This window comes from Aulostomus chinensis, chromosome 22 (genome assembly GCF_037954235.1).
Source record: "Aulostomus chinensis isolate RoL2024-O1b breed Wild chromosome 22, RoL_Achi_v1.0, whole genome shotgun sequence".
Lineage (NCBI taxonomy): Eukaryota > Metazoa > Chordata > Actinopteri > Syngnathiformes > Aulostomidae > Aulostomus > Aulostomus chinensis.
Window position 1 is genome coordinate 14,073,282 of NC_141341.1, and position 60,948 is coordinate 14,134,229.

General features: G+C 42.2%; 5 protein-coding genes across 19 annotated transcripts; 2 read left to right on the plus strand and 3 right to left on the minus strand.

Annotated features, from left to right (window-relative positions):
- Positions 1–5,849: 5,849 nt before the first annotated feature.
- On the minus strand, positions 5,850–26,268 carry pals2b (protein associated with LIN7 2, MAGUK p55 family member b). Of its 2 annotated transcripts, XM_086192497.1 has the most exons (14): positions 26,186–26,213; positions 20,147–20,208; positions 16,499–16,738; positions 13,891–13,991; positions 13,406–13,558; positions 10,178–10,330; positions 9,734–9,961; positions 8,920–9,051; positions 8,733–8,829; positions 8,444–8,512; positions 8,210–8,371; positions 7,930–8,132; positions 7,719–7,847; positions 5,850–6,966 (listed from the first exon to the last, which is right to left on the minus strand). In XM_086192497.1, exons 3-14 carry the CDS (start codon positions 16,617–16,619, stop codon positions 6,790–6,792), a joined length of 1,725 nt encoding a protein of 574 aa, XP_086048623.1. In that variant the 5' UTR covers positions 16,620–16,738; positions 20,147–20,208; positions 26,186–26,213; the 3' UTR covers positions 5,850–6,789. The 2 variants fall into 2 exon arrangements, with proteins under 2 accessions (XP_086048623.1, XP_086048624.1); XM_086192498.1 differs by lacking the exon at positions 16,499–16,738 and having other exon boundaries at positions 26,186–26,268.
- Positions 26,269–29,341: 3,073 nt separating this feature from the next.
- npy (neuropeptide Y) lies at positions 29,342–31,360 on the minus strand. The gene is made up of 4 exons (XM_086192422.1): positions 31,240–31,360; positions 30,806–30,993; positions 29,751–29,840; positions 29,342–29,667 (listed from the first exon to the last, which is right to left on the minus strand). Exons 2-4 carry the CDS (start codon positions 30,991–30,993, stop codon positions 29,646–29,648), a joined length of 300 nt encoding a protein of 99 aa, XP_086048548.1. The 5' UTR covers positions 31,240–31,360; the 3' UTR covers positions 29,342–29,645.
- An 8,697-nt stretch (positions 31,361–40,057) lies between these two features.
- On the minus strand, positions 40,058–44,533 carry fam221a (family with sequence similarity 221 member A). Of its 6 annotated transcripts, none has more exons than XM_086193062.1 (6): positions 44,351–44,533; positions 42,713–42,808; positions 42,242–42,432; positions 42,049–42,119; positions 41,836–41,983; positions 40,059–40,783 (listed from the first exon to the last, which is right to left on the minus strand). In XM_086193062.1, exons 1-6 carry the CDS (start codon positions 44,503–44,505, stop codon positions 40,683–40,685), a joined length of 762 nt encoding a protein of 253 aa, XP_086049188.1. In that variant the 5' UTR covers positions 44,506–44,533; the 3' UTR covers positions 40,059–40,682. The 6 variants fall into 6 exon arrangements, with proteins under 6 accessions (XP_086049189.1, XP_086049188.1, XP_086049183.1 ...); XM_086193057.1 differs by having other exon boundaries at positions 40,061–40,783; positions 42,242–42,465; positions 42,635–42,808; XM_086193058.1 differs by having other exon boundaries at positions 40,068–40,783; positions 41,836–41,968; positions 42,242–42,465; positions 42,635–42,808; positions 44,351–44,529.
- Positions 44,534–44,710: 177 nt separating this feature from the next.
- Positions 44,711–51,874, plus strand: ccdc126 (coiled-coil domain containing 126). Of its 4 annotated transcripts, XM_086192603.1 has the most exons (5): positions 44,711–45,087; positions 49,200–49,297; positions 49,394–49,614; positions 49,701–50,013; positions 50,124–51,874. In XM_086192603.1, the coding sequence occupies exons 4-5, from the start codon at positions 49,776–49,778 to the stop codon at positions 50,372–50,374; spliced, it is 489 nt and encodes a 162-aa protein (XP_086048729.1). In that variant the 5' UTR covers positions 44,711–45,087; positions 49,200–49,297; positions 49,394–49,614; positions 49,701–49,775; the 3' UTR covers positions 50,375–51,874. The 4 variants fall into 4 exon arrangements, with proteins under 4 accessions (XP_086048729.1, XP_086048727.1, XP_086048726.1 ...); XM_086192601.1 differs by having other exon boundaries at positions 44,712–45,087; positions 49,177–49,297; positions 49,394–50,013; XM_086192600.1 differs by having other exon boundaries at positions 44,712–45,087; positions 49,394–50,013.
- Positions 51,875–52,733: 859 nt separating this feature from the next.
- On the plus strand, positions 52,734–60,415 carry tra2a (transformer 2 alpha homolog). Of its 6 annotated transcripts, none has more exons than XM_086192596.1 (10): positions 52,734–52,880; positions 53,628–53,669; positions 54,280–54,413; positions 55,095–55,260; positions 56,938–56,991; positions 58,058–58,246; positions 58,628–58,743; positions 58,861–58,977; positions 59,060–59,124; positions 59,237–60,415. In XM_086192596.1, exons 1-10 carry the CDS (start codon positions 52,845–52,847, stop codon positions 59,245–59,247), a joined length of 930 nt encoding a protein of 309 aa, XP_086048722.1. In that variant the 5' UTR covers positions 52,734–52,844; the 3' UTR covers positions 59,248–60,415. The 6 variants fall into 6 exon arrangements, with proteins under 6 accessions (XP_086048722.1, XP_086048719.1, XP_086048723.1 ...); XM_086192593.1 differs by having other exon boundaries at positions 59,054–59,124; positions 59,237–60,414; XM_086192597.1 differs by having other exon boundaries at positions 58,864–58,977; positions 59,237–60,414.
- Positions 60,416–60,948: the final 533 nt, after the last annotated feature.

Here is a 60,948-nt window from a genome sequence, read left to right on the forward strand (position 1 = left end):
TGTCATGTTTTCTTTTAATATTTTATTAATTGGATATCCACCGCTTCACAACTGATATCCTTCATATTTTCATTAACATGATATATCTATGTACACACACACACACACCATTGAGATGTCTTGCTGGATGTTGGCTACTGTAGCGTTAGCAGACAAACTTTTCACACTGGTGCAAAGAGTCAGTGTTTCCCAAACATTAATTGATTTGTAGTGGCAGACCACAGTTTTAGCAGTTGCGGCCGATTGTTGGGTGTTTTTTATGCCAACGCAAAGAGAAATATATTCTGTGGGAAACACTGGAAAGTAGTCATTTGTTCTCTTCTAGTGTCAACCGTGTGTGTGTGTTTGTGTGTGTGTGTGTGTTTGGAGAGGCTGTAACATAAGAGCTGTGTTTGTAAATATGATGGTTGCTTTCTCTTGTTAGATTTTTGGCCTCTGCTTCTTCTACCCTCAGTCTGATACTCTCGTGCGGTCCTTACAGAGTAAAATGTCACCAACACATTTGTGCTACTTCAAAGCTTTTGTTTGAGTGTTGATTGTTTTTATTACTGGTGCCGATTGTATTACTACAAAGCTTTATTTCTAAATTGTCCGATTTAAGAATTTACGTCACACTTGGTTGGCTACTGCAGGCATGAATTTCCTAGATAACCCTACACCAAGCATCACTTTGTTCTTCATCACACCGATATCCTCAATCTTACCTGAAGCCACGTGGTGCTGCTCTGGTTCCCACTTGGCTTTTGCAGGTTTAGCTTTGACTGTCTTGTTTGTGGCTATACTTCTGAATTATTTAGTTCAAATTCAAACGGGGCACTGGCCGACCCATGAAGAACTCTCCACTAGCGTCCACTTGATGCAGTTGCGTCATCTTTTGGTAGTGTTCCATCTCTCATGTTTTCAACATGTTTTTCCAATATTACTACAACTTTTGCCAACGTTTTTATCCATGCAAAGAAGTAAATGCGCTCATCCCCTGACTTTACATCTTGTACCTACTGGCTGGATTGTCACGAAAGCACATAAACATTTCATCTTGTGTCATTATTCTACAATTCTGCAATTTCATTTAGCAGACGCTTTTGTCCAAAGCGACGTACAACACAAACAAGCAATTATCAGGTCAGAATTTCAGTTGGGCTGTTAATGACCAAATAACTCCTAACCTAATGACATCCTCATCGACCTCTGTTAGCTTTTATTGGTGCTAATGCTAGCATGCATACTGTCCTAGAATTCATCGTGATTAACAGACAAATATTCAGCGCTGTGGAAACTCATGCTTTGACCACAGGAGGTCTTGTCCTTAGTTTGACATGTTACAAAGGTCACTTTTGCTAAAATAGATCTTCATCTGCTGGACACATTGGTTAGCATACGTTTCCATGCAGCCGTGACAGAACCGGAATGCGACTTCACTGCCTCAGGTGGACGTGGTCCGTGGTACAGCTGGCGTGTAGTAAGTGTGACCCCTGAACTGTTACCAAAACCAGTGCCATCTAGCTGACGTACCGATACTACACTTGATCTTAGCCAACAGCCCGAGGAGCTGATATATGTTCATCCAGTCACGCCAGACTCGTTTGGGTATGTCAAAGTGTTTCTAGTCTTCAGAATGATGTGGCTTTTTATTTACCAGCTCGGGAAAAACAAACAAACAAAAAAACTACCTCAGAGCATTGTCCGGTGCTAGCTTGGTAACATCAAAAATTGTAGTGACCAAATCAGTACGAGCCCGTATGGAGTGAGAGCACTGTTGTTATGAAAAACTTGGACGTAATCCTGTTCGCCTGGTGGGTGGGTGGCTTCAGTTGGTTACGATTTAAGGGACCAAATTTTTGTGTAATCAGGAGTTCAAGTCTCATGTGAGTCCTTCACTTTACAAACGAAACTGCCCAGAAAAGACACATAGCTGGATTATATATGGACAAATGTGCCATGGTATGTGCTGTCCTGCAGTGTGAGTGTGTTCATATTCCTGGTGATGTTGGAATGAGAGATGTATTTACAGCAATAATGTCAGAGAGGGCTGTGAACTGTGGGTAATTAGTTTTCTCTCTCCACCAGTCTCGTTAGCAGCATGATTCCTTGCCAATGGATAGATGGACACCTAATCTTTGTAAGCAGCTTTCTCTCTCCTTGTGTTAGCGGCATGTTAGAATATGGAGGTCTGATACTGGATAGAGCCACTCCACCACCTGATCAAATGTCTACATGAACCCAGTACTGCAATAAAAACCAGGGAGGACATCCCGGTCTTTTTACTCAACCCATTTCCACTTAACCACAGGCTCTAGTAGTTTTGCATGCGACAATTTACAAAGGGAATACACATGTTTGAGCATATTTTACAATGTATCAAATAATTGTAAATTCAACAAAGGTACATATGAGGTTGTGTGGTGATTTGATACTTTCAACATCCAGTGTGTTTGTAGTCGTTTTATTTGTGCCTTTAGTTGGATGTTTGTCGTTTGTCTCCATCGGTCCCATCTTTGGGTTTCTAAGTCTTTTTTTTGTTTTGTTTTGTTACCGCTTTAAAGTTTTGACGAAATCTGCCGCGCCTCATGAAACTAATCTCCATTTTCAATTATCATGCAACCGTGCGTATAGATGCTGCATAGAATGATCAGTATTTGTGTTTTGCACTTTCAAAGCAGTCTTGGAAATCTAAAAAAAAAAAAAAAAAAAAAAAAAAAGCCCTCTTGAAGTTGGGCCGAAAATAAAAATGAAATAACTGACGAGGTATTTTATGCTATCAATAGGAATTATAAGGAATAATATGAGTTTGAAGAGCTTTTCTAAAAAGGTTGAGATATATATATATATATATCTATATATATAAATATATACATTCATGAAGTACCTCATAAGCCTGATATATGCTGCATTGACGTTTTTCTTTGGTGTACTTCATATTGTCCAATAAAATTCTAATTTTCCCCGCTGGGAGGTTTGAATGTCACTGCCGGCTGTGCTCCCGCCTCCACCACTTCATCTGTTGTTGCACCTTGTGGCCAAACCATCACGTGTCATTCACACAGTTAATACTCCAACACAGTCTCCACGGAATATTCCTCAGCTGTAGCCGCATTCCTCTCTCTCTCTCTCTCTCTCTCTCTCTCTCTCTCTCTCTTTTTCTCTCTCTCTCTCTTCTTTTTTTATTCTGTATAGCCAAAAATATCAGGTTTAGTTGACGAAGTGTGGTATGATATGACTGTTAATGCCGGTGTTGCCGTCAAAGGGCTAAATCTGTTTCCTACCCTCCACCCGCCCCTTCCCTTCCTCCGACCCTCCCCCCCACCTTTGTCTTAAAATAGCCTTAGATTTACACCACAGGTTCCTATTTGGCCTTAAAAGTTGAACAAATTATGCACTACAGTTCCACCCACTAGAGCGAGAGCTCCATCCCATTCAGACACGTTGCTACAGAGTTTGTGGTGTGTCGTTGCCGTGTTATCTACCTCCTATGAATGTAGGGGCTGTCCTGGAGTTGACTGCAATGTTTGATTTTCACACTCAACGGAAAACAGACAATCATCTGTAGTAAAATTCCAAACCATGTTCCCCGATTCCAGGACACTCCGTTTTCCTCGATGTCGCTCCCTCATCGGCCATTTTCACGTTCTGTATAATGGTCTGTGATTAGAAACCAAGTGACCAAAGTCTCTCTGCAAAGGCCGCCGCTGCACAGCCGCGCAAATTCAAACCTCCCCTCACTTGTGTCATGTGCTCAAGTTTTGAGTTGTTTATTTTCTATTCTAGTTTTGGGTTTCTTCTTCTTTCTTTTTTTTTTGTTTTTTTCCTCTCTTCCCTTATTTAAACCACGACATGCCAAAACTGAATTTGCTGTCATTCCTGTTCTGGTGAGGGTCTTTATGTTGCTGATTTTAATTTGTTCACATCCACTGCTAAGCTCCTTGTTCTTGTTGTTGTAAAGTTGTAAGCTTTGATTTCTATTTTACATTTCCTCTTTTTTTTTCTTCTTTTTTTTTTCTTTTGTTTTGTTAACAATTATGCTTACAGAACACAAGATATGCTGTAAACCCTGTTAGGACATAATGTGAATACGTATCACTTAATATAGTTCACTCTTTGGCTTGACTGTAAGTTGCGTTAATTAATAAAAAATGTTTTAAAATTTTTGCAACTGTGTTGAGACTTTGTTTTCTTATTTTATTTTCAGCGTTGATGCGATATTCATCATCAGGATCAGATAGCTTGTATGGTTTCAAAAGGCAGTTTTGCATATCTGAAATGTACTTCTGAGTTTATTTGATTACATCCACCTGATTTATGCCTGAGAACTTCTTGAATTGAATCTTAAAATATGAATGTTGCCCTTAGATATGTATTTGATGGGTGCACAGGATGAGGAATTTACTTGGACCTGCACATGCACCTGATATGAGTGCAGATTATTTAGTTGTGTTTTTTTTTCCCACTTATTCCAAAAATGACAATATTCCACACAAATGAAGTTGGAAACTTGAGTAATCAAATCACTAATCCTGAAAAACCCGAGTTCGCACTCGCGAGGCCTTGGAGCGGAACTCAAGTTCACCGTGGTTTCCCTCCTGTCTGGTTACATGACGGCACAACGGATTCCAACATAAATTCTCCTTTTGTGTGTTCATGAAATTTCACACGTTTATGGGAAACTTTAAGCCTTTGAGTCATCATTCTGATGCTGAGCCATACTTGTTATTAATCTACATGGCAGCGCATTGGTAGCCACATTCACATGCAACTTTTCCTGGAAATATGCCAGCATTTTTCCTGGATCCGATGTGAATGAATAAATTATCTGGAAAATCTTCTTTGGTAATTTCCCACCTCAAGACCGAGTCAAGAGATGTCAGCGCGAAGGCTGTTCTGAATGAAAGCAGGAGAATGGCAGCCCTCCACTGGTCGTCTGGTGCTGTCAGTGTGAACAGGTGAAAGACTGCAATGTTCTGGAGCGGAGCTGCACGTGTGCACGGTGAAAATCGAGAGTGGCGTCAAAGAGGCATTTTCGGGGGAGCTACACAGCATACAGGTCCAAAGAATGCTCCTAAAAGCAGACAAGTATTGGTGTAATGCATCAGGAATATGCTGTTTACCTCTATAACATTCAGAAGCTGTCATACTGTGTGTGTGTGTGTGTGTGTGTGTGTGTGGCCGTGACAGCAGCTTTTATTTCCACATTTGGTAAAGATTTCCCAGAAACAATGACCTCGCTGAACATTTACCCCACAGAAATGGTCTCAACTCTCATTGCTGCGCATCTTCTTCCGCTCAAGGTACAAATAAACTTTTTGCAAATATATATACATAAACAGATTTTTTAACCATTATTGCCCGGCAACATCGAGGGACATTTGGGTTGACGGTCAGTTAGATGTTGTAATCTTAAACCCATGTTCCACCAGACTGTCCACGAAAACAAATCTTTAACTTGATTTAAAAACAACAACAAATCACTCGAGGAAATTGAATCGACTTTATTCATTCGCTGTTAGAAATGTAGAAACAAATCTGTCGTTGTGAAAACACTTGACCGGGCAGCGGGAATCCAGAATTCAACAAATATGACAACTCTTGCCTTGATAAACATCATCAAGGATACCGACCACTACTGATCTTCAAGTCCTAAAATTTCTAATTTTTTTAACATGTTTTGAATAGTTTTCTCCTGATATAATTTTCTCCTTTTTTTTTTCAATTGTAAAAAGAGTTTTGCCCTTTAGTGCATTCACAATAAAAGCCCTTGCCTTCAGTTCAAATATTGGTCAGATGTGGATTTGGAACTATTTAATCGGAGGACGATCGGGCCTTTGGCATACACTGAAGATTAAGGAGCATAAGGATTTTGTGTGTGTGTGTGTGTGTGTGTGTGTGTGTGTGTGTCACTTTCACACATAAAAAACACAAACAAACTGACATGTAGACGATAAAGAAGAGAGCAGCGCCGCTCTTCCTCCACACAGACACTCAGGCAGGATCATTAAAAAAAAAAAAAAAAAACACTCCGAAAAAAAACTACGGCAATGAAAAACTAGTAAGAAAACAGAACTAGAACAGAAATCAACACGATAAATGATCTTGTCTTTTACATACAGGAGAAGTTGTGCACAAACAAAACCCTCTTATTTCAGTTGACCTTTGACCTTCTTTTTTTTAAACTCCACATTAAACAACACTAAAATAAAAAAGTTTCATTGTACGGAGGTGAAATAAAACAACTAACAGGTTCCTTGGACATGGCAGCGACACTGACGAGCTTCTCCCCCCCCCCCCCTTGAAGATCTTGACCCCATCCTTGTCTTCATGTTGATCCTTAATCCTGAGTCCAAGACGAGGTGGAAGGGGGGAGGGGAGAAATCAAACCGACGAGGTATTTGAACGACTACAAAATAAAGACGTGTTTCACTACAACAATAAATTAATGCAAAAATATGGCCGTGACCAGATTCTTTTTTTGTTCCGTTCTCAATCACATCAAATAGAAAGATCTTTCATAAAAAGTTATAAAATAAATAAGCACTCTTTCCCTTTGAGTTTGAGTAGAAAAAAGTCGCATGGCGTGCAGGCCCGAGAAGAGAGAGAGAGAGAGAGAGAGCGAGAAAAGGAGGACTCTTTTTTTAATATTCATGTTACTTTACACAAGTATCTCTCTGGTCTGTCTCTCCTGCCTTGATGGTCAGAAACACACATGCTGGTGGGTCTTACGTGACCGGCTCACAGTGGACAGTCGAGGACCCCCAAACCGCCCCCCCCCCTCCCCCCCTCCCCCAACCACCCCAGTCCTCAGTACACCCAGTTCACAGGGACCCACTGAGGTTCACTGCACAGTGTGTCCACGGCGGCCTGTAACGTCTCGAAGGCCTTGTCCAGGTTGTCGTTGACGATGGTGAGGTCAAAGTAGTGGCTGTAGGCCCTCTGGATGCGCGCGCTCTCGTCCACCGTCTTCCTCAGGTCCACGTCCTGGAAACACGTACAGGTGAGTTGGTTCCTGCTGCCGGAGTAGCCTCGACTCGTAACGCCTGATTTCACTCTGCGGTGCTGGGCAAACACGACTAACAAAGGCTGCATTCCATTTAGCTGCTTCTGCCTGTTGACTGTGTTGGCGGCTGTTTAATGAGTGTTTCTAATCAATGTACAAGGCCATACATGAAAACCATACCTTACCCCATCTGGGGTGTAACCCTCGTCTGTCAGACTGAATTGGGGGGTTAAAAAAGTCCTTTAGTGTGTAAGAACACACTTGTGCCTCCAAAACTACTTTCTCATCTTCAAATGGCAAACGAGCGACTCGCTGGTGATTCTAACGGAGGTGGAAGACACAGATATTTTCCTCAGGAGTCCAAAAACAGCTATAAGAGAGAAAAATGGCTGACAGAGAAAGAGCTACAAGAGAGAGAGAGAGAGAGAGAGACTATTGGGCCTCATTCATGAAAGGGTTTTTTTGGCACACGTTTGTCCTCAGCCCTGAAAAGGGTCTTACAGACCTGCAGAGCCTGGTAGTTATTTGTTACGCCTCCCCCTGACAAGCCTGTGACTGACAAATACTAGCAGGCTTTGCCTCCTGTCTGTGAGACCAAATTGAGGGCTAAAATGGTTCCAAAGGACATTTCAAGAACGGGGCCCACTGGACTCAAATCCACCGGGAGAATAGAAACAGAACTCTAGATGGATGTCAAGTCCATCACGAGTCCACAATCTGAAGGTGAACTTACCGTGAGCTGTTTGGTGGTGATGCCTGCGTCCACCACAGCTTTGTGCATGGCCTTGAGCGTATCAAAATCTGGCGCCGCGATGAACACCACGTAAGGCATGAACTCTGCTGTTTTCAGAACCTTCAGGGCCTAGAGGTGGACACAGGAGGAACAGTGATTCCCTCCCCATCACTTTTTAGAGACTTGAGGCCCGTCTAAACGCTCCCCTTACCTGTGGGTTGACATCCAGGATGCAGGTCCGCCCAGTGGCCACCACCTCATGGATGGATTCGATCTTGGTGCCGTACAGGTTGCCGTCGTACTCGCCGTGTTCCAGGAACCGACCTGCTTTCACATCTACCTCCATTTCAGTCCTGGTGGTGAAGTGGTAGGAGTTTCCGTCCAGCTCGTCGTCACGCGGCCGTCGCGAGGTGTCTGACGGGAGGGGGTTCAGTTAGTTGAGCTATTGGTCCTCGCTGATGTCGAGAGATACAGATTAGAGTGTGACGTACATGGAATAGTGGTGCCAAAGCAGGTGGGCTGAAGGACCATCAGTCGGTTCTTCAAGCTACGTCGACCCACACCCTGAGCACCAATCAGGACCAGTGTCTTTCTCTGGAAAGCAGGGACCTTTGCCACCTCCTCGTAGATCTGCAGCTCATGCCTGTCAAACTCTACATGACAGCAGCTGTTAGTAGGACAAAGATAAGATGTCAGCTCAGGAGCAGCATGGCTAAGAGTCTCACCTGCGTTCTTCGCCGTCAGGTACATCATCTTCTTCTTCTTTTTGCCAGCTATGGTACCACAAAGGATCCCTGAGAACCAGGATAAGCATATGTTTGCTATTACATCATTCAGCCAGACGGGGGCAGGCTTGCACCATACACAGAGTGTTGAACAGATTTTGCTCCCCAGGCGTTTTGCTGCCATAAAATCAGTTTTCAGTGGTTAGAGCAGCACTGGGGTCAGGTGGCAAACCAGTTCACAGACTGGGTCAATCTCATTTCTCTACACCAGCAGGAGAACAGCACCCACCTGATCCATCAAAGTCTCGAGGGACAAAAGCTTTCCTCTTCTCCTCCAAGAACTGACTGGGTATCAAACCTGTAGCTCCTCCCACCACATGGCACGCCTGCCACAGATGACATATTACAATTTTACATCCTTTTTTTGGGTTTGTTTTTAACACATCAAGTGAAACCAAAAATTCTGGAAGTCTCACCTGCCACCAGTTGGGATCCTCCCTGTTGACGATTTGAAGGATGTCACCTTTCTTGAACGCCATCCCCGCCTCCCGACATGGGATCAGGCTGTCGTTGGCAGGGTTGTAGTCAAAGTACGGCCGCACGTACACCTGGGAGGGTTTGATGTGAATGAGTGAAAGGTTAAACCCGTCTCTCGTACTGGCTCGCTCACCGTGGTTACGCCCTCCACTGCTCCAGAGCTGATTGTATTGCGCCAGCGGTGGAAGGTTTTGGCTTGGAGTGCAAGACTGAATGAATTAAACAAGCAGCCAGAGGAAGCAATAAACCCAGCCAGTAAAACAACAGCATGGCAGCAGGATGGGGTTTTACTCATTCATTTCTTTCCAGTGCTCACTAACCTTCTTCCTCAGCATCGATAATGGGGCAAAAATGTTGTGTGTATGAACTCACCAAGAATTATCTCACTACTGTACTTTTAATGTGCAGGAGATTACAGGAAAAGTGTGTGTGTGTGTGTGTGTGTGTGTGTGTGTGTGTGTGTGTGTGTGTGTGTGTGTGTGTGTGTGTGTGTAAGAGATAGAAACAGCTAGTGTGACCTAGATAGCATGTGGAGTGTTATTAATAGGGCTCCCAGGGTTAACATTCCTGCGCAGGGAATTGTGGGAAGGGCCGTAGGACAAATCACCAGCCCTGTACCACTGCCCAACATCTGCCGCTCATTACATAACTGCTGTGTGTGTGTGTGTGTGTGTGTGTGTGTGTGTGTGTGTGTGTGTGTGTGTGTGTGTGTGTGTGTGTGTGTGTTGACATCTCATTCGTGTGTTGTTGTACCTGCGGAGGTGCAGGGGCGTCCCGGTAGCTTGGGAGGATTTTAAGAGTGATTCCTCCGCTGCAGTCCTTGAGCATGTCCTGCAGCTCGGTGGGGTTGTTGCCAACGTCTTTGCCATTGACTTCCTTGATGATGTCACCCACGTGAAGAAGACCCTGCCTGTCAATCATGCCACCGTGAAGGATTCTAGCAATAACCAGGTCGTCCTTCTCTACGCGGAATGTGACGCCCTGAGAAGAAGGATTAGAGTCCCTTCATGTCTACTGGCAGACATCACCACACACACATACACCACAAACGAATCTCTTCACGCACACACACACACACACACACACACACACACACACACACACACACATACACCACAAACGAATCTCTTCATGCACACACACACACACACACACACACACACACACACACACACACACTATAACACAGTCTCTTACCAGAGGCTCCCCGGCCTTCTTTCGGATGCCAATCATGCGCACAGCATCTGCCTGCATCAGAGCGTTGTTCACTGCTGCGTCATTGGCTGTCTCAGCTGGGGGCGGGACTTCGTAGCATTTAGAAGCCACCATGTCATGCGCCTCCAAAAGTGACTGAGAGGAAGTGAACAGGACCAAGAGGGAGAGTGTAACTTTTCATGGATGAAAACAAATGACAACTGGAAATAATAAGCAACAATTCAAGTCAGTTTAGCTGCACTGAGGCTGGTGAGACCAGTAAAATCTGCAGGCTAGTGGTTGCTAGTATGAGGGAAACATTAGTAGCAGTGATTCTGTCCAATCTGCCTCTGTTACACTGGTAGCAGTTGTTGGCTCGTGTGGTAAAGTTGAGATTCATAAGTTTAAGGCTTTTTAGCTGCCAGAACTATTCATCTTTGCTGCAGCAGCCACCTGGTAAACAGCAGTGAGACTCATTTGTGCCAGGCTCAGGATGTGCGTCTGCATGTATTTGGCTGGAGGAAGCAGTGTTGCACACACAGGTAAATATGCATTCAATTTCTTTTTTTTTTTGCATTGTTTTGTAACCGACATTCGAATCCTTGATGTAAAATAAACCAAAATTACGAGGCTCACTTGCAAAATTCAGTCTGATGTTCCAGAGGTGAATATTGGATGATGCCAGGCTGTGATTAAAGCAGCGATATAACTTCATTTCTTCTGTCTGAATCCACACCAAACTGTGGCTCTTCTGATGGATCACATCTGATCCTACATCAGCCCTCGGTTAGAACTATAATCTGAACTTTGACCCTCATATCAGCAGGCTTGTTCAAACCTGATTTTTCCAGCTGAGGACTAAAAATCCAACCTGTGCATTTAGAGAACTCCACACAACCTCTTCTTCTCACTTCTGGACTAGCGGAGCACTATTTTCTCCACTTCTTTTCCACACAGCAGCTCGGCTATAAACCAGCACCAGTTTTAGATCCCGCATCACTACCTGTCCTCGCATCTGAGCCCGGCCATAAATCTCAGAATTCCTGCAACGCTACTCCACCCTCAGACCGCTCAGGTCCTCCCTCCTTGACCTCATATTTCTAATCCAAGGACGGATAAAGAGGTTTAATTTGTTTTCAATTTAAGTTTTGTTATACGAATGCTGACGATTAATGTATGTTTTCATCCAGGGTTTTATTAGACTGAAGGTATTTTTTTTTTAAAAAGCTCTGTTGCAAGGCGTATATTTTACTTTCCAGAAAACACTGAACACATTAAATAACTCATTTCTATTCAATGAGCCTCTCACAGAACTCTGCTTTCATCCATGTTTCAGTTAACAGGCCAATAAATACAAACTATTATCTTTTATATGTATGTTGTGTATTGGTATCTTTAACCTTTGTAATTTAGGTTTTAAAAAGTGCTTGCTCATATGATTAGAATAAAGACAATTAAAAAAAAACTCAACAAAGAATAAACAAATCCAAAGCTGCTGGTTTGGTTATAGTTTGTATTACTAAACCCCCCCCCCCCCCCCACTACGTACTTGTTTAAGGACAGATTTTATGTGAAAAGTTCCTAAGGAGAAATAAAACAAAAAACTAATCATCTAATGGGAGGAAATCCCAAATATGGATTATTATTGAATACAATCAATTAATTCCTGGTTCATTTAACATCCAGCATCTGTGAATAAACATCAGACCTCTTCTTAAGTTGCTGCTGATTTTGTAAAGTATATTTCTAACAGTCAGGCAGAAAAAAAAATTCTTGGAAAAAAAAAGCTATGTTTTTAAAGTCACAAAGTGATGTAATATCTGTTTCTTCTAACCCTCCCTCCCTCACTCCGTCTCTTCCTCCCTCCCTCCGTCTCTCCCTCCCTCTCAGTAGGTCAGCAGGGTTTTATCCTTCGGCTTACAGAGCAAACGGCTCTGATTGGTCTGCCGGCTTGGATGTGTCACTCTCATTGGTCTAGCCTGTGCAAATGGGCCGGTAGGACAGAAGTTCACCGGTTCACGAGGGTCCCAAACATCGACTCCTGCTACTGCAGCTTCCCATTAACTACAAACGGTACTTAACATGGAGGCCGATGGAAATCTTGAAAAGAGAAAAGTCGGACACCCCATTGCTCAGAAAACATTATTACGTAATTAGCAAAATGGGGATTAGCAGAATTACTTTCAGTTGATTTAACCTAACAATGGCAGTCTGGTATTAAATTGAAAAAGCTATGTTTGATTAAACAAAATTAATCACTTTACAACAAGCGTGTATTCAAGAGACGGTTCGCCAAAAAATGAAAATTCAGTCAGTATCTGCGAACTCACATGCCGACAGAAGGGCGGGTGAGGTTTTCAGACCATAAAAAATAACTAGTGGAGTTTCACAGGAAAAAGTGTAGCAGTAACCTACCAAGCAACTGAGGTGAATGGAAACCAGTTTTCAAATGTAAGAAAAAACACAATATATCATTAAAATACCTCCGTGCTGCTATTCCAAAGTAAGCACGTAGAGAGGGTTGAAAACATCGCCGCCGCCGCCACCTTTAGAGCCGCCCTGCTCACTGTGTCCTGGAGCTTCCAGCACTGACGCAATGTTTGCAGTGAGGCTAAAAGCATACATGGCAACTTGGCATGTGGCGGCTCCAGGACACTTGGGTTACTCTTGACGAGCACATGTACATTTTCTAACATTTGTGAGTTGGTCTCCATTCACTGCAATTGTTTGGTTGATTACTTCAACACCTTTTCCTGTGAAACTCCAGCAGTGTTTTGCGGACTAAAAAAAACAAAAAACAAAAAAAAATTCACCCAACCTTCAATCAGCAAGATTATGACTGAATTTTCCTTTCTGGGTGAACTATCCCTTTAATACCGGTTCCTTAATACTTAGTTAACAATTATTACTGCCTTATTCATTATTAGTTAAAAGTTAGAAAAACTTAATTCATTATCAGTTGACAGTTATAGTGTCTAGAAATCATTTACTAACAGTGTTCATGTTAATAAATGCTTAATTATGCTTAAGTAATACTTATTTAGCACTCTCACATATAACTAAGCAGTAACTAAGTATTATCAATAAAAAGCAGCTTGATGCGGAGTCCCTGGGCACCTGTAGGATACTGCTTCAATTTTCAACCCAGCAGCAGCAGCATTATTTTCAGAAATCTGTTTTTTGTCACCGACCAGAGAACAGATTGACTCAGCGTGGTGTGTTTTCACTCACCTGGAAGTGAGGCTCCTGCAAGATCCTGGACAGCTCAGCGGCACTGTCATCTTTAACCTTGAGACTGCTGATGTCACCCAGGATCTCCGTCACCAGCTCCATGTTATTGTCCTGCACCGCCTCCAGCTTCACTTCCTCTAGCTGTTCGTGAGCCTGCGAGGCACGTTCAGAGAGGGAAGGTGGTGTTTTTAGATCTGCTGACTGTCAGTTGTGAGCTGAATATTAACAGCCTGATGTTTGCTGTGTTCTCATTCAGAGGAGTATTTATGTTTAGTCATCTGACATATCTAAAAGTCTCAGTCCTGCAGGGAGAATGAATGAGACTGCAGCTGTCCTCCACCTGAACTTGCTAGACGACATGCGTGTGTGTGTGTGTGTGTGTGTGTGTGTGTGTGTGTGTGTGTGTTTGTGTGCAGAGAAACTGCAACACACAGTAAATAAAACAGCAACGTCTGTGTTCTAGCCTAACCAGGCAGCGTACGTACAATGGGACTTTCCATGATGCCACGCAGGAAGAGCAGGTCGATGTCTTTGGCGCCTGTGGAGGTGGGCAGCTCACCCAGATTATCCAACACCTGCTGCATGGCTGAATGTGAGAGACATAAACAGAGAAAGAGCCAGATAACGGGAGTTAACCAGGCGTGAAAGTCACACACACACACACACACACACACACACACACACACACACACACACACACACACACACGAGAAGACCTTGATTGATTGCATTACTTTCAGGCCTTTCGTGCAGCGTTTTCACAGCTGAGTACTTTAAAACATGGTTTGAAATTAAGCAAAATTAAAGCTCAATCTTTTCTGGTCACAATTCAAATGTTCTCGGCTAGAAGAGAGTTTCTTCACAAATGACATCCTTTGAGTCTGTGCACACGGTGAGAGAGAGAGAGAGAGAGAGAGAGGTGTGGAATGTAGGTATCAGCCAACTAATGCCAGGGTCTCAAAGCCCATCTAAGCCCATTTAAGAGATTTAAAGCTCCGGGGACGTGTGTGTGTGTGTGTGTGTGTGTGTGTGTGTGTGTGTGTGTGTGTGTGTGTGTGCGTGTGTCTCTGTGTCATTACACACTTATGTAGCCAGTGAATATGTCCAGTCAGCACTGATTCATCATCTGCTCAGACTGTACTTTGATGTGCTATCCATCTATTATCTTACACCTTGACTTATGTTTTAGGTCAGAAAGCTGTTAACCTCTTTTTAAACGAGACATGGAGCAACATTTCTCATCATGTCAGTGTAGCAGAGATGGGAAATCGGGGAATAGCAGATGCTAATGCTCCTGATTGGATCCCACATCCTGCACTGGACGGTGAGACCACTGTAACACAACACGAGACACGTCAATGATCCACACATGCAGTTTAAATAATCTGCTTCGAAATACGTTTGAATTTCATGCATTTGCTTATATTGTATGTTATATTTTAATACAGCGCCAACAACAACAATAACAACAGTGATGATAATCAAGAAAAACAGCTCTGGTGTTGGAATCAGAATCAGTGGATGTGTTGAAATCAAATTGAAACTTAAAAAAAAAAGGATGGATAAGTGCATCTATAATATGTTGTTTTTGGAAAAATACCATGTGATAGGTGCGCATGGTTTCTGGGTATGAATATCTAAAGTGTATTTTTGCATATAATATGTAAAAACTATTTGTTTTGAACATAGTTGAGGACTTTGGACAGAATCCATTGAATTTAAATCATACATTGGTTTGCAGCACTAAAAGGAGAAACTGTACCGTGTACTAATTTATTATACACAAATAGTTCAGACGTGAACGATCCTCCTGGTGGTGGACGAATAGAGGAGGCGGGTCAAAAGTGCACATCAGTGAAGTCAAACATTTCCTGCATGACAACACTGAAAAGTGTTCAGAGACTTCAGTTCCTGTGGAGACCCGACACACACGCCAGGATAAACACAACTGCAATTGCTGGAAATGCATCTCACTCACTCACGCACTCACTCACTCACACACACACACACACACACACACACACACACACACACACACACACACACACACACACACAAACATGCACACACACGCACACGCACACACACACACATAGAACGGACTAAATCACCGCTGCGATCCCTCACTCTTTCATCCACACTAACAAGTACTCATGAATGTGTTTTCCAATTCCTCAAATGTTTCCATTCAATCACAACTAGCAGACGTTTTCGTGATTCATAATGTAAGAATATTTGTTTGAATGAGAGAGAGAGAGAGGGAGAGAGAGAGAGAGAGAGAGAGAGAAGAGAGGTGCCTGGACGACAGAAACTTTCCAGCCACTTGCAACAAAAGGAGCATCCAAACTAGACCCTAAGCCAGAAATATTGGAGCTCTTGTGTGATCTGAGTTGACCTCTCTTCACTCGGTCAGCCCACTCTTCACTAGCGTCCTTGACCGCAGGAATGTTTGTTCATCTCATCCTGTCGTCCACCTCTCTGCCACGTGGACCTTTGTGTACACTACCCGTCTCCACACAGAGTTACATTATGCTCTTCTATCCAGTGAGACATTGGAAGATGAGCTTTATAATCCTTGGAAATATGTCACGCAGGAGCTAATATCCTTGCTAAGCCTGGCCTGACGAAGTTGTTACCAGCTCTGGACAACAGCGGGATGTTTTCCTGCCAGATCACAAACCTACAACAATGAATCATCCTGCTTACCTGCTCTTGATTCTTCCCTCTGTGGTGCTCTCTGGTTTGTGTGCAGTCTTTAACCACCGCCTTTGGATGTGCACCTCGCAGCGCGGTGTGCAGTGAATGCCAATGCACACACTTCCCTGCTTAAGAATTCCTAACTCTGTTTCTCAAGGAATGCGAGACAAATCCCACAAGAACAGACCTGGCAACCTGCATTATATGTGGTAATATTATTTTTTTAGCTCACCGGACGGAGATCAGAGGAGTACCTCGGCTAGCACTAAAGTAACATCATCCATAACTAATCGCACTGTGGATTTATTTTACAAGTGCCTCCTCTAGGGAAAAAGGAGGGCAACTTTCACAGCATCATTCCCTCCATCTTCCATATTCTGTTCCTCCTGTCCTCACCTCCAGACGTATCAGCTCCCTGTGCCGACTGGGCCACCTCCACGCCAGGCTGTTCCGGTGTCATCACCTCCCGTGCCTCCTCCTCCTGTACCCCATTGGCATCCTCCATTGCTGTGACCATCACCAAGCCTTCCTTCTTCTTCCTCCCTGCTGCCGCAAGTACGCTAAGGCTAACCACTAGCAAACCCCCAGGAGTTCCACAACTGTCCTCCAATCGACTCGTCTGGCCCCGCTGACCCTCTAAACTCCCAGAGACACAGAGGGAGAGTACAGCAGAAGAGGAGGAGGAGGAGGAGGAGGAGAGGGTGGGATTTAGGGCAGATAATGAGAGAAGCAAAGAGAGCGACAATAGCGTGGGATTAAGATCAATGCATGTTAAGAGAGAAGAAGGGAAAGAGGGGCGGCGTGGAGGAGGTAAGATGATGTGAAGATAAGTTCAGAGAGACAAGCATGAACGGGAGGAAGAGGGAGGAAACTGGACGGCATACACAGATGTGGACATGCATTCAGTGCCTGTCAGTCTCCTCCCTCCACTCCAGCTTTAATACCCTCCCATCCTAACCCTCATCCCCCTCACACACACACACACATCTACATATATACACACACACACACCCCCACACACATACACACACACACGCACACACATAATCCCACAATCCTCTCCTGCTGCTGAGGGCTGGCCTGAGTACCCCGTCTCTTGTTTTCCACCGACCCCACCCAAAGTGGAGGTGCCACTCATGTCTAGACGGGACACACACACACACACACACACACAAACACACAAGTTGGATGTGTCATTACGTAAGTAATCTTACATAAGTGTTACTGAGGAGGGCCTGACCCTACATTCCCATTCTAGTCCTCCTCTTTCTCTCATTCGTTCAGGGTTTGGACTCCCCGCCGCACTTCTGAGCGTGCTCATCTGTATCCACAGCGGTCGCCCACCTTCCTCAAGCAGCATGTGTCGGCCTAATGGGAACTTTTTCCTCACTCGCAGTTTTACATCGGTTTCTCCTTCTCTTCAAATCATGGAGGCAGTCAGCTCGGAGGTGCTGGCGGGATTATAAACATTATTGGGGCTGCCATTTAACTCCTCCCTCCCATGTCGGGTGCACCGCTGGGTGTCATGACACAAATCTTCAGGGACCCAATTACTAATTTCATCAAGAGATAATGAAAATGATTAAAAACCATATAAAGAATAAATGTGTGAACACATAGCGAACAATCTGTTCTACAGTACGTCTCATTAGCGTTGCTTCAAACTGGCCTCTGCAGGGGGCATTAACGGGGGGGGGGAGCACCTCACAACATTATATTTAAAAGTTTATGTGTTATCATGAGGCTGAAAAAATCCCTCCAAATATATCTTATCAGATATTATGTTCAATCCCCAGGAAGAACTCGGGGCCTTCACTCCATTTTTAGTGGCCAGACTGTGGAATTAAGAGTTTGGCGCGAGAAGCCCACAAGCCTGAAAATGCTTTTTTGTCCATAAGCTTACAATGGCGGATGCATCACAGTCCCTGCGGAATGACTCCATTAACGATCAGAAGTTGATCTACTTAGTCTGATAACATTAAGAAGGTCTAGACGAGCCTTAAGTTAGCCAAAGGCTAGAGCAGAAGTTAGCTGATAGCATGTAAGCGTAGCCTCTAGTGTGCTTGCTCTGGGGGATGACGCAGAGACTTTATATGGAAGTTTTGTTTGTTTGTTCTCTCTGTTGATTCATGAGCATTTTCACAGAAGCTAATGTAGCCCTGTGGTTACCATGGTTTGCCATCTAAGTGTGTTAGCATGCTAACATGTGCTAGTTTGGACTAAATGCAAGTTGTGTCCCTGTGGAATGTCATTAGTTTTTAAGGTATTTTATTTAATGAACCAAAGAATTGATCAAATTATGACAATTATTTTTCAGGGAACTGGATTCTGTAACAGATTCGGTGCCATAGGGGATTTTTGACTGGATGACAGTCGCTGTCAGTGAAAAGATGCACCAGTGGAACAGTCAAATGTTTGGTTGCTATTCCTCCATCTTTCCTACCAAGGCTGCAGAGATGCAGGATAAAGCCGTCCCGTACAGTCTGTAGCCTCATCTAAACTGGCTCCTCCCCTCGAGTGCCCGCCCACACCGACACAGCTGTGCAAGGAGCAGATCTGCCTGCTTTAATCCGTCCCCTAGTTTCCCTCTACACGGCCGGTCAACCCCTCCCCCAACACAGGACGTGGGACTTTAATCCGGCCACAAAAGCACGGGATTACCAATCTCTCACTCCCTCACTCACTCATTCGCCATATCCAGTGTTCAAACATCACCACTCAGATAGCGGTGGCTGGTTTGGTTGCTTTCTGTCCCAGCCTGAATTGACATCCTGGAAAAATAGAGTTACTTCAATATCTAATCACAGCACTGGCAGTAATACTACAGGTACTGCAGTTCCAAACGGCAGCCTTTTGCTGGTCTGCTTTCTAGATTAAAGTGGTGGGAGACTTGAGTTGCATGGGAGCAAAGGGAGAAAGCTTTGTAGCGTTTCATCCTCAAGCTTTGGCTGAATCAGCACAAATATGTCACAGCCAATGATTGCCTTGTATTTCTTTTATTTATTGTATTGATTAGGTTTTATCTTCTTTCCACTGTGTGTTGTTTTATGGAGTGTATTTACTTTGTCCCCCCCCCCTTTTTTTAACGTACCCAGAGAAAACAGATGCATATAAATACTCTGGTTCAATTACTTTTAGTAGAGCGCCATCTTTATTAAAATAAAGGGGGGGGGGGGAGAGCCATTTACAGTTTGTTCGTCACATCAGCACACGAGTCTTACTTCTGAAATATTCTGGCCTAATTCTCTTGCGGTAGAAAGTCAGAGAATGTGAACTGAACTTTGGGTTTAAAGACTCATACAAAACAGAACGGAGCGCTGAGTTGAGGCTTTGTTAGACAATAAACAATCAGCTGAACCCTGTTAGTTGTATAGTTTACACGAGAGACGACAAGGTTGTTCGTCCTTTTCCTTTTTTCCTAAAGCAGAAATAGAGCAGCTTTGCTTAAAGTCCAAATGGGAGCAATCTGGCTGAATTCACAATTAAAACAAAACAAAAATAATCAGGGATTTTTACTAAAAAAAGAAAAAAGTGCTCAAAGTCTATGCAAAATGACATTGTGCTTCTTGTGCTTTATGACCTTGCACATTCAACCAGGGTGTTTTCACAAATGGTCCCTTTTAAGCAAACAGACCTGTCAAAGGGGACCCAGTTCTATTTGCCCTCATATTTCAGATCATTTCTCAGAGGCCTCTGTTGTCTTTGGCCACGTTCACACTGCAAGACTTAATTCTGATTTATTAGGAGGAGAAAAAAACTGATCTGAGCCACTTTTTCCAGCAGTAGCCTTATCAGTCCAGCTCCAGAAGCAGTGGACATTTGTGTTCACATGAAGTGAACCACAAAATGGACTTGAAGCGAACTGAACCCCCCCGGTAGTTCATCTGATTCGTCTGTTCAGGCCTATAGGGACGAGGTGTGAATGCACCCTAAAAAGTGGGTTGTTTCAAAAGCACTGAAGTGACAGAACCATGTCAGCTTGTGGACACTTTTGCTACACATCTCCACAGAACAGAGGAAGAGGTGGGGAGGAAGTTGTGTTACCTGTGCCAGTCAGTGTAGTCCGACCCCCGTCCTAGCTGCGCATCAGTGGGAGCTGTGAAGACCTGAAGACAAGAGAAGGAGAGGAAGAGGAGAGTTGAGGGCATGAATATTCTCTTCTACTTGCGTTCCGGCATTTCCATAGCTCCTCACGTATATACTCGCTTTAGCATTCACACATGCACACACACTCTCTCTCTCTCTCTTTCTCTCTCTCTCTCTCTCTCACACACACACACACACACGCGCGCACACAATGCCTCTGTCTTTTTTTTTTCTGTGGTTGATCTCTCTCATCTATCATCCTGTTGTCCCTGCCTTTTGCAAGACAGGAGTCTTGTTTGCAGACTGAGGCCGTTCGCAGCGACCAGTCGTCCAGGGTGATTCATTGTCCTCATCTATTCGAGAGTGCTTGCATCATCAGTTGGCGATGCACCGTAAATGTAGTAAATGGTTGCTGTTCTCTGAAAGTCATGACAAAGCAGTACGCATTCAATCTGAGAAAAGACTTTCCCTTAATTTCACTTTCAAATATATACAGGTGTAAATATCACCTACGAATAGATATAGGACGGCGTCATGTTACGAGGATTCTGTGATACTCGATATATTGAAAGGTAAATAATCTCATAACATAATGGCATTTGTGAAACTGAAGAAAAAAATGCTGCCTAAAAAAGTAGCAATCGTGTATTTATTCACTCATAATTTTTGCACAGAATTTGACATCTGAGATTAAACAAAATACAACAGAGAACACAGACTTTGCTCAGTACCTCTTCAAAACACACACATGCTAAACTAAAATATTGATTTACATTGATATTTTGTATATTTTGTCCCCTCCTCCTCCCATATACTCTAAGTTGTCTCCTTCTCCCAATTGGTTCCCAGAATGAGATAAAACTGTCTGTAAATGCCAAAACCATCACCAAAAAGAAAAGAAACGAAAAGTTGTTACGCCAGGAACGAACCAAACTGTGGTTCGGGTCAAACCAAGTCTCCGGTGTTTCAGGGGAGGTTTCACCTGTAATTTTGCATCAGATCAGGCTGAAAAGACCAGACCAAATAAAATCGTGTGTCCTCACAAGCACTGATATTTGCATAAGGACACAAAACCATGGTATCTAGGCCACTTCCTTTTCTCTTCCACTCACAAATAGACAACAGCGACCCTGCATCATCCATCCAATACAACCTTGATTCAAGCTGCTCTGAATTGCCATTGTGAAAGGGACCGTTCGAAAATCTGAACTAGGGAAAAAACAATGAAATGGTGTGATTACAAATAATTGATGTCTGCACCGAGCCAACCTGTGATTGATTAGCCTCATTCTGGTTCGCTTGTATCTCGCACTTCCCTCAGACACAGACAAGAGGACATCACGCTGCTCACTTAACCTTTGACCTTTAGCTCCTCTCTAGTCTGAGTCATACAAACACATCCAATCCTGCTCGATCAGAATGAGTTCCAGGTTTGTAAATATGATTACACTACACACACACACACACACACACACACACACACACACACACACACACACACACACACACACACACACACACGCTTATTACTGGCTATGATCTCTCCTCGTTGCACCGAAGTCCTTCACTCATCATGTTTAGCGCTAATTGGTCCTTCATTGTTTGACACAAACGCGAGAGCCAGGTCGATTCATTACGCAACACAGATTACAATCAGGCTCAACACACTCACTGGAAGTGAAAGATATCCCCCGCAAGAATGTTAATGGAGGCAAAGCCACCAGGGCAAATCTTTGCCAAGTCATCCGCACCAGGGAGCAGTAGCCTGGCCAATCAAAGGTCCGAACACAAAGGAGGAGAGAGTGAAGGAGGTGAAAAACTGCGCAGAAAAAGGATCCGTTTTATTTAAGAGTAATGTATAAAAAAGGGTAGAAGGAGCGGGAGAATTTCTAAAGAGATTTAGAGCGAGAGAATAAGAAATCCGCACAGATAAGAGAGTTATAGGAAAAGCAGCTCAAGTCGTGGGAGCAGGGGAGGGAGAAGATGAGAAGCTCTTAGTACATAAAAGAGTAGAGGGACGAGGCTGCTGAATGCAAACACTTTTGTGGGATGTTTCTAGAAACTACAGCTGCAGGTAAAAGCAGTCGTCTGGTGTTTGTTGCACCAACAGAATAGATTTTTATCAGAACATCCATGAATGTGCTTGTAGACACGGAAAATATGCGTTTGTACGTAGGTCATCTCAAGACCGATGTTTCCACTGGCAAAGGTCGAGATTTCTCAAAATGATAACATCAAGCACTTTTCTCATGTTACTCCAAAACCTCTTTTTATGACAGGAAGTGGTAACCGGTATCCTGGGCTGCGATTGGCCAGCTCAAAGGAGAGGATGCGCTAACAAAAGCTCTCTGAGTGCCCTGGTTGCCAAGCAGTCATATGATGGACAGCTCCTGGAAGAGGGATTATAGGATCAGGGGGTTTGTTTTTGTATGAAACATCATTTCTGTCCCACACATGGTAACGCGCGTGTGTATGTGTGTGTGTGTCCCCTCTGGATCTAGTCACGCTAGCAGGGAATCTCGCTGCACCTCTGAGAAGCACATTTAGAGTGTCGGATGGAGCACAATGCCACTTCCCTGGAGGTCACGAAACACAAACACACACACAGAGTCAAGTCCATAAGGCATCCTCCCTGGAGGAAGCATTCACGTCAATTTATTCACTCCACCTTTATTCTCTGCCGGACACACACTTGCTCTCGTGCACTGCGGGGCTGGGGGGGCACAGTGCTCTGTGAGCAGCTGTCACTCCTACTTCCTCTCAATGACTTGAGAACCACAAAAGAGGCCAGCGAGCTCTGTCCTGCCCAGATGTCGCTTCAGGAGCTTTGTCCTGGGGAGGCAATTATAAACTTTCCCCACTGGACAAGTTGGAAGTGAGTGTTGGGAGCCACAAGATACTCCATGAAGGAGTCTCGCTATTCATCCAGTAAGCCCCCTCCATACCTGACCACCTCTCTTCAGTGCTGCCTCTCACCCATCACCCTCTCTCTGCCTCCAGACAAACCCGATGTAGGTCACCCCATGTGTTCACACCGCCGCTCAATAAGAGGATCACACTGCTACCCCAAAGATGGCCACTTTAACAGTTTCACTTTCATAACGATGATCATCATAACAGTGTTTTTACTCTTAATATCACAATTTTATTTAAGTGTTGTCCACACAAATGGACTCCAAAACGAGTCGCCACAAATGATTTGAGCGCAGCCGCCTTTCTGCTGATTCATGCTACCTCAATGATTTAATACAAACATCACCGAAGACGACCAGAGACGACCTCCCTCTACCTCTTCGGCTCTATGAGGTTACAGCTGGTGCACTGTGTTTGCGTGGGTGTGTGTGTGTGTGTGTGTGTGTGTGTGTGTGTGTTTGAGTGTGTGTGTGTGTGTGTGTGTTCTCTACAGCTTGGGATGATATAATATAATCACACGGCTGTCCACTGCTTGTCAAAACTCTTCAGCACTGAACCCACACTGATTTTAATAATGAGCACCTTGCAACACAATACGTCCCACCACGTGGCTCCTCCTGTGTCTTCCCAGCCTCCTCTTACTGATCTTCAGTGTGAAGCAGAGTGATGCAACAGCTGTAAACACGGCTGTTAAAGGAACACGCCAACATTTTCGGAAATACGCTTGTTTGCTACCCTTGCGAGAGCCAGACAAGAAGGTAGATAACCTTATCTATTATGCGAGCGCATGAAGGGGCTCAGATGCACAGGCTGAGTTAGCTTAGCACAATGAATGGTCGTGGATGGGAAGTGTTAGCATACCCCTGTCAGAGGCTGTTCAATACATAAGGTTCAGGATCTTGATCAGTCCTCCTCAACCTCCCATACCAAGTCAGTGATGATCGGTCGCAGCACTCACTCTTCTAGTTGTCATAAACATCTTGTTTTGTTGGTTGATGTTCTGAGGTCCTGCGTCAAATCACGGTGCCCAATCAGGAAAGTAGTTCCGGCTATGTATCTGACTCTAAAACTAGAATGTCATATAATATCAATTCATTCTTTCCTGATAACATGTTATCTATACCTCTAATTATACTGATGCAGGCTTTTATAGTGCTTCCCAACCACTACCATTCGTTGTGCTAAGCTAACTAGCGGCCGGCTGATGAAAGTGGGACTCAGCTCCCTACTTGCACATGAATCCCCCCCCCCCACACACACACACACACAAAAAGAAGCTTGTTCTCTTAGGTTTAAACATCTAATGTGTGTAATACTGGAATTGCTTTTGGTTGTCTTTTCTTATGATTCGTGAAAATTAAAAACACCTCTATATTTTTATCTGCACCTGCGGTACCCACTTAATGAGCCTGTCTGGTCTAAATGAACGAAACATTTACATTTCTCTTGAGATGGAGTGCTTTCTTTTGCAGACTACAGGAGTTGTTTGTATGCAAATTGCACCCTGGTTCATGGATAATGATATTGTTTATCTGCAGTGGTATACCCCTTTAAGATCTTAGTGGGGTATGAATCTGGCAAATCAGCACTTATAGGCTGCAGCAAAACAGCCAAAGACGGTTCATTTCAAAATTATCTTCTGTGGGTAGTCATTTGCTCGTGTGTTTTCCCAACCGAGGTGCATGTTACGGCGTAAATGTGTTAACAGTGAGGAGGGGGCAGGGCAGGGCAGGGACTCTTAATTGTAGGTATGTGCATGTAGATCTATCGCTGGGAGGATGAATCACTGCAGTAATGCCTGTTTGTCTCATTCTTCCCCTTGATTTCGAAAAGTGAAAACATCCGAGTGTTGGATTATATCTGGATGACTCAGCTGTCATATTTCCAAGCATCAAGAACACGCCTGAACTCCTGGAAGGAAGGAATATGACAGTTATGTGAGGTCGGACTTTGTGCCCCCATCCATCTCCGCTTAAGCAGAACAATAAAGGTCATGTTGTATCCTTGCCCTCTTGCTGGATATCCCTGCCCAGATACACTCAGTAAATGCACTCAAGTGTCTCGGTCTACTGCCCTTCCTTCTTTGTATTAGATTCAACTAATCTGATTACACTCTATTATACAATAGAAAGGAAGAAGGGAAGACCCATAAATTCTAGTTTACATGCAACAAGATCCACCCTCTCTCTTTGGCCTGGTAGTAATATATACATAGCCCCTCCCAGGAAGGATCCCCATGTACCCCCCCCCCACCCCCCATCATTACGTGTGCAAAGCTGAGAAGCTTAGAAACATTGCCAAGTGACCTTTTGGCCCTGTGACCAAGGAAGTCCCCAGATTCATGGAGAGGCAGTTTGGTTTCGACAAAATGCTCAGATACATTAGTTCTGACATCATGTTAGTGTAATATTAATGGATGGTGCACTCACACAGCCCAGTGGAGAATAAAAAATATATAAATCGATAGGGCGGCCTGGCTGTGTCCCCTTCAACCTCAACTGATCTGGACTTTGCTGATGATTAGGAAAGTTTTGCAGGAATAAAGAAGCTCCATACGTGACTACGTGGAACAGCTTTCTTTCTCTTTCTCTTTCTCTCTGTGTGGATTCTAAACCCATTTTCTGCTTGATGTTGCGGTCTGTCAGCGGCGGACGACCGCTCCCGCGGGGTCGTCCTTCTTTTCTCTCCCTGTCATGGATCGGTTCGGACGCACGCGCGCCCGATCCGTGCCAAACGGCTACGCCGTTTTGGGATGACCAGACAGCTGGAGGCTCACACCAATCTCGCCACACGTGCGGCCATTTTTTTGTTACCCATCCCAGCCATTGTGGCGCGCGCACATTTACGACAACAGCCCCCATCCTACGGGTCCTTCCTGGTGATAAGCGGGACGAGGACACAGGTCCGAGTCCACCTCGGGCTGCCGCAGACTCAGTCCCCGCCTGCTCTATCACCCTTCCTCTCTGTCAAACTCTCCCGCACCTCAAACACGCCAAAGTGTCTTTGTCCTTCACGTGAACGCCGGAGGATGAATGAATCCCACATCTGAAACCCACGAGTGAGAGATCACGAACCGGAGCTTACCTGGGAATCGTGCGCGTTAGTTCGCGGTGGGCCACCGACCGTCCCGGTTGGATATTCAGACCCCCCCCCTCCCCTCCTTCAGCTGTCTGTCCTGGTCCCGCAACAGACTACCAGAGAACACGATGCCAATCAAAGTGACGCGCCCCGCCTTCTTACCCGACGTCACACTCCACAACCCAATGGCAGCCGAGGTTCCGCCCTCACTGAGTAATTACAGTGTGGTGTAGTATTTTCTCTCCATCACGCTCCTACACTCCTTCATTCACGCAAATAACTAAGACCGCAAAGAGACGTCCGTTTGTGTCCTCCAAGAACGTCTACGTCGAGATGAGGTCAAAGTTCCTCTGCTTTTAACGGAAGAGGAGCTTAATAACACGTCACGGGACCTTAACTCGTCATGTTCTCGACATCGCTTTCCAAGAACATTTACAGAACCTTCGGTGATATTCAAGGAACCTTTGCCAGACCAACCTATGCCATTTAGCTACTATTTAGTTCCTTCTTAGAACGCTTGAGCTCTGGCAGAACCTTTAGATGTCCTGTGAACTCTCAGTCTCTCTCTCTCTCTGTCTCTCTCTCTCTCTCTCTCTCTCTCTCACACACACACACACACACACACACACACACACCATCAAAACATTTTACGACACAAAACATTTACGTGCCTCAAGTTGCTCAATCAGCTGGTGTCACACATGAGCCTGTAAAGGTGTATCAGAGCCATTCAGCCCTGCTCCAGTGGAGCGACAGTTCACCACATACAAACTTTGGTATCACACTGTACCAACGTCTACCCAACTGGACTAAATCTCCTAAACATTGGAAGTTATAACACTTGTCCCCCCCCCCCCCCCCCCATTACTCACGTCATGTGACACCACTTCCAAAACATTACAGCTACATTTGAAACAGAGAACCAGGATGTGAAAACACTGGGCTTAAAATAACTATATTTACTTGGAAGTGACAAATACTAAATGTGTGTGTGTGTGTGTGTGTGTGTGTGTGTATATATATATATATACATACATATTTGTGTCATTTTCCTGTAATGTTTGCTTTTTTTGATAATGTGATAAAACAAAATGGCAAATAATGGTAGTCAATAGTACATTATAATGTAGCCAACTGGGGAAAACACGGAGGAATACAGTCCCCGTAGGCCCGGTTCTATAAGGAACCGTATGAAACATACATGAAGTTCAGAATGATACATCTCCATGTGACTAACAGGGAACCAGATGAGAACTGTCTATGAATGTTCTGTGTGTCCTTGCTGGAATGTTAAAATTCGACCATGATAAAACCAATATTTATATTATATTATATTATATTATATTATATTATATTATATTATATTATATTATATTATATTATATTATATTATATTATATTATATTATATTATATTATATTATATTATATTATATTATATTATATTAGGTTCTAGTCCCGGCTCCAGCACAGGATCTTTCTGTGTGAGTCTCCATGTTCTCCCTGTTCCTGTGTGGGTTCTCTCTGGTACTCCAGCTTCCTCCACAGTCCAAAGACATCCAGAGGGGATGAGGCTGATTGATACTCTAAATTGACTGTAGGTGTGACTGTGAGTGTGAATGGTTGTCTGTCTCTATGTGTTGGCCCTGTGATGGACTGGTGACCTGTCCAGGGTGAACCCCGCCTCTCGCCCGTTGACCCTGGGATAGGCTCCACCCCCCCATGACCCTTAACTGGACATATTTAGAACCTAATGCAAACATCCTCATCACAATGTTCTTGTATGATCGACAGAGGAACGCATGGGGAACATCCTGGTTAAATCTTGAATCAAATATTCTCGCATGACCAGCAAGGGACCGAAATGGAACACTCAGGTTAGGTCATCAACAAAATGAACCAAAATGTCCTCTTGTGAACATTATGAGTTAATCTTAAATTAATCAACATGTGGCTTCCTCTGAAAAGGCACGCCGGGAAGATATAAACGGCAGGGCAGGAGGAACAGGAAGCAGCAGGAACTAGGACCATCGCTAATGTTCTGTTAGAGAAGCGTCAGAGTTTATTCAGGTCCTCAGAGGGAAAGCTCTGATTTTGAGGATAAAGATCTGACCGACTCCATATAAATTCCCTATTTTTTGTTCTTTAAAAGAAAAACAAAACCAAAATTTGAATCTAAAACTTGACTAGGTGGATTTTTACAAGCCTGTGAGCTATTCATGCTGAGGCTGTGCATGGCCTCACCAGACCACCACCACCCCCCCGACCCTGAATGTTCTCTCATCCTCTCACATCTCATTTCAGTTGCAGCCTGCGTCTTCACTTCCTCTTTACTCTTTGAATCGAGCTCGGTGGGCTGATGTAACGTCAGGCTGGTGGACTAACCGCTCGTATAATTGCAATTACATGCCTGTGGAATTGTCACTTCTCCCTTCGTTAGGTGTTCATCCAAAATGGCCACAAGAGAGCGCCACATACCCCTTTGGGAGCTTGTAATTGACTGATCATACTTCTTTTCTTTGTCCGTTCATGCTTGTTGGACTGGTTCAAATGTGTTATCCAGCCTCATGGAGCCTGTTAAAGAGGGCAGGGTGGTTAGGTGTGGCAGTGCAAGTCAAAACGTGATCTGCGTGTGGAGAAACCCTCTCAAATAAAGAGCATTCAGTACAAGTGTTCTCTTTAATCTGACGGCTCAAATAAAACAGCACGTCATTGTTCTACTTTACCCCACAAGCCTACCCGGTCTATGGCAAACGCTCCTCCACTTCAGAGTTCACCTTGTTCTCTCTGTCAGAAACGGTTTAAAAATATGGAGAAGTGAAGGCGTGTGAACAAAAGCTTAATTTGTGACATCACGACTGGTCGGGAGCGGATCAGTAAACAACTAATGAAAGTCTGAAGCCTCCTGAAACACAGACACAGACAGATTCTGAGTGTCGTTAGGAGGACTGTCATTTTAAGGTTAACAAGCTAAATGAGCATTTCCTCTGAATAAATAAGTACATTTATCGCCCAAGATACAGGATTTGTATTTGTCTGAAGACATACATCGATATCAGACACACTGTGACAGCATTTTGACATGTTTCTCTGAGGTTGTTTTTTGCCACGTGTACTTCATTGATGTTTCATACAGACAACAAAAAAAAACCAAATAAATCAATTTTCAAATAATGAACCTTTAATAAGCACAGTTATACAATACAATACATGTGGCCCTCCCCTACTTGATTGCAAGGTTCACACATGTTAACTCTGAATAAACTATTTACAGTTTTATGGTACGAAGCAGTCTGACGGGTGTTACACGGAGGAGGACCTGATGGTGGCTCATATAGGTACCAGGCGGTTTGGGGGTGGGGGGCTGGGTGGAGGCCGGGTGATCTCATGGTGTAAGAGCGTATGAAGCGACAGATGTCGGGATGGCTGCAGTGTGATGATGGAGCCAACGCTGATCGATGACATCATCACCACAATGATGGGTCATATCTGGTGAGACAGGAGCAAAAGGTCAAGGTCAGCTTCCCCGCGGGTGTTCTGGGAATGTTGGTACTCTAAAGTGAGTGGCGCACCTTGACTGTGGCAGGGGGTCCGTGCTTTCCTTCAACAACAGCTCTGAGACCAGCGTGTCCAGAATCTCAGGACTGGACCTCTTGCCATACCTGGGACGCAAAGAGTTGATCAAATTTCAGCAGTAAAATGTGAACTTAAAGACTTTAAAATACAAAAAAAAAAAAAAAATTTAAATTAAAAAACTCAAAGAGGGAGGCCTTGACTGAATATGACACTGAGGTATAAGTCCTGTTACTCTAGATGTCCAATAATGAGCTGAGAGAAACCCAACCACACAGCCAGAACAAGACCCAGCAGGCACAGACGTGATACACATCCTAGGAGGTCTTATTTCCTTTTCTGCTCCTCAGATGATAAGCCGTGGCAGCGTGCTCTCCTCCCGCATGACTAAACACCTGCAGCGGCGTCAGAGCCACCAAAGACATCCAGGACATTTGGAAAAAAGCTGAAAAACCGCAGGATATTTGACATGGCAAGCTGACCACAGCAGAGATTTCTTCAGGGTTTTTTTTTTTTTTTTTTTTTTTTTTTAACAGGTGGTTAAATGGGTGACGGGTGTTCCACCCTGTACCAAGAACGGTTGGTCAGACTCAGATTCAGAGTGGCAGAAAAAAAAACTGGTGGTGGCCTGTTTTGTTTGCTTGATGACCCTTTGTAGGTTCTATTTATTGTCAGAGAGATAAGAGAATATCTGTCAGATAATCTGTCCTGCGTGATGTCACGTTAGATGATAGTAGATGGAGGAAAAACATGTCTTTTTTAATTCTGTGTCACAGAGATGAGGAAAACTGTCCATCAAATCCTGCAGAACTTGGAAATTTGTGCCGTATTTTAAACTGATTGATGAAACATAGCAGTGAATCCTTAAGGGGTTCAACATTAATAATAGGTTATAATACAATAGTGTCATTGTAAGTTATCTGTCATATAATATAATGAAACAGCCACTGGAGAGGAAAAAACAGTGACAATTATTCCTGGAAATCAAAAGGAGTCCGTGTCTGAGCTGTTGGCCAAGCCTCTAATCTTGGAGAGGTGTAATTAGTCCGCCTACCTCTGTCTTGTGATGAGGTTGATGTAGTGTCTCAGGGCTGAGTAGTACTTGGCCAGCTCCTCCGCCGGGGCGTCCTCCCTGGGGTTCTCTGGTTTCACCGGGTATCCCTGCGTCAGGCTGCCCAGGCAAAGCAGCGCCCACAGCAGGAAGCCAAGAGTCCCCAGCCAGCTCACCATGTTAGGATGCATCTGACAGTTTAGGACAGCTACAGTGAGCCCGCTTGTTCCTATATGCAGCTTAAATAACTATATTATTACTGGAGCGATCAATCCTCCACATGGAGAAACGAGCTGAAAGCAAAAAATCATGATGAAACTCCAACAATAATTCAACTGCTGCAGAAGGAGTCGAAAGTCGAGCTGAGTATAACTTCAGTTGAGTTTTTTCCTTTTTTTTTTTTTGTTTGTTTGCACAAGAAATATCAAAGTACTTACAATTCCCAGAGTGTTGGAGGGATGTTTGCGCGCTGTGCGGTGGCGTCTCCAGTCCTCTGCTCTTCTGTGCGCTCGCTGCGCGCTGGGTTTTATACCTGTGTGCGCCAGACAAGCTGCGCAAATGGCGTCAGAGTCGCGCACCGCTTTAGCGCAAGTCATTGTTTTTCTTCATGTGAACGTCACCGATGATGCTCTCATTCGTGTGTTTAAAAACTATGTTAATTCATTTACACACACACACACACTCAAAACTCACAACAATACAGACTATGAATAGATGGTTCTGTATTGTTTCCCGTCATATCGAGAGGGTTTTGGAGATGAGGTCGTTTTCATCCCGCTGATGCAATCACAATTTTAGGATAGAAGACAACTAACGTCCCCTTAAGAACTTACATTATTCAAACAAGTTCAACTGAACATCAGACAAAACTCTGCAGCTGTAACTATAAGGTCTCAAATGCAGGTGGGAATTTTAAATAAGGAGCATGACACACTCTTCTGCACACACCGATCGATTGCTGTTGTGATGTTTTGGTGTGTAACTTTTGAGGAAGAAGGTGATAAATTATTTCCCAATCATGTAGTGATTCTTCTTCATAATAAGATCAATAATCCCATGTGAAGTCGCAACAGAATGGGCCAGCTTCTTTCCTATAGAGAAGCTCCCGTGATGGCGCCTCGGTGAGCTGGAATCAAAAAGATCTCAAACACACTCACATGTACGCGAACACTCTTTCTGACATGCTTTTGCACTGAATCAGTCCACTAATTTTGTTTTGCAGTTCATTCCATCAGATTGAAAAAAAGAGAGAGAGAGAGACTGGGACTCTCGATGTGAACAAAAGGCCTAAATTTGAATATGGAGACACGTCAGCCAAAGAGGAGCCTAATCTGAAACACACTTAATAAGAAACCCAAATAGCACTTCAAATGAATCTGTATCACCAAGTGCTTCATTTACCTCCTATTCATATTCCTTTTGTATACCAGCTCCCAGTCATATAATCTATCAAATCAGTATTCTTCAGCAGTGCTGCTTTTTAAGTTGCGCGGAGGATGTGCTAAGGGCTTTTTGTATAACACAGGATGCTAAGAGGAAGATGAGGAATGAGACACAAGTGAGAGAACACGAAGCACAGAGTCAGTAGCGAATCGTATAATGATCACAGGCAGGAATTAGAATTTCTAGTCCTCTTCAGGGGATGCAGACACATTCAGCATCTCCTTTCAAGAGGTATAACACCTTTTTAAGCCAACAGCTTGCGCGAGTGTCGAGTATGTGAATGAAGCAGATGTATAAAACACGTGGACAAAGTTGACAGGTCAGTTGATGAATAATTTGAGTTACGCAGATTGGCAAACTCATGATAGCTAAGAACCAAAAATAAAGAGGAAGAAGAAGAGGAAAATACTGGTGGAACTCATACGGTTTTACACGAATGAGTCGCAATGTTGTTGTTGTTGTTTTTTTAAAAAAGCATTTTAACCAGAAAGAGTCAGCTTGTCTCCTGTAGAACTAATAATGAAAGACAAATAGTCGACATTATGAAGACAGACACTGTTCATGTCAGTATTGCTTTCACTTTTTTTTTAAAGTACAATGAGTGTAAACACAAAAGTGTAAGTTTTCATGCTCCATTACTGTTCAACAACTAACAAAACCACACAGTGACGTTTCAGTTGACTGTGTTTTGTCATTTTTCTTTTTGATTATCATTTGCTATTGCAATTTGTCTGGATGTAGAACAGGGTGCATGGTTGGCAATTCTGCCATTAACTGATTTTACGAAAATAATGTAATGTTTTTACTGGGCGTAAGTACCTGTTATCAACAGGTTTGACAAAAATATTATGCAATGGAGAGGAATGTTATAATCCTCAGAAGCCAGGAAGGAGTCGCTCCTGGTCTCTGACTGTCTGGAGTTGGATTTAAAAGTGCACAATGAAGCTAGAGATTGAGGTCATTGATGTAGCAGATTGAGACCTGGATTTTTAACCTGTTTTAGAATCAACTTTATAATTTCCACTTGTGGTTTTGTTACAAGTACACAAGCATGCAGTGACTCACAGTGGTGCAGAATGACAGTGAGTAGCTTTTCTTTTGTCCTTATTTTGTCTCGTGCATTAACATCCCCCGCTTAGCTTTCTCCTTACAAAGATTTAATCAAATCATACAGTAAGAACATAATTTAAAATTTTCTACACAACAAATTGTCGCACACTTTAATCTATCCCTGCACTGGCATTTGGAGGTAAAATCAGCCCCAGACAGAAAGAAGCTCATGAAATGTTTATGGAGACCAGGACAAATTTTTGAGTAAATTTTGCTGGATTTTTGTGCAGCACAAAAACTGTGAGTGTGTGTGTGTGTGTGTGTGTGTGTGTGTGTGTGTGTGTGTGTGGGGGGGGGGTGATAGTAATTACAGTTAATCAGCACTAACAATATCAGAACCATTAGACAGACATTAATCGATCATCCACTGTACAATCCCAGTTGCGTCCTCTGATCCAGCTCGTAACACACAGCATGTTGCATCTCTGTTTAACTGCAACACAGTGGAGTTTTTTGGGAGCTTGATTTGTGTTTATCAGAAATCACACTGGTGGAGCAGCAGCCCTTTACATGGAGTAGCACGCCGTTTGAATCCAAATGTATTTTCTCGCCCTCTTAGCAACCTCCTAATTTGGACATTGAGTTTTCTCTCAAGATTTGTACGGATGAAAAAAGCCTGTAATTTTCAAATGTTCTCTTCACACATGTGAAGTACACAGTGTGCAAAAAAAACCCAAAAAAACAACAACAGAAGTGTAAAAAGGGAAATTCTGACAAGCAGGGCTGTCTGCATCTTTGAGCGCGCACACTGGGATGGGACTGGGAAGACAAATGAAAACATTTCCAGCAGCCTTGCTTTCTTGAGCATTCCACACCTCTGTTACTCGCCAGTCTTGACATCTAAATTGCTACTTTTGACTGCACTATTGTGCTATGGTGACAATCTGTTACTTGTGAGCAAGCGCTGCTATTACAGCAGCCTGCTGTGTGTGGGCTGCAGCTTTGAACTGAGTGGAGGCCTTCATAGGAGTACATGTTGAAGGGTTATGGGTCAGTTTTACCTAATCAGATGAGTATTTTCCATTTCTACTCATGAAACCTATTTTTGTTGTTGTTGCTGTATTCAATCAAAAGGAAATTATATTATATTATATCATTATATTATATCATATTATGATATATATTATATCATATTATATTATAACAGAATAGGACAATCTGATATCCTCCTCTCTGACCTGTTGAATTGATAGCAGGCGATTATTGAGACATAAAACATCGCTGACAACACAAGCTGTTCACTTTCAGTTCAGAGTACAATGCTGTCAACTGTTCAATTTGAAATAATAACAATTTAATGTTCTTTGATGCTCGCTAAGTTGTTCCTCCATCATTCTAATTAAGCTCCCACTGCTTTAAACTTCCCATTATCTAGTCAGTGTTTTAATTCACCTGTCTTTCCCTCTTTTCACTTATTTCTGCAGTTTGTGTGTGTGTGTGTGTGTGTGTGTGTGTGTGTGTGTGTGTGTGTGTGTGTGTGTGATTATTTGTAAATGCGGCTCTGCCACATCTGCACCTGGGGTGAGCGCGACACAAACGTCAATAGAAACATCATAGGAAGTCTTTTGATTGACAGATGAGCAGGAGGTCGAGCCACTAAGCTGAGAAACACTGGTTTGTCTCAGGTGCGAAATTCAACATTAAGACACCTGAAGAATGTCAACTGCCTCAAACTTCAGTTGAGTAACTGCCGTGACCTATAAGTGAGGACGCTGTAGACTACACACGTGACAGAGAAGGTCCTCGGGTTCACACTTGTATCGGTTTGTGTTTTTGTAGAGTCTGGTGGCTATGCTAAGTACTTATGAGTACAATTATGCTATATATACTCCGTTCTCATTGAAACAGATTTGGAGGAACATAGATATTATTTTAATCTTTTTTTTTTTATAAAACAGTAATCGCATGTCGTGAAATGCTTTGAAAAGGATGAGTAACACCTGTAAATGGTCAAATCAATCAAAAATTCAAATTTGTTTCATGAGCACTTTTATACGCTAACCAGGTTTGCACCTGCTTTACAACAAGCATATCAAAGGATATATGTATTTTCAAGAAATTAATCCACGCATATTGGAGCCACACAAACAGTTCCGTACTGTGGCCTAGCTCGTGTACTGGTATGGAAGTTTTGGGTTGAGATCATGAAAAGCTGTGAGCAGAGAAAGATGATTTTTTTTTTTGGGAGAAATGAAATATCAAACGGGTCACCAGCAAAAGGATGCCAGTACATGTGTAATAAGTTTCTCTTTTTGAAAAAAAAAATGCACAGGTTTCCTACCATTGCATTCTGTATCAGTTGAGAAGACGTTTAGGTGATACATAAATACTGAGAGTTCAAATAAAAAAAGCAGAAAAATAGAGCACGGATCTCTGAACCTTTAATGGATAAAAAGGTCCTGGAGATAATTTGAAAATGGAAGCCAGTAGATTTTACCAATGTCTTCGTGTCTGTCACATTGATCAAAATGAAAAATGTTCACAGGAAATTTAGGATATCGTTGAATATTTTGTCAGTTTGTACATATGCTTGAAGAACTGAGCAGTGGAGCCGGAGGAGTTGTGAGGGTTGGAAAAAAAAAAAGGATATTTATCTTGTTTTGGTTTAATTGTATGTATTGAATTATGATTCTTTTGCTGTTTATAATCTAGACATCCAGCGAGGGTAGCATGCCTAACCCTGGTCATTAGGGACAGTATAGTTGCATATCATCTGCATAGAAACATAATGAGATGTTGTAGTGCTAATACATTTTTGCAAAGTGGGACTATATAGAGGACCGGGGATAGAGCCTTGAGGGCCACCACAGGACTCAAGGGTGTTTTATCAAAACACTGACAAAGACAGTTCTGTAATAGAGGAGCCAGTTGGAAGTTATGGCAGTAACTTTTAACTAATGATACGAGCGACCAATAAGTAGTTTTTGTTCTACTGTGTCAGAGAAGTCAGACTGAGGAGGGACCATCATCAGCTGCAAGAAGAACCTGACGGACTATACTCCACAGTGCAGACTCTGTGTTGTGATGTGCTTCAACTCAAAATATCATCACTGTTAAGAAATGATAGCATCTGTTCAAGGACCTTTTTTCTCCGGTACTTTGCTCAGGATTGGGAGTTTTGAAAATAAAAGATTTAAGGTGATGGACCAAACCTGGTTTTGTATATAATACTTGGAGCTGATTGGTGAGATGGCACTGACAAAGTGATGATAGTGATGTTAACATGCGCTGATTAAGCGGGAGCCTCAAAAATACTCGAGAAACATTTTGCTTTACTTTTTCGTTACAAGATTTCAATAAATATGAAAGGAGATCTGAAGGCCATGCTTTGCTCACATTCTGTTTTTCTACCTCCTAAGTATTTTATCTGGTCAGGCACAGAAACATGTTTGGATGCAAGTTCTTTTATTTCCGGGGGGCAATGAAGTCCGGAATAAGCTGATGATCATAAAAGGTCAGAGTTTGTTGACAGAGGATGTTCAGTTTGGGGGTCTGGTTGGTGCAGCTCTTAATTTGATGGAAAACAGACCAGCAGTATTGAGTTATTCTCTGAAACACAGACACCACTCAGCTCAAGATTAATGGATGAAGAAAGCTGAGGATAAAACTAAATCCGCAGTACAGTAGTTGACTTCTCTTGGATTAGTTATTGACTAAATTCTGTTAGAGGATTTAAGAGGGAATAAGAAATATTTAGCAAGAGATTGAGAGTGAAAAACAGATATTATTAATAAGTATTAAGACCAACTGCCCATAATGAACCAGAGATGTGAGGTCTAATATTGTTTGAACTTGTCAGATCTAATCTAAAAAAACTGAATAAATTAATCTAGCATATGCAACACAAGTTTGAACATGCATTACATGCTTGTGCTTTTATATTTATGGGAAAATGTATGCAGTCACACACAAAACATGCAGCATTAATATCTAGTGATGAAGTGCATCTCTTCAGTCTCATCAGCAGTGCTTTTCTAGCCTCCATTAGCATCCTGCAGGTCTACAGAGAAAATATGGTAACAACTGGCCCAAGTGGGTTGAATATATTGTATTAGTCACCACGCTGAATGCTAGTCTTACTGAAGCATAGCCTGATAATGGAAGGTACATTTATGATTTAGACAGGCCATTGAATTGGATTAGAAAACGCAGGTAAAAGCTCAGGAGTTTGCTCCATTCATGAAAGAACTATTTTCCACGCATGACTGTCAGTCATCCACTGACTGTGTCCAAATAGTTACTCTGCAAATTAAAGGCATTTCCAGGTTTGATGTGATTATTCAGGGAGCTGGCGGAGGGCTGCTGCATAATGCAGATTTGTGTGTGTGTGTGTGTGTGTGTGTGTGTGTGTGTGTGTGTGTGTGTGTGTGTGTGTGTGTGTGCAGGCATTATCAGCACACTAAATCGAACAAGCAATCCAAAATGCATTTTGATAAGGAGTATGATTTTTTAATTCGGCAGAAATGGAGGAGTAAATGTTATCAGACCATTTAATGGCGATTATCACTTGCCACCAGGAGGACATATTTGAGTTAGAATCACCCTCATCTTTATGTTTACGTGCAAGCAACAGGGGCATTCTAGTAGGGTTTTAAACATAAAGTGAACTCAAACCTAATTGTGAGCTGAAACAATCATTCGTATTGATTAAATACAGGCTTCCCTCTCTCTTCGTTGCAACACAGCTTTGTGATGAAGCACAATCCATTTGTCACCAATTGCTCTCCATCTTCCTCTGTGGACTCATGAGGGGGTTGAAGCACAGCCCCTCTGATGTCACAGCGCTGACAACGTCCCGCTGTTCCGACCGCAAAAGAGAAGCGATGTGATCACTGCCTGTAAGTCAAGGTCGTACACTGGATTGTGATTCACATTTGGGAGTTTATGAAGGATTTTTTTAAAAACTCTTAGAACAGAACAAGTTGTATTTTGTAGCTTTATATTTATTTGTTTGGCTATCAGCAGGATGTAACAAAAATTATGTGGCTTGTTTTTACTCAACTTAGAAGAGTGTTGTAGTATGAGCCAAGATTGGGGCAGGTTAGGTGACAGCAGGAAAATGAAAAGTTATTTTGTTTTTTTTAATGCTTTGACTGGACCTGGACCCCATGACCTGACTGTTTGATGAGAGTCCCAGCCTGAAGACATCTACAAACAAAATTGAAGTCATTTCTCTCAACAGGGAAATACAAATCATCATCATGCTCCACACTCAATAAAGTAGCTAAAGGTAGCACAATTGTGGAAATTCAATTTTAACCTGTAATTACCATCTGAATGGTATCTGGCTGATTTGTTGGCACCAGTCAGATTGTTGTCTCTCTGTTCTGCTGAGTTGTTGTTACTTTTCTGTCTGTCCCTGAGGAAAACAGGTTGTGTGTGTGTGTGTGTGTGTGTGTGTGTGTGTGTGTGTGTGTGTGTGTGTGTGTGTGTGTGTGTATATGTGTTGTTCTTTGTCAAGTCAGTGTCTGCTTACCGTACTGCCACTGGGGTAATTAAGTGTTTCTTTGAACAATAATTGCCAATTTAATCTTCTCTGCTCACCTCCTGATTCGTGGTGACGGATCTGTCAGTCAAGCAGGGTGTGGTTTCCATGGGGATCAGGGAAGTATAGTAGTCATTTCCTTCAACCAATGACCAAAGTAAATTACCTGTTGCCTCCTACATGTGGTTTCCACAGAGAGGCAATTACCCTAAATTGTAATTGTGCCCAACTAATGAGAAAGGGCTTTACATCTGTGATTAATTGAGATTTTACTCTTAACTGCTGCCTGTCTAGACACGTAATTTTTTTTGTTTGTTTGTTGAGGATGCTAGCTCATCTGAATAGCCAAGTACTTTGTCTGATACCATGGCCACTCAATCTGAAGTGTCACCTTTCAGATGGGATTCCTTCCACTTGCTTCCTCCCCAGCACTCAGCTGCAGGGACCCAGGTGCATCAACTTTGTCATTCACACGTAGTCCTACTTCCTTTCACTAAAGACCACCTGTTCAGCTCGCACGCACACACGCACACACACACACACAGATAGCATTACAATACAGGTGACTTGAGATGCACTGGCCAGCACCAGCAGTTTGGATGCTGATTCCTTGTGACTTGCTCTCATCAACGTGGGAACATTTGAGTGGGAGTGAATCCTCATTTAGATCCCTGTTAATTTTCATTCCTCAGTTGAAGACGTAGGAAAGTGGGCCGCCAATGGAGAAAACATGACCTGCTTCAATCTCCATTCACGTTGTGGATTAAATCAGCTCTCATCACCGCTGATCTGCCGTGAGGAATGGGATTAATCAATCGGAGACAGTACATCTATCTGCAAATTAAAAACTGTGCTCATTGCTGAGCAGAGCTCCATGGTTCTGCTGTTATTTTGGTGGCATATTGAGTGGGTGGCAGTAAAACATCACACACACACGCACACACACACACACACACACACACACACACACACACACGCACACACACACACCTCACATGTGCAAACTGACCAGCTAAATGCAACTCAGAGGGACATTTGAGGCAATCATAGGCAAAGCTACAAGTGATGTCCAGTTTATATCAGACTTTTTTTATCAATTAATTCCAGTAATCTTTATAAAAAAGAAAGTTCCTAATTTCATCCATGAAAACTACAACAGCTAAAAATGTTTGTCAACTGCCCTTCATGCAAATTTTGGTAACTCAAACTAAACTAAACCTATATATAATTAAATTGAGAACAATGAGACTAAAAGTAATATTGCACAAGACCAAAACTGATCTAAAATCAGCTGCACAAAAAAACTTGGAGACACACAATGGCAAAGTAATTAGGGTTAATTTTAATTAATTAAAACTAAAGGTTAAAATATTTTTCTTTGAATAAGATCAGATTCTATTACTCAGACTTTTTGTTCAAAAGAACTTGACACCACGAAAAAAGGATGAAGATGACTAAATATGAAGAAAAGTAATAAGGACATCAGGGACAAAGACATGGGCTGAAATAAAATACGGTAGCCAACAAAACAAAAACTCATTTCAGAATATCTCATGATCTTATATCTTAATTTTACCCTCAGCGCTTCATGGATGAGAGCATGTTGGTGGCAGCAGTGTCTCATACTCATACTGATGCTGCAGCGACAGTTTCCTTCAGTTAAAGCATTTACTTTTTTCTTTTTTGCTTTAATTGTTAAGTTCTGAAGTGCAGTGTACAATCAAACACTTGGACAACACTGAAGTTAACATATCAGCAGCGCTTAAAGATTCATTTTCTATCGTAAATCATTATTGTCAGAAAGTCTTTAGGACAGATGGAAAATGAAGGGAATGCTGCATTTCACTCTTTCTTGGTCATCTGGCAGTGACCAGACGCTTTGTTAGACGCATCGTTGATTCTTGATGCCAAGCGTCCCTGATGGCCGACATCTCTGTCTTCACCTGAAAAAGATGGACATCAAAGGTGCCGTATACCAGGCTAGATGAAAGTTTTATTCTAACAACTCAATCGAATATTTTATTGGTAAATCTGTACTTGTTCAGGTTAGTCCATCTCAGTTCCCTTAACATCAATTCAGGTGCACCACAAGGAACCGTTCTTGGTTTTCTTTAACATAAGTAAACAATGTCAATCCCTGCCACTCCAGCTTTTGATGGTCAGTTTTTCTCGTTTTTCTTTTTTTTTTTCCCCGGCATGACTTCTGGGTGAATCCAGAATCAGAAAATGCCAACCTCACACTTGTTGCTGGAATCCCCTGGAGACCAAAGATAAACAACACCAAAATTATACCAATCATGTTCTTAATCCATCTGTGGCTCAATAATCCAGTTTCGGAGTACTGAGGGGATTTCATTTGTTTACTGTTGCATATTTGATTAGTTGAGAGCTTTTTTTTACCGGATACAAATGGATTTACAAAGAAAATTATTGTTTATACATGTTTTTCATTGATTCTGTCATTGGAAAGATCCGGGGGGACCCATGTTTTATAAAATGTTTATCAGGAGCAGTAAATGTTGTGTTTTTTAACCTGCCTTATTCATGCCCTTTGCCTCTGATTGTATCCAGAGAGGTGAGAGGCGTAGTTACAGCAGGCCGTGCCTCTGAGAGTTCGTAAACAGACGTTCTGTATCCACTCCTCAGTCTCCATCAGCTTCCAGCAGCAAGTACGCATCTGGCTGCTGTTTTCTGAATTCTGGATATTCCCCTGACAAATATGCCAATGAGCTAACGCCTTCATAAAGTTTAAAAGAAGTTGATTAATATATAAAAATTAATATAAAATTAATTAATGAATCACCAAGCATTATAAGCACTGAGCACACATATGCAGTGCTCACAGCTTTGATACGTCACGTGTGCAAGAAAACAACGTGGTGCACAAACACAAATGCAGTATGATCTTTACACTTTTGACACAATCACAATCCTACGGACTAGAGTTAGGGTTAGGGTTATAGCCTTCCCTTCACGTTACTCGCCGCTCTTTCACCTGAGCTGTTGTTCTCTAAAGCCAGGTAACCGTCCAACAAAGAGCTGAACCCTGTCAGCCCCCCCATGGCAGCGTACGGGACCTCCCTGCCAACTGGGCCACCCCTTGCCTCCCTTTCTGATTTTGTCTCAACCTGAAAGTAGAAATACTTAACTGGTGATTTATTATTGAATCATCCTAACCACATGAAACCAGCGAATGTTCTTAAAGTACCAGGGTCTGGTGTGTGAAGCTGGGCTGGCCACACCCACATGTGTAGGGGCTCTGGAACTTGGAACAGGCACCTGAAAGAGGATCATCAAAAAGCCTGCAGTGTGAAGATCTTCTTGACTGTGTATCATCTTTATGAATCTGGATTGCTGCTATCAGAGTGAACTAAGATGTAATTTTGGCACTTTGGACTTACACTTCTTGCAAAAATGTCCAGAAGCTTCACTGTGATCCTGAGGTAAGTGTTTACACCTGCAGCGCACAGGAACCGCCCCGATCTGGGGAACATACTCATAGGCAGAACAGTAACACCCCCTTACACGGCACGGCAGGGCCAAGGGTCCCTCAGAGGGAACAACTTCAATATCAGTCTGATGTTGCTTGTATCTGAAAGAGAATTCCTTGCTCTTAAAATCAATCCTTGAGTGTGTACACACACACACACACACACACACACACACACACACACACACACATATATATATATATACACGTATATGTGTGTGTGTGTGTGTGTGTGTGTGTGTGTGTGTGTGTGTGTGTGTGTGTGTGTGTGTGTGTGTGTGTGTGAGATGCAAAACAATACTACCTATGCTCACAGAAACACTTTGTCTCCGGGCCAATAAGTTTGCAGTCGACCCCTCCTGGTACACCAAAGCTCACATACAGCCTGTTTTTCATCCGCTGGGTGAGAATCTTCCTCTTGTACTGCTCATATTGCTGCGGAGTGAAGAGTCTGCCTCCATCGTCATCACCCACAATCCTGACAAGAGACAGTCACACAACAAAAGTGAGACATCTGAAAAACTAGGACATTTATCTAGGCTATTCCTTTGTTTTGTTATTTGACTGCACAACAGGTCTCTTTTCATGCTAATATCAAATTTGTCATCACTGCATACACAGATTAATTACTTTTCAGCTCTAGATATCATGTTTGCATATATTTTAATGAAATAAATATTGATTTCTTTGCTTAGTTAAAGCTAAATAGCTTGGCAGACAATGGTGGTATGATAAATTTGCATGATATAAAAATGTGTTCACTGTTCCTATCACGGGAACAATGACCACATTTTTATATCATGCAAATTTATCATACCACCATCTAACAGTCTAGAACAACCTCAAACACTGTCTTGTGCTTTAGTTCATCAACGTCCCACTTTAGCAGACAAGCTGTCCCACCTGAAAGAACAAACGAGGGTTAAAAAAAAAGAAAACGGTTGAGAGACTGTAACTTTTCAATAATGAACAGTTCCTCTCTCAGTTTTAGCTGAATTTTTTTAAGAAGGACTAGCGAATTATAAAAGTGCCCCAATATTTCCGAAAATGTGGCCCACTTTTGCTGAATGCACTCTACAAGCCAGCCCTTGTTGACACAATTAATAAAATGATCTCCAACGTTAATCATAACAAAATTAGCATTTACATCGCACTTTAGTTGTTATAGCAGTACAGGGCCCTTGAGTGGCCATAAAGAGAGAGAGGGAAAAATATATAGTTTTCAGACACAAGATATGTTGTTCCCATAATTAAATCAAAGCATTGCAAGGAGTTCTCATAATATCTTTGGGGTGCAAATAATTTATACTGTTGGAACAATTTAATTGTGGGAAATATTTATTTTAAGATCTCACAATTTCATTAACTTTTTGGAACAAGTTATACCTTGTTGCCAAAAGTTAATTGGATTGAAGGAATAGGTTATATGTTATGGCCACTGATTAATTAAATTGTGGGAACAAGTTACAACTTGCAGCAAGCAAATTAATTACATAATTGCATTATGGCAAGTTCGAGCTAATTGCTGAAACTTAATTACATTTCTAGATCAAGTTATATCTCATTCCTACCTTTTAATTAAATGGTGGGAAAAGTTCAATCTTGGGGCCATAAATGAACTAAAATTAGGGAGCAAGGTGTATGTTGTGGCCACAGATTAATTCAATGATTTCAATAAGGTTTGTATAACTGTAACAACTTAAACTGCTGGAACAAGCTGTAATATAATCAGCTGTCACAAATGAACTAAATTTGTTGAAACGTGTTGTATTTCCTCGTTACAACTTCATTAAAGTGGGAGACAATTTACAGCTTTAACCACAAATTGACTAAAATTTTGGAACAAGTTGTTTCGTGAGCTATAAGATACATTGTCCTTTTCTATGACCTCAAGATATGTCTTCTCTCAATTCATTCATCCTCTGTTGTACGTACAACATACAGAAAGTGAATGAGCTTGTTAGAGTTTATAGTTTAAAAAACAAACAAACAAACAAACGTAGAGTTCTGGGAGACAAACCTTCGGTATTCCAGATAGTCGTCTACTGCTGCCACAGCTGATTGATCCAGAAATATTGGGTCCATTTTGGGAAACGGAAGTCCTAAAGTGGAATCTGCGGCGATCACCTCTAGCAACGAGCGTTCACTGTTACACAGCAGCTGTGGTGTTGTCATGGAAATGGTCGTAGGTCCCCCTAACGACGGCAAAATGAACTGCAATTAACACACACACACACACACACACACACTCACACACACACACACACACACACACACACACACACACACACACACAATCTCGATACATTTTTTTCAACAACATCGGTATGTTTTGTTTAAAGCAAACGTAATAGCTGAGTTATATCCAACTGCGTATGTCATACATAGAATGCGGTATGAATACATTTCCCACAATGCCGCGGCGGTGACGCACGCAGTGAACGTTCAGGAAACCATGACAGTCAGTTGCATGCTTGTAATTCTAGCTACCGACTTCAGCGGACACACATACCGCTTGCTGACTGAGACAGTAGTCTAAGGAGAATCGGAGAGGACGGCCACAGAGCCGGGCGGCTAACTTACCAATGGATGTAGCGGGCAGCGGCAGTCCCTGTTTAGACCGGAGACCGCAACAACCGCCCGGGGTGTCTAAACAATAAGCATCATTTAGCAACCTTTCAGTGAAAGGTTGCAGATCGCCGGAACATAGCAATTTGTGCTTCAACTACAAGATGGCTCCTGAGTCAACACATTGAGGTAAATTATGATGTTGATTTTATCTGTTGACTGAGTTTAGCCGAGCTAGCATGTCAAGCTAACGTGAGCTAAGTTGAGTTGCACTTTCCTATGAGTGGCTGCTAGCATTTATATGAATATTAAGCAGGGGGAAAAAAGTGTGAAGTATCAATTATCACTGCATCTTAAACATCACCTATATTTTTTCAGCAGTTCTATTCTTATTTTACTTATATTGTGGTATTTGTGACATTGTATAACTATTATAGTCAACATGTAAATCTGTGGTTTCGGGCTGAGTCAACCCAACATCCTACTGTCTAGTTTTTACTGTGTGTGTGTGTGTGTGTGTGTGTGTGTGTGTGTGTGTGTGTGTGTGTGTGTTCTTTAAGGCATCTTATTAAGTCTGTGTGTGACCCTGCTAGCTTTTGTGGTAAATGTTTAACCCTGAGATTAGGTATTTGTACAACAGGTAAACAGTCCTGTAAACAAGTGGTGCATTTTGTGTACGGAGCTGCTTTCCTAAAGAAAAATGATCAGGACTGCTAAATTAGCATGAACTGATGTGTAAACATAACACTTAATTTTCACCCCACCCTGAATTTTTATCTTTAGGTGACTGCAGATCAGGTATGTTTGTGACTTGTGTATGGAGGTGAATATTTATGCTTTTTATGGTTTGGCTGTCTCATTTTAATTACTTGCATGCACTTGCTGTATAAATGATATTTATGTGACCTCTCCAGTGAGATAGTTTGTGTTTTCAACTGCGTTTTCAGAGTACAGGAAGAAGGTTGCATTGCCTGAACTTCAGGGCTGCATCTAAAATGGGACGTGTGACTGAAACAAGTCTCATTTAGCCACTTTTAAGCCGCTGTTTTTGAGGTAAATAAATACTTCAAATTCACTGGCGTGGTTATTACAGACATATTAAAGGGCGTCAAACAAAATTTCTTAAGCTCGTGCTAGCTGCACTAGTTTTATTTAAAAAAAAAAAACGCAAACAACTTTGCGATGAGAGTACCAGATGTTCAGCAATGCAAATTATTCTTGCACCATACTCTTCATGTGACTGAAAAGGTAACTGAGACTGTTCTGAAACTATGATTTCAACATGGAAAGGAAAGCGACAGACAGACAAAATCACTGTCATTTAGAAAAGAGATCAGCAATATCACCGATTGAAACAGTCTTCTTCAAATTCCACCCTACAGTCCCAGCAGTGCAGTGTGGTCTACTTACTGAATAGTTTCAAATGTTTATTGCATCTTGTTTCTTGTTTTTGGATTTTTTTTCATTTTGCTGAAATATAGTTTGTGGTGCTGAAGATATTGTGGTAGCTTAATGGTAGAAGAATGATAATGAAAATTAGCGACTGCACATTTCTAATGCAAAAAAAAAAAAACCCTCCTCTCAGTACTAACATTTTGGTCACACTATCAAAACAAGTAAGTTGAGTTAGATGCATTTGTATTTATTTTCCAAACATTTAGAAAATCCTGTTGTTTATTGTTACTTCATCATGAACTAAACTTGATATGCTGGACTGATAACTTAGAAAATGAAGAATATCTGCCAATATCTGTTAGCCAATGACACAAAATATTCCGAAAAGTTCCAGTAATCATTTTATCCTCCCTTGCGCTCATTTCTGGTGGGCGTGGCCACATAGCCCCGCCTCCCCTCACTCACAGCGCTTTCTTTCTGTCGCTGCACACCTCATATACTCTGGTGGTAACTTGCTAAAGCTGGCGCGTCTCTGTGACCAATTTTGGTGGGAAAAGAGGTGTGCCGTTTTGAAATACTTTGCACTTAAGGCAAATGAAGAAGGAGAGGTGAAGAAGAGGCGAAACAAAACAAATTAAAAGGTCAGACAAGCTCATCTTCTGAGGAAGGGTGGTGACGGCTCCCGTTTTATCATGACTGAGACATCAGATAGATATTACGGCCCAGTAGACTGTTGTTGATAAATGTGTTGATAAGTTGTTGGCTCAACAGCCATTTGTGATTTTTGAAGCTAATCCTCCTCAGAGCGCTCAGGCCTCAGGAATCTCCAACAGCCCGGTTTCAGCTGAGAGAAAAACACTTTGACTGTGGTCAGGAGTAAATTCGCCTTGATGCTTTAAACACACTACTTTGACATAATTTTTAAGATTAATTCATCTCAAGAGAAAAGGAAAAAAGTAGAAAATTGCGGTGTTTTTTTTCTCCCACTGCTTTGTTTATATTTAACTTATCATAATAAAAATCTAAAATTGCATGACCTCATTGCGTCAATTGTTCCTGTGGGTATTGAGTTACCATCAACAACAGTACAACCTCATAATGCTGCTCTTGATCCTCAGGCTTTCATCAAGTAAACTTTCTGACTTTTATTATGTGGACTTCTGGTTCTATCAGAGATAATGATCTGATCATCTGTCCGAGGACCGTCGGTTTTCCAGCAGAGATTTTCCTACTGGGTGTTGACAGATAAAAGACAGAATATTGGCATCTGTGCACCATTTTCACGTTATTGCCAACAAGCAACCAGCCAGAGCTGAAGCCTGCTTTTTGAGGGAGAACAAAATGTTTGCAATCTTTGAGTCATGTAAGATGCAGTCCAGACTTCAGTCAACATTATGACCCAAATAAAGCAGCTGCACCTCCGTAGCCCCGCTAGCTTAAGTTAGCGTAGCAAGTCATTGTCGGAGAGGGAGCCCGGTTCTCTGGTCCAGGTTCCGTCTCTCACTGACAGGAACTGTATTCTTGTGTTTCAAATAAATAAAGGGAGGAAAACTGTGCCGGGTTCAAAACGTCTCCTTATAACAGCTGTAATTTCCTCCATCGAGGAGGTTGTGTTTTAACTGGTGTTCATTTGTTTGTTCGAGCGACAGCTGAATGATGTAAAATCCTGTATGAAATTTGGTCAAATGAAGAATCCATTCGTATTTCGGGTAGAGATTCACTTCACCACCTGGTTGGGAGAAGACATTATATTATTTTAAGGTATATATTTTTCTGTACACTTTGATGTTGTCCCCCTAATGGGCCGACCAGATCCATCTCAGATCTGGTGATGGGTTACTGTGAGTTTTCCTTGAATGGCGTTACTATGGTGATGCAGACAAATCAGATATTTCCCCATAGAACAGAAAAGTTGTTCCCCACATGGTCAGAAGTTTTCCACTGGAACAGTTTCTGATATTATTACATCACAATTAGTGCCGCATGATTAATCAAATCAAAATGTCAGCCCGTGCAATTATATAACCACAACCTTTTTTAAAACTGGATATATTGTTTTAACAGTACTGCAAAAATATTGCAGAATAATCTTTGTTTGCATATTGTTTTAGTAAAAAGTAACTATATACTGTTCAAAATTATAATAATGTGTGCATTTTTTTTAAGAAATGAATTTTAGCACAAATCTTCTCTCTGACATCTCCCCCAGTAACTTGTGCACATTTTTCTTGATAACCAAGCCCGCTGACTCATGGTAACATTTGTGTATGATATCAAAATCCCTTCGTTGCACAATATTTTCACTGAATCCAGCAGCAGTAATTGCAGTACTTCACACCCTCACATCTCTTTTGCCAACGGTGCCCAGGTCAGAGGGAGGTCGTGCTCGTGTGTGTGAATGAATAGAGGCTGGGATGCACCACTAAACAGATTCTGTTACCTATCTTTTCATAATTAATCCCCTCAGCTGATGCCCCCTCTCAGACCTCAATAGGAAGTGATACTACCGCACCCAGGAGAGCGTGCAGAGAATGACCCCGCTGACAAAGTCACTGAGAAATGTATTTCCCCTGCATGTGCGTGGTGCGCTCGCTCACAAGCTATTAGTCCGTCCAATAACCATTGTGAGTTTGGGATTAGAAATTGAACGCCCTCCACGCAAATGTCTGTTACTGTGAGTCCTCTCTGGAGCTGCAAAGTGGGTCCCCCCCCACCTTCTAAACTGGTAATTAGGTTTCTGGGTTAAGGAGGCTGAAACAGATTTGTTGATGAGTGGGCTATTGTGCACCCCCTGACCCAGAGCTGCAGACTCTGCCTTGCCAATTGTGATGAGCTAGATTTTGTTCTTTATCCAGCTCATGCAATGTTGTTTGTGTTGGCTAGTGTTTGTGCGTTTGTCCACCCAGGAATCCTCACAGTCAGTCTGAGCGAAACCACAATAGCCAGCTTGACACCAACATGCACGAGGGGCCCGAGGAGTGACTCTGTACAGGCTTGGTGGGATGTGAGATGTCAGACCTTTCCTTTCCTCAACAGATGTGCTCATTGTGAGTTTCCTTCCCTTTTTGCTCATTTCCTTTTGTTTCCTGTCTCCATCCAGTTTGTGCTTCTCTGGATAGTCAACAATGTCTGCGGACCCCCTGCCTGAACACCCCCTCTGCTTCAGTGATTTGGAGCTACTAGAGCACGTGCTCAAAAACCCCTGACTGCCGGCGTCTGTGGGTGTCAACCTCCTCCTGGTTCCACCCTGCTGTTGCTCAACACCGCGTCACCACTTTGTAGCAGAGACGGGATGCTCTAGTGGTTAAAGAGGCTGGATCGGTATTGGCAGTTCCTTTAGCAAAGCACTGAATCCATACCCACTCTAGGAATGCTGTGTAGTGGATTTGACCTTGTTTTGGATACAGGAATCTTCTAAGTATCTTGACATCTAATACAAGTCTCATCGCCGCCCCCCCCCCCCCATTGCCACCCCTTGTACCATGGTGGGTGCACTCCTGCGGAGGAACATGTCCCAGAAGCTGAGTGTGCTGCTGTTGTTCTTTGGCCTGGTGTGGGGACTCATGCTGCTACGCTACACTGTGCAGCAGCCTCGACATCAGAGCAGCGCCGAGCTACGCGAGCAGATCCTGGAGCTCAGTCGTAGATATGTTAAAGTCCTGACAGAAGAGAACCAGAATGCTCCTGGTGGGCCACAGGGAACCTCCATGGCTGGTTACGGTAACCACTTTAGGCAATACTGGGCAATATGTTTACTGAGGTGTTGCTTGCTCATCAAACCACTTGAATATTGTGTGTGTAGTGATACGTTGTCCTCTGGTCTCCCACAGCTGATCTGAAGAGGACCATAGCTGTATTGCTGGATGACATCCTAACACGTCTGGTCAAACTGGAGGGGAAAATTGAGTTGGTGGTCAACGCCTCCTCCAGTAACATCTCTCACACAGCAGGGGGCATCCTTGCTTCTGCTCCCGCTGCACTGCAAAGAGCCTCCAAGCAGGAAGTCCCCAGCAGCCACGCAGGGACATCACGTTTTCACCCCCATGTCTCTAATAGGCTTCGGCCACATAAAGGAGCATAGTTTTGATATGGTTTAAATTTTTTTTATATAAATATAATAATTGCGCTTTTCCTGAATTTATTCCTGAGATGACATCAGTTATGAAAAGCAATATGGAAACAAAAGGACATCCTTAAAAAAAGAGATGCTTCCCTGAGAGAACTGTCCTATCATGCTGATATTTATATTTTTGTTACCAGGACTACCTAGAACTTTTTGTGTGTGTGTGTGTGTGTGTGTGTATGTATGTATGTTTGTATGTATGTGTATATCAATATATATATACATACACACATATATAAAATTTTCATTGCTGACTTTATTTGGGTTTTATTTGGTTCATCTTTACAGTGTCATACTGCGAACACTCTTGGAACTGAATCGTAGAAATAGCTTTAAATGCCCCCCTTCCCACCCACCATCCCACCCCTGTGGTTGTTGTATACAGCTTTACAACATCGCTTACATATCCAGAGAACCAGTTCATTCATGATAGTCGGCCTTTTTAGCCGGTGACGTACCTGAACACAAAATAGATTAGCACATTCATAGATTTTTAAAGGTAATTAAATAGTATAATTTACATGTAGTAAATGATCCAAAGATGCTATTTGCACTCCATCTGAAAGTAGAATATATGTGTATTTATGGTTGCTGTGAGACTGTGAGGGTTATGCCGGATGATGTTTGCCTCTGAAAGCATGTGTGTGTTTTTAAGCAGCGTCTCATTTGAAAATCATATGTTTTATTTCCCTTCCCTTGCCTTGTTTCAGTTTGGATGTGGAATGGACTGAATGTACCGTACAGTGAGGTCAGTATTTAGCCCTGTGGTGCTGCTACGTTGACCTAACGCTTACACATGTTCAGGGTTCATGTTACACTGTGACTCTGTAGAGATTTTCTAACAATGATAATAATGATAATACAACTTTGCCATTAGGGATGTGGATGTCATGCGCTGGAACAGTCATTCTTCTGGTCTTTCCGCTGAGAAATCTCAACAAGGTAGTAGAAAAAACAAGGAGGAAACTGTGTGATTAAAACACAATGCTGTAATTGCCCATTTACTCTGCTTCAAATGTTGCTCAGGCCGCTAAGCAGAATTATTAAACTGTAGTTCCACTGTGTCCACAGTTAGTGATGCCATAAATGTACTTTTGCTTCAAAAATAGACAAGGACAGCAAGGCAGTTGGCTGCTGTAAAAACAACTTTACTAATAAAATGGCCTAATGGAAAAATTAATTTAAATCAGATCAGTGTCATTGGAAAGAGGTCGAATCGGGGTGTTTGTGTGACTGCGCATGTCATTGAGCTGCAACAATTGAGTTGACAGGATGGACTTAATTACCAACTGTTTTGATAATCAATTCATCGTTAGAGTTCTTTTTTTTCCAAGCAAAAAATGTCATATTCAGCGATTACAGGCATAAACATGAGGATTTACTGCTTATGAGAGTGTTTTGTTTGGACTGTTTGAAACGCATCAGTTTGCGCTAAATTGCGATAAGTATTTTCTGAATATTTAACATTTTATTAACTAAACAATTCATGGAAATAGTTAGATGATGAAAGATGAGTTCAAGAAATGTTAAAACCTCACTGCAAATCCCTGATGGCCCTGCCACACTTAGTTCTACTATTTAGAGCAGGAACTCCCACATTTTTCAACTGAGAACCCCCAGAGGCTTGGGACAACCCTACTATCCCTGGAGGAAGCTGAAGAGTACAATCCCTGCTAACACACACACACACACACACACACACACACACACACACACACACACACACACACACATACATATCCCAACAGCCACATCTGAGTTGAATTCAGTTGGTATTTTTATTGTAGTTACAGTTGTATTTCTATCTTTAGAAACAATGAGACATTTTACATCATTTTGAATTTCTTTTTTAATTAATGGAAATTATCATGCAACTCCCATTCTGTGTATCACAACCCCACCAGACGGTCGTCATCCCCAATCTGGAAATCCCTGAATACACATAAATAAATGATAGAGGTATCAGTGTGCATCATAAAAGTTCCTAAGTACGATACTGCTCCTTAAGTAGCTAGAAGTGTACCTTTTCGCTAACTGAAGTGTTCACACAATGACTAGTATTTGTACCCTTATAGGTACACACTGGTACTTGTATTTTTTGTTTGTAGGGTAATTTACTATAAGAAGTACCTTTTAAAGTTTTTGAATACAGGTATTCAGTGTGAAACGCGATGCTGTTCGGTGCTTAAAATAACTCCACCATGGGTCGGTGCCATCGCTGAGAAAAGCCTTGCGGGACGTTGAAGTGCAATATGTTTTATCACGAGGGGGGGCGTGGCAGGCTACGCGGTTGGTGACGTAGCATGCTGCAGCACGTAAACATACCACCCACTTCACGCGCCATCTTCTCGTCCGATACTAAACACCGCAGCGTTAATTCTTTCTTGCGCGGTACGCCGTCGTGTTAGCGGTAGTTATTTAAAAAGAAATGAGTGATATTGAGGAAGGAAACTATAACGGACGGGTAAGTAGTGACACTTATCGATAACAAATATCTCCCCGTCTTCCCTGCTCTCTTTCTTCCGTGTGGCTGCCGACAACAACAGTGACTGCAACGGTGGGACAATTCTCTAGGAAATTTAATTTTAGCAAAATGCTAACTATCGCTCTTTTATTTTTTGACGTTTCTTGGCCGTTATTTTAATTTGCGTTCGGTTGTGTTCCGGGAATATTCACTGTTGGACCTCCAGTTAATAAAACTTGGTGTTTTTTTTTATATATATGAACGGGCACATTAACTTTACGTTGACACGGTCTATAAATGGCAGCTAAAGCAAGCTTATGCTGCTAGCCTACACCAGGTTACACCGTAGTGTTTGGACATGTAATCAAATGTAGCGTTTGCTGTTATTACTGAAGCTGGCTCTTCATGAATGATGATCTTTTGCATTATGTCCTAATGTCCCGTTGCAGCCACTGATGCGCATTTGCAGCCGTAGTTTTTGATTTGCCTCATTTACATAGCTTATAATTTTGTTAAATTCCTCTTAGGCCACTCTTCCTTCCCTGCACTCACGCTTTTAATATTAAAATTGAAACTAATTAACATTTTACAATATAATTTCAATTGTTTTGCTTATTTTTAAACACGTAACTGAAGAAACAATGTAACTGTAACGTTAATGCATTCAGTGTTCATGATTTTTTTTCTATTAACTCATATAAACCACATGATCTTAATTTTTTATTGAATTGTTCTTTTTTCATTAAGGTTATTGATCGTGAAGGATTTGAAGAGTTTTATCCAAGAATGGTGAAGAAAAAATTCAAGATAAAAGAAGGCTAATGAAAACATGTACAGATCAGAACATAGAAGTGGAAAGGGAGGAAAAAGTCACGGAAGATTGGTGTCAGATAGACTCGCTTGCAGAGTAATGGCTAAAATGAAACAGTTTGGGGGAAGAGAGGAAAACAGACCTGGAATCAGAAAATGAGAACTGAAAAAAGAAGAACGAAGAAGGATAGAAATCCCGAGAGAAGGGAGTAGCATGTAAAGAATCTGGAAGAATGAATGTGTCTCTAGGTTAAGTAAATATATTGCTTGTGTCACCTGTGTCTTTTCTGTACCATGCTCTCTTTTTGTAACATAAAAATTGCATGTTTTATTTTCCCCTTTATGGCCCAGCTGGACATGGGAATAGAAATTTACTGTTGTATGGCTAATATGTCACATTGTAAACCAAAGTTTTACTTAATGATAATCTAGTTTACTAACCCTTTTCTCCACAGTACATAAGCTGTGTATAATTTAGTAATATCCATGTGTACAACTTTCTTTACTACATGTCATTTGCTGTTTTTCTGTGTTGGAAATACATCTATTTGTGTGTGAGAGTATTGTTAACATACTGCTGTGGCAATAGGGGTCTCGCTCCCCATCTAAATCGGATCGTGGGAGTCCAGCTCGGGTCAAGTCGGAGAGTAGGTCCGGCTCCCCGAGCCCGTCCCGGGCCTCCAAACGCTCTGAATCCAGATCCCGCTCTCGTTCAAAATCAAGGTACGTTACTGATCTACAGAGGCCCTGAAACGCTACACACTGCAACTCAACTTACAGCATATTACCAAAAAGAGCTTCAGTCACACAACACTTTGTGCTTGTAAGCAGATACAGTATTATCCAGTCAATGTAGTCAAAGCCTTGATATGAACCAAAAACACTGACAGGAAGCATTTTCCAATAATGCTGATGGAGAGAGAGGAGACAAGTTGATGTCAGTAGTAACGAACCTCAGCAAGAAGACCAAAAAAACTGCCACGTAATCAATTTCAATCTGGAAACACCTGCTGTCCTCTGAGGCTGTTACGTGAGCGTACCATGCAGTTAAGCCTATATTGACTGATATTAGGGGGAATGTATATTTTTATGTTTTTCATGAAAAACACCATCAAAATTATGATATGATCAAACCAAGATGTGTTCTCAAGCCTGTAGAATATTATGTGAAGATGGGACACCTCAGCAGCTCCTCAATTTTAGTTTAACACGGTATTTTTGACACAATTTGTAAATTGCAGTTGGTTGGAGTGCAGCTTCAGTTGATTGTGGGCCTTGCTGGCAGTGTGTTGAGCTCTCGGGGCCTCATGTCATATCGAAAACTAAAATGCTGAGTGTCAGAGCTTCCCTCTCTTATGTCCCTGACTGTTCTATCAAATCCACCACCACCTGCATTCTTTCCAGGTCTCATTCTAGACGACACTCAAACCGGCACTATAGCCGTTCACGTTCTCGGTCTTATTCCCACGGGAGGAAGTCCCGCTCTCGCTCCTACAGTCCTGAGTATCGTCGAAGGAGGAGCCAGAGCACCTCCTCAATGTCTAATCGCCGCCGTCACGCTGGCAGCAGGGTGAGTGTCTCAAGTTCTGAAGACAAGGCAAAAGATGGCCACACACGTTTACAGTATTAGTACTGACATTTTTGGAAGGTTGGCTATTTAGACATCTTGTATTTTAAGACTGAGGACATATGTCACCTGTCACGTAAGATCATGCTCTAAATTTGGAGGGAGCATTTCCTTATTTAATATGTTAAAAATGTTATTGACATTTATTTTACATGATAAGAACAATGCGACTGCATGATTCACAATTATCGGGCAAATCTCCCCAAAAGTGTCTTGCAGTTAATATCTCAAATGAATCACAGGCAAAATAACTAGCGTGTTTTAAAGATGTTTTGTTGCGTACAGCTGCGAGAAATAGCCAATACATGAAGCGCTGCCCGCTAAAAGTTAAGCCGAATCATCTGTCAAAGACGTCAGGCAGTCATTCTGGTTGAATTGGACTCCACAAAAATATTTTGTAGTGCATTCTCATGATATCAAAATCAAAGTCATAGCCAAGACATGGATAGACTGCTACTCTGATCTCTGCAGTGTTTACCAAACACATAGCTGTCAACCTCAAATTTAACCTGTTGCTGTTTAAACTAGGGCTGTCAAACAATTCGTTTTTTTTTTTTTTTTTAATTGTGACGAATCATTGAATTTCAGTTGTGAAATGCACATTTAGCCACATGTCACAGTTCCATCTCTGATGTAATTTTGCCCCTTGGTAACTGGACAGTATTCACAGTTTTCAGGAGTTCCAGTTTATTTGCTCTCTCTGTTTCGTAACTCATACTGGTCCCTCCGGACAGCTCATACAAAACAAGACGGCAATTAGAGTGTAAGTGAAGGATGGATATTTGTTTGTACAATTCACAGGAGAAAATAAACATAGTGTTATGGATCCTTGTTTTATCGCCCCATGATTTGAGTGGCGCGTGCCACTTGTGAAAAAACACAAAGTGTTGCGGGTTTGGATGCAGATTATAATCTCTGCTGACGCATCTTGCTTATTTGTCATGCAGCTGTGACTGTGTAACAAATATCACACACTTTTCCAGTCTGTTCCAGAGTGTTTCCAAACACTTTGGATCAGCACTGCCTTCCTCCCCTTCAGCATGAACCAAAACAAAAATTAGGCTTTGGGTGAGAGGTGGAGTGCATCTCTGGCCGGGAAGCACCAAGTCACTGGACACGACAATCGCTTTATTTGAACCGTCTTGTTTTCATTATCATGGGACTCCAACAACGTAATTGAAATGAATGGCCCAGCCTTGGTTGAAGGATCAGACAGCACGTTACTTTAAAATTTAAACGAAGAACATGTTAGGCTTGGACTTGACTTACGTTAACATTGACAGCCCCAGTTTAACACATTGTTTCATCCTGTATCACTTAGAATAATGATCCTAGTCGTCTCTCTCATGTTTAGTCTTCTCAAACACTGATGAAACGATAATGGATAATGGATATAAATCCATTTATATATGTATGTGTGTGTGTGTGTGTGTGTGTGTGTGTGTGTATATATATATATATATATATATATATATATATATATATATATATATATATATATATATATACACACACACACACACATATATATATGCTTGTTAATGCTGTGGGAAACCACTTTGACATGACATTTAATAACCCCTTTTGATTAACCTTCCCCTCCTCTCATTATATCAACAGAGCCATGACTTCACAAAAGAAGCTTACAGTCATGGCGGCGATGCCGATGTTAGGGTATGTGGTCCTTCTCACGTATTATGGGGAAAGAGCAGTGTCATGTTTGTGTGTGGGTCAAAGGTCATAGGGTGGGGAATAATTACAAATAAGTCCTTCACATGATGTTTGATTCACTGTAATGTTCATCTGGTCATTCTCTTTTCTCAGTACACGGATGCTAGTTATTTGTCAGCAGTCATAATTTTACATATCAACATACTACCACATGAAAAAATGTTGGCCTGAAATGTTTAAATCAATAAATTATATGTTTAGTCTCAATCTTTCATCAATGGAAGCTTGTATTCAACTGTGCTACGTTTGTATTGTCCTGTCCAGCAAGACTTGAATGTCATTGTAATGCACTAATGTGGTATCTGGATTATTTTTTAATCTTTCATGTATTTAATGTTTTTATAATATGCTGCATCATTTTGATAATGAAATCACTGCTAAATATAAACTGGTAAAATGGATATGGAACATATAACACTGAAAATAATGTTTTTTTTGTGAAACGATCTTCTGACGTTGCTTTTACAGGGAAGAATTTCCTAAAATCTCCATTTTACACATGTTAATGTTGATGGTTGTGATATATACAGTTGGTCAGCCAGTTAGTGATGAATCACAATATTTTACTGCTGCATGATGCTTGAACTCAGTGTGTGTACACTGCATTAAGAAGTCCCGATGCCTAACAGGAATGAGGTGATATTATGAAGCCAACAGTGGAACAGTGATGTGGTTTGATTCTATGCTGGGCACCTTTTTTTATTGAAAGCTATTCAAGGGGTTATTAAAGCTGTCATAGTTGACCCACTGAGCGTGTACTTTGGAGGGGAACGTGTACTCACTGAAATCATCATGTACCCTGTGTGTGTGTGTGTGTGTGTGTGTGTATAATATACATATATATATATATATATATTTAAAGTGTATTATATACTTGAGCTTCTATAATGTGCACAAACCCACGTTTTACATTTTAAATCCACTCAATTGAATTTGCATGCAAAACGTTCCATGGACAGACTCGATCAGCCACGCCATCATCCATGACCTTTACTGTTGACCCTTGCAGGCAAACCCTGACCCCAGCACATGTTTAGGTGTGTTTGGCTTGAGCCTGTACACCACAGAGCGTGACCTGAGGGAGGTGTTTTCGCGCTACGGTCCTCTGGCGGGGGTCAATGTGGTGTACGACCAGCGTACAGGTCGCTCCCGGGGCTTTGCCTTCGTCTACTTTGAGAGACTTGAGGATTCCAAAGAGGTATGGAATACGTTGGTAGCCAGGGATCAGTTTGATGTCTCAACCCTTGTTGTGATTATTAACGTTCACCTCTCAAGAGTTAAATATCCCCTGACAGAAGCCTAGAAGGGTTGTGAGTTGAAAGGGTGATATCTATTTTTCTTTACACTCATGGTGAGCATTCTATCTAAAAACAGGCTTTTCAAACCCTCCCTCCTTGATGAAGTACCTGATTTAGATGTGATTACCCGAGTACACCACTAGGTGTCAACCTTGTGTCATATTGACTCATCTCCCAGCTTTGCCTGATGTACTTTACATGTGATTTTTTTTGTATTGTATTAAATAGTTTACATTAGCCTGATAGCATCTTTGTCTTCTCCTCCCTCCTGTGTTCTCCAGGCAATGGAGCGAGCCAACGGTATGGAGCTGGATGGGAGGCGTATTAGGGTGGATTATTCCATTACTAAACGTCCCCATACCCCCACACCAGGAATCTACATGGGCCGACCAACTCAGTAAGATCAACACTAATGGTCCCTTTTACCTTTCATGTGGCGTAAGACGTCCCTCACATGGTTTAGTTGTGAGATCAGATCTTGATGCTTAACTTATGGTGCCTTTTATTCTGTCAGCAGCAATGGTGGAGGGGGCGGCGGCGGCGGAGGCAGCAGCAGGAGGGGGAGAGATTCTTATTATGACCGAGGATATGACCGCTATGACAGATATGAGGAGTATGACTATAGGTATAGGTGAGGAACCACAGATGAATATAAAAACATTGTTCCACCGCTGTGTGGGAAGATTTTAATTTTTGTTATTTTGAAGTCGCAGGCGCTCTCCGTCACCTTACTACAGTCGATACAGGTCACGCTCACGGTCTCGCTCCTACAGCCCACGTAAGTGTGTCACCTTCTGTATAACGTCAGAGCTGATTCAGCTACCTGGATCACTGGTTACCAACTGCTTGAGTTCATGTACTAACGTGTCTCTCCTCATTTCCTCTTACAGGTCGATACTAAGCTTCCTCCTGCATCGTTCTGCTTCCCTTCAATAAATTGATGTTCCATTCATCAAGGTGTTTCACAAAGGACATTTTGACCTGGCATGTCCACATCAAAAGAACTCCCCAAGTTTGACATAGTTCATGTTTACATGCAGTAGAAGTCTTAAATGTTTTCATGCATCCATGGTGAGTGTGAGCAAAGAACTCAAAAACTGTAGCACCGTCAGTATACTTCCATTCCTCGCTGCACCACTGGTTCCCTTTTTCTGAGATATTTGTTTTTACCTGTTAATGTGGTTTTGTCGTACATAGAGTTAACACACACACACACAATAAAGTTTGTCTACTTTTTGATAAATCTCAATGTTACCCAGCACTCACGGACTCTCCTGGTAAGTAGAGGGTAAATGTAGCCGTCTCATGAAGAGCTACCAGCAATCAGTGGTTGGGATCTCTGCTCACATTCTCCATCTTTTCCTCTTTTTAAGTCAGGGAAGTCATCTTTGGAATGTGTGTGTGTGTGTGTGTGTGTGTATGTGTTTTTTTTAATTGTTTCTTTGTATTTAAATACAAATATACAAAACTCCCCCCAAAAAGTTCTTGCAACGTGGTTTTCTGACCTAATGTGCATGAAAGTGAGCTTCAATTGTCTGGGTGGGAGTCGAGATGTTGAGTGGGTGAGGTGGGAAAACAAACTGGGGGAGTTTCACAGAACAAGACAAGTGCCAAGACTTTGAGCATGATAAGTTCATGTTCACACAAATTAAAAAAGGAGTTGATCTGGAGCAACGCTTGGAAACCATAATGAGTGTGTAAAAGTGTACCGTCATTGAAGCGACACCGTGGAGCCCATCGGGAGCAAGAAGCTTTTATTTGCTGTCTTTCATTACAACATGTTCAAAAACATTCCAGATTTTTTGTGTTTTATCAGTACAGGTGGTGAATCAGAAGATTTGTGCGGAAATTCTCAACCATCACCTCACCGACGATATTAACACTTAATATTTTAGTCTCCGAGGGCTTTGAATTACAAAATAACGTGACAAAAGACGCATTTGTTGTACCGTCTTTTCTTTTTCAAGCTGCCGATTGCATCAAAACAAAATAATCAGTTTGTAGCTCCAACACATGGAAGTTAAGATATTCAGAGTTAACAAGATCTTGAAACTGAGTGGTTAATCACTGAAGTTGAGCGGGGGGGTGGAGGTGGGGTGTGTGAGTGTGACAGAGCTTTTTACCTGTAGACCTTGGTCAAAATAATAAAGCGCCTCATTGAAATGGGGTTAATAATCACTGCTGACATGTCCCAGGGCCCCTCAGAGTTCTGCATTCATTCACACCAACTCAGATAATTCATCAGGTTCCAAGATAACTGCGAGCTGGCAGGACACAAGGGTCAAAGTGTAGAGTTTTCTCAATGCAGCTCAAACTGTCGAAGCAGGTTACATCTTCTGATTTCAGCCTCTTAATTTGATATGCGAACACAAACCAGTGGCAATCATTCTTGTGCGTTTTCTTGCATGGTTTGGATGAGTACAAATGAACAGTTAGCAGAGTAGAGGTGCACAGATGGGACGGAATGAAGATAATTCACTTGATGTGAGGCTTATATGTGGGCTTGGGTCTCCTCCTTAATTTGTGCTGACGCGTCATTACATAGGTTACTAACCAGTAGGTTGATTGATAACAACAGGGGGTCAAGATACACAAATGAACA

Coding starts and splice junctions, on each gene's coding strand:
- pals2b (XM_086192497.1), bottom strand. CDS start 16,619: ATGGTCACAGCAATGGAGGATGCCAATGGGGTACAGGAGGAGGAGGCA. Junction 13,559..13,890: donor GCATCATGGAAAGTCCCATT/GTACGTACGCTG, acceptor CGTGCCTCGCAG/GCTCACGAACAGCTAGAGGA. Junction 8,133..8,209: donor CTTTGGCACCACTATTCCAT/GTACGTCACACT, acceptor CCCTCCCGTCAG/ACACCTCGCGACGGCCGCGT.
- npy (XM_086192422.1), bottom strand. CDS start 30,993: ATGCATCCTAACATGGTGAGCTGGCTGGGGACTCTTGGCTTCCTGCTG. Junction 29,841..30,805: donor AACCTCATCACAAGACAGAG/GTAGGCGGACTA, acceptor TTTGCGTCCCAG/GTATGGCAAGAGGTCCAGTC. Junction 29,668..29,750: donor GACCCCCTGCCACAGTCAAG/GTGCGCCACTCA, acceptor CTGTCTCACCAG/ATATGACCCATCATTGTGGT.
- fam221a (XM_086193057.1), bottom strand. CDS start 44,505: ATGACAACACCACAGCTGCTGTGTAACAGTGAACGCTCGTTGCTAGAG. Junction 41,984..42,048: donor GCTTCACACACCAGACCCTG/GTACTTTAAGAA, acceptor TCACCAGTTAAG/TATTTCTACTTTCAGGTTGA. Junction 40,784..41,835: donor TTTAGAGAACAACAGCTCAG/GTGAAAGAGCGG, acceptor CATCTTTTTCAG/GTGAAGACAGAGATGTCGGC.
- ccdc126 (XM_086192603.1), top strand. CDS start 49,776: ATGGTGGGTGCACTCCTGCGGAGGAACATGTCCCAGAAGCTGAGTGTG. Junction 50,014..50,123: donor AACCTCCATGGCTGGTTACG/GTAACCACTTTA, acceptor GGTCTCCCACAG/CTGATCTGAAGAGGACCATA.
- tra2a (XM_086192593.1), top strand. CDS start 52,845: ATGAGTGATATTGAGGAAGGAAACTATAACGGACGG. Junction 55,261..56,937: donor GCCGTCACGCTGGCAGCAGG/GTGAGTGTCTCA, acceptor TTATATCAACAG/AGCCATGACTTCACAAAAGA. Junction 58,744..58,860: donor TACATGGGCCGACCAACTCA/GTAAGATCAACA, acceptor TTATTCTGTCAG/CAGCAATGGTGGAGGGGGCG.